Source organism: Schistocerca piceifrons, chromosome 2, assembly GCF_021461385.2.
Source record: "Schistocerca piceifrons isolate TAMUIC-IGC-003096 chromosome 2, iqSchPice1.1, whole genome shotgun sequence".
Taxonomy (NCBI): domain Eukaryota; kingdom Metazoa; phylum Arthropoda; class Insecta; order Orthoptera; family Acrididae; genus Schistocerca; species Schistocerca piceifrons.
Window position 1 is genome coordinate 45,888,981 of NC_060139.1, and position 72,089 is coordinate 45,961,069.

The 72,089-nt window shown below is 41.2% G+C and overlaps 1 pseudogene; it reads left to right on the forward strand.

The window, feature by feature from the left end:
• Positions 1 to 29,628: 29,628 nt before the first annotated feature.
• LOC124778177 lies at positions 29,629 to 29,684 on the forward strand (annotated as a pseudogene).
• The last annotated feature ends 42,405 nt before the right edge of the window (positions 29,685 to 72,089 follow it).

The following is a 72,089-nucleotide window of genomic DNA, read 5'->3' on the forward strand; positions in this document are numbered from 1 at the left end:
TATTAGATTAGGAAATGAGACGCATCAAGTAGTAAATGAGCATTGCTATTTTGGGAGCAAAGTAACTGTTAATGGTCGAAGTAGAGAGGATACAAAATGTAGACTGGCAATGGCAAGGAAAGCGTTTCTGAAGAAGAGAAATTTGTTAACATCGAGTTTAGATTTAAGTGCCAGGAAGTCGTTTCTGAAAGTATTTGTATGGAGTGTGGCCATGTTTGGACAAGAACAGAATAGAAGCTTTAGAAATGTAGTGCTACAGAAGAATGCTGAAGTTTAGATGGTACATCACATAACTAATGAGGAGATATTGAATAGAATTAGGGAGAAGAGAAATTTGTGGCACACCTTGACTAGAAGAAGGGATCGGTTGGTAGGAGATGTTCTGAGGCATCAAGGAATCACCAATTTAGTACTGGAGGGCAGCGTTGAGGGTAAAAATCGTAGAGGGCGACCAAGAGATGAATACACTAAGCAGATTCAGAAGGATGTAGGTTGCAGTAGGTACTGGGAGATGAAGAAGCTTGCACAGCATAGAGTAGTATGGAGAGCTGCATCAAACCAGTCTCTGGACTGAAGACCACAACAACAACAACAACATGGAAATAGGTGGAGAATGTGAAAAAATTTTCTGTTCTTAACATTACAAACCCACAGCACTGAGATCGTGAGTGAGGCTCATTTATGCTCTTTTCTTCTGTAAGATACAACGTAATGCGTATGTTGTATAACACTACCAAGTACACGGAGTAAAAGATCACAACAATATTTCTACTCACCACTACTAATCTCCCAATGCTTTCTAAGTCCAAGGCGGAGTCAAAGAGAAAAAAATACAGTCAACATGAACACAAAGATCAAACATTAATTCAAGATTTCAAGTTTCATGAAACTTATGTGGAGAGGCCGCAGATTAGAAGCTTTAAGCTTTAATTACGGAATGAGCGCCTCTTTCCACCGTTACACACACCGAGTGACATTTCAAATGTGTGGGTTATCTGTCCGGATATCAAGGAGTCGGTGTAACCGAGCGATCTCTCCGGAAGGCAGTCATGCTTACTCAAGCCACCGACAAAACTTTACCAAGTTCTTTGAATAACGGTATGGCAGGCTACCTGCACTTCAGATAGACTTCTTAGTTGAACTATAAATATCATGTGGCCCTCTGAGGCACACCCAATGTGCAAATTTCGGTTACGAACTATTAACAAAATAAGCCGCGAGGAGTGGAAGTGCAGGTTTCGCAGCTACTATCTACCTACAGTAACTCTCAAACAAGATTTCGTTGATAGTGCTTATGGCTGAGCTGAAAAGGATGTCAAACAAATCGGCCTAAGTACAAGTGCGTCTTCAATTTAGGGACTTTTGTGGCATGCATTCGACTAATCGTCCAAAACAACAAAATTTCTTAAACATTTTTCGCCTGGACGTCACAGAAAAGCATGTATGGCAATTCCAAATGAGTGCTTTTCTTAGGAATCAGGAATTGAAAGAAACTTCATAAAACCTTAAACCTACAAACATTTCAGAGCACTGAGAGGACGTTTATCATTGACTGACATTTAGTAAGGTTTAAATGCTCGGAGGAGTAGAAAAATGCCTTTAGCTTACACACTGAAGAGCCAAAAAAACTGGTACATCTGCATAATATCGTGTAGGGACCCCGCGAGCACCTAGAGGTACTGCAACACCACATGGTGTGGACTCGACTAATGTCTGAAGGATTGCTGGAGGCAACTGTATTGTCTATTTCGAGCACAAAACAAATATGTCACCACTGCAGTAACCTAACTGAATAGTTCACCGGAAGAACGTTGTAACTAACGAAAATCACATTTTAGAGGAGAAGAAAAGAAAACAGTTGTATGCTTACCTACTTGTGCTGTTTTGATTCAGGCAGTGTGTACGACCTCGAACGTCATTCAGCACCCATTTTCAAAAGTTATTACAAACTTATGTTATCGTTGAAATATTGGTCTATTTTAATTTTTCTGGCGAACAACACTGTAAACGATGTACTGCTGAAACACAGCGGTTTTTCTGGGTTGTTTATTGCAGCAATAGTTAATTTTGAGAAAATATGAGAGAAAACGATGTTCATTACAACATAAATCTGCACGAGCAGGGAGGGCATAAACACTGAGCAATATATTTTCAGTGCTTAATCAACGGGTTATGTGAGGCAGATATGCTAATTCATGGTTCACTTGGTAGCTGGTGATAAAAAATTTGTTTTTAAACTGCGATATACTGATACATGTGAAATAATGATTTCTTCTTGGAAAATTAGTTTGGAATTCGTTTTCCATGCAAGATAGGAAAAACGAGTATTAACTTACAAAAAAACATAGCTCGTAGCGATTCTTTAAGGAAGCTCAAATTTCCGTTTTTCTAATTTCAAGGTAACTCTCTACTGAAATAACAAGAATTTGCGCAGTTCACCCAGGTAGGAGGTACTTCATCTACTGAATTAATACGAAATACAAGTCATGAGCCTTTCCGACCTCATAAGTACAAGCAGCTACTAAGAGCAATTGTCAGAAGGCAAATCGCTAAGATGCGAGTGGAAAGTAACACATCGTGATTCTATCTCATCGGCAGTGCTGCCAAGCCACCTCCATTTCCTGGTGGTAGATTTCTGAACTGAGACTCATGTGTGGTACACATTTGGATACATTTTATCTGTTAAATCTGCAGAATATTTGTGTTAAGCCACAGCAGGATAACCAACGTGCAGAATTTTCAAGGATTTCAATACCTACAAGGGAACCTCCCCATCGCACCCCCCTCAGATTTAGTTATAAGTTGGCACAGTGGATAGGCCTTGAAAAACTGAACACAGATCAATTGAGAAAACAGGAAGAAGTTGTGTAGAACTGTGAGAAAATAAGCAAAATATACAAACTGAGTAGTTCAAGGGAAGATAGGCAACATTAAGGAGGATGAGAACGCCGGAGCGCCGTGGTCTCGTAGTAACGTGAGCAGCTGCGGAACGAAAGGTCCTTGGTTCAAATCTTCCATCGAGTGATTATCACATCCACAAGAAAACCTAAATCGGGCAAGGTAGAAGAATCTTTTTACCCAATCGCCAAGTGTACAAGTTAGGTGGGTCGACAACATATTCCTGTCATGTGACGCACATGCCGTCACCAGTGACGTATAGAATATATCAGATGTGTTTTCCTGTGGAGGAATCGGTTGGCCTATGACCTTGCGATCAAATGTTTTCTGTTCCCATTGGAGAGTCACGTCCTTTCGTCTACTAATCGCACGGTTTTGCGATGCGGTCGCAAAACACAGACACTAAACTTATTACAGTGAACAGAGATGTCAATGAACGAATGGACAGATAATAACTATGCAAAAATAAAGAAAGTAAAATTTTCCGTCGCGGGGAGACTTGAATCTAGGACCTCTCGTTCTGCAGCTGCTAACGCTACCACAAGACCACAGCGCCCCGAAGCTGGCATTGTCCATTATGTTGCTTATGTCGCCCATGGACTACTCAGTTTGTATATTTTGCTTATTTTTTCACAGTTCCACACAACTTCTTCCTGTTTTCTCTATTGATCTGTGTTCAGTTTATCAAGGCCTATCCACTGTGCCAACTTATAACTAAATCTGAGGGGGGTGCGATGGGGAGGTTCCCTTGTTAGAAGATAGCGTCTCGCAAGAAAACTGGGTCTCAGTGCAAAAAAAGATTTCATTTTCGAATTCAACAGTTACATTATTTGTAAGATAAATAATTTTGCTGGCCATTTTTACCAAGTGAACTGCTATGACGTGAAATACCGAATAAACTTCTGTACATCTTTTTTTTTTTCTTTTGAGTGCTACAGTCAGTGTCCTTTGTTCAACGTAATTATTCTATCCTACAATGATATGTTAATAAGGCATCAATCATTATCTCAGGAAATTTTTACATTTTCAATTTTATATAGAGTAAATTAAGTCTACCACGAGAGCGGCTAGAATACTAATCTCGTTCACATAAGCTGTAGGAATATGTTGCTGAATAAAAACGTAACGAAATAAATGAATTCGTAGCCTCAAGAAAGGACACATAAAAATGTAACACGACAGCAATAAAGCAAATTTTTATTGTGATGTGTAATTAAAACTTGTACTGATGCAGAAGAGAATGCTCTCATAGGAAATATCGACGGTGATATTACAAGCTAAAATTTAATTTTAGTTCTCCGATACCATTACTTATTTGGTATATTGACTTCTCCCATATTTCTCAGTGTTAATTGTTACTATCTTTTTCTTTTTTTTATGCCTGCAGAGAACAAATAAAAAACAAGTTTAATGAAAATGTAAGTTCTGCAGTTTTTGTTTCTCCATAGATCTTCAAATTTTTCGTGAAATATAACAGAGGTTTTGCAAGAACAGCTGTCTCAGTATGCAGGACACATAGCGAAATTGAAAATCTGTTTTTGGGGAGACTGACTAGGTACTGCGCTATTCGTTTGTGAGTTCTCCGAGGCTGGACGGCGATGGGGTGGGGGGGTGGGGGGGGGGGGGAAGGGGAGGGAGGGCGGCAGTAAGAGGAGATGAGTGGTGCGGACCGTCTCGTGATGTAGCACTTGTTTTCAAAGGATTAACTCCGAATGAAACTCATCTAGCAACGCGAAATGAAATGTGGAATTCCAGTCTACACTGCGGAACACCATAGAGATCTGAACCTAAAGGGACTCTCTCACCGCAGTGCTCTGAATCAGAGAATGTTAGATACATAGCGGGAGAATCACCGCTGGTGACAACACGACAATTTTCGGACCAGCTGTAAAAGTGAAGGAAACGTTATTTTGCGTTATCACATTTTACTGGAAGATTTTAAATGTGTATTTTCAAACCGACTGTTGGTTATTTAAATTTTCCATGAATGCTTTGAATGATTCCTTTATCAAAATGATGTGAAACTAGTCGTTTTCTGTATGTCTATACACGATTACCATTAACATTAATGAAAGTACTGTTTTTCAATTCTACTAATGTATTTTGACTTTTTTGTGTAGGGTACTAGTTTCTAAATAAAAATTCGTTGGGCATCAGGACACGTCGAGAAAAAATAAATAAATTTACGTTAGATTTCGAACTTGCTTCTCTGTATGTCAAACATTCTATGTTATTAAGCAAATGACCAAACTTTTTGTTGATTCATACCGAACTCATTTGTGAGCCGCTTAATAAGCGCTTTCACTTTTTTATATAATTTTGTACGTATGATCGTCATCATGCTATTAAAATTTTTATGGATAATTTATGAGGAATTTCATATAAGGTGAAAATACAGTTAAAATGCTGAATATGATATCTAATCTTATTATCATGTTGTAAAGGATGTGAGGCGTGGCGCCTTATATCGCTCTTTTGTGGAGCCTGTGTATCGGGAGATTGACTCATGGGTACACAGTGACAGATGGTCTGAAGCGGGTTCAGCCGAGTACGTAGTTCTAATTTTCATCTACTAGAGGACAGTAGCGCACAGAGTCCTTCAAGAAACAGGTCAAGGGAATGTCTTTTTTTTTTTAAAAAAAAGCTTCTTGTTCAGTTCTTGAGGGCGTTTCCATTTATTTATGCTTGTACACTTTTGTATATGCTTTTAGTAGTGTGAATGATGCGTGAATGTGGTACAAAGTAAATCCGTAGATCAGTGTTGTACTTATGAACGTTGTACGAGAGGGAATTTTGTATCACAATATGTTAAGTAAGTTTATGGTAAAAGGGAAGCTAATTCGAGTACAAATGAAAATATTTCATAATGTAAAGTACACACAAATTATCAGAATGTTAAACATTTATTTCGGGAAAAAGTACAGTTCGAGAGTGGGTTGTTTGTTGATTAGCTAGTCATGAAAATCGCGAAATAATGTTCCTATATTGACCTTAAGGAAAACTTGGGGAGCCCTGCCTTTCAATGTACTATGAGCTCCGAAGGAAGTTATAATTTGCCGGTTTTAGTTGTGCTACATACTTGAAAATTGTTTTCAAGTGAAGGCATATTTATTCCGGTGTGATTTTAGAAAGTACAGGTTTCTTAAGTAATTTTGTGTTTGAGAAAAGACAGTAATTCCACGTGGCATATTGAGCAGATCGGTGACTAGAACTTGAGTGCATTAGACACCGGTAAACTTAATAGTATGGCGAGCATTTTCATTTAAAAACAATCCGTGCTTAGTAGCTGTTCAGATTTCGGGAAATACCTTACCATAAACTTGTTAACGTGGATGAAAGGGTTTGTGCGTGACTGTGTTAAGATTAGTAAGGGCGTGGCTGTGAACGTGTGAATTATCAAAGTTCAGAATAAACCGAAGCTTTGCCAGTATTTCCACCTCTCATTCAAAATGAAGACTTTTTCTAATGGCTCTGAGCACTATTGGACTTAACAGCTATGGTCATCAGTCCCCTACAACTTAGAACTATTTAAACCTAACTAACCTAAGGACATCACACAACATCCAGTCATCACGAGGCAAAGAAAATCCCTGACCCCGCCGGGAATCGAACTCGCGAACCCCGGCGCGGGAAGCGAGAACGCTACCGCACGACCACGAGCTGCGGACGAAGACTTTTTCCCGATTCTTGGAATAGTTACGTTGTATGTAGCCTTGTGCGAGTTGCAGTACGGTAGGTTTCTGTTCGGCTTTCCTACAGGCTTTCTGCTGCAACGACTTCGCGGGTAGTTGCAGGTAAAGGAGGAAAGGAACTGCACCGCCGCACATGGTGCATCTGTGCGGGGAAAACAGTGAAAGACCGTATAAGAACGATAATGAAAAATTTTGTAAATCGGTACTCGCGGAATTTGGAACGGAACCCGTTTCTTTACACTACTGGCCATTAAAATTGCACCCCCACCACGAAAATGACATGCTACTTAATCGACAGGAAGAAGATAGGTAATATGCAAATGATTAGCTTTTCAGAGCATTCACAGAAGGTTGGCGCCAGTGGCGAGATCTACAACGTGCTGACATAAGGAAAAAAATGGTTCAAATGGCTCTGAGCACTATGGGACTTAATTTCTGAGGTCATCAGTCCCCTAGAACTTAGAACTACTTAAACCTAATTAACCTAAGGACACCACACACATCTATGCCCGAGGCAGGATTCGAACCTGCGACGTGGCGGTCGCGCGGTTCCAGACCGAAGCGCATAGAACCGCTCGGTCACACCGGAGGGCGTATGAAGAAAGTTTCCAACCGATTTCTCATACACAAACTGTGGTGTCACCGCCAGACACCACACTTGCTAGGTGGTAGCCTTTAAATTGGCAGCGGTCCGTAAGTATACGTCGGATCAGCTTGTCGCCACTATCAGTGATTGCAGACAGAGCGCCGCCACACGGCAGGTCTAGAGACACTTCCTAGCGCTCGCCCCAGTTGTACAGCCGACTGTGCTAGCGATGGTTCACTGACAAATTACGCTCTCATTTGCCGAGACGATAGTTAGCTTAGCATTCAGCTACGTCATTTGCTACGACCTAGCAAGGCGCCATTATCAGTTGCTATTGATCTTGTTAATCATGTACCGTCAGACCGACGTTCACCATTAATGGATTAAAGTTAAGTATTCCACCAGCTTCGTTCGTTTTTTCTAAAGTCTTGTCCTGTTCCAGACCTCACGCCAGCCTGCGTGAGCTAAAACGCGTGCCTTTCGGCTTCCTCTTGTAACCTGGTGTAGGCTCTCCTGCCAACCCACAACACAAACAACAGTTGACCGGCGTTGCCTGGTGAAACGTTGTTGTGATGCCTCTTGTAAGGAGGAGAAATGCGTACCATCACGTTTCCGACTTTGATAAAGGTCGGATTGTAGCCTATCGCGATTACGGTTTATCGTATCGCGACATTGCTGCTCGTGTTGGTCGAGATCCAATGACTGTCAGCAGAATATGAAATCGGTGGGTTCAGGAGGGTAATACGGAACGCCGTGCTGGATCCCAACGGCTTCGTATCACTAGCAGTCGAGATGATAGGCATCTTATCCGCATGGCTGTAACGGATCGTGCAGCCACGTCTCGATTCCTGAGTCAACAGATGGGAACGTTTGCAAGACAACAACCTTCTGCACGAAAAGTTCGGCGACGTTTGCAGAAGCATGGACTATCAGCTGGGAGACCATGGCTGCGGTTACCCTTGACACTGCTTCACAGACAGGAACACTTGCAATGGTGTACTCAACGACGAACCGGGGTGCACGAATGGCAAAACGTCATTTTTTCGGATGAATCCAGGTCCTGTTTACAGCATCATGATGGTCGCATTCGTGTTTGGCGACATCGCGGTGAACGCACGTTGGAAGCGTGTATTCGTTATCGCCATACTGGCGTATCACCCGGCGTGATGGTATAGGGTACCATTGGTTACACGTCTCGGTCACCTCTTGTTCGCATTGACGGCACTTTGAACAGTGGAAGTTACATTTCAGATGTGTTACGACCCGTGGCTCTACCTTTCATTCGATCCCTGCGAAACCCTACATTTCAGAAAGATAAGGCACGATCGCATGTTGCAGGTCCTGTACAGGCCTTTCTGGGTACAGAGAATGTTTGACTGCTGTCCTGGCCAGCACATTCTCCAGATCTCTCACCAATTGAAAACGTCTGGTCTATGGTGGCCGAGCAACTGGCTCGTCACAATACGCCAGTCACTGCTCTTGAACTGTGGTATCGTGCTGAAGCTGCATGGGCATCTGTACCATCCAAGCTCTGTTTGACTCAATGCCCAGGCGTATCAAGGCCGTTTTTACGGCCAGAGGTGGTTGTTCTGGGTACTGATTTCTCAGGATCTATGCACTGAAATTGCGTGAAAATGTAATCACATGACAGTTCTAGTATAATATATTTGTCCAATGAATACCGGTTTATCATCTACATTTCTTCTTGGTGTAGCAATTTTAATGGTCAGTTGTGTATTATAGACTCTGCCGCCGCGACACACAGCAGCGAATTTGTGTCCACGATCACAGCGTACCAGTGAGTCAGCTGCTGCTTATGGTGTTACAAATGCACATGGAAGACTAAATTTGAAACTATTGTTCTGCTGCTGTTCGAATGAGATGTGCCAGTGGATAAATTACGGTTTCTTCTTCTTTATATTAACACAGCTACGATAATCTAACATCGAAATTTCGAGTATTTCACTTGTGAGATACGATTTCGAATACCCTTGCCTTCAGGCAATCTCGGTCCAATACTTCGTGGGAGAGCAGGCAGATTAGTCTGTTTAACAGTATCAAGCAACAACAGACAAAAAACCTTGCTGGAAAGGTGCGAAGGAACAGTGACTTGTAGTCGGGTTCTTTTCGTTATTTATGAACCAAACATCACGGGAACATCACTAAAACAGTGAAGAGGCTAGCTGATATGTATTACATGCAAAGTCATGAAGGTAAAATACATATCAGGACGTAGAACGTACCACTGGCCACGTTTATAGATTAGTTTCTGTGTTAATGAGCGTAATTTTGAGTTTCTTCTCTTCCGAATCCTCAGATGAGTTGACTACTGTATGATACCGAATAATTATTTAAGGGGAGCTAGAACGGATTTTTTTTCACGTTTTCGGATTCTTATCCCCATTATAAAATTTGCAGCAAACTCACATGGGAAGTATTTTATTTTACTTTTTTAAATATAATCTACACTGGTTGAAAATGTTAAAATTTTTACTTGCATTACTTCAAGATCCAATAAAATCAGTAATATTTTATACATAAGGCTGTGGATTGCTCTGTTATAAAGGTTAAATTATGTGTTTTTATTCGTAGCACAGTCAAAAATAGTATCGTATCGTTTCGTAGCATATAAACTCGTTGTATGTCGAACGTCTAACGTTTTTCCGAGGAAAAGTGACAGATACAATGGTTGATGAACTACAGCAGTATTATGGGATGCCCATTAGAAATAATACTGAGGATGTGTTGAAAATGAAGCAGGCAGTACACCACCTTTGCCCTCCTTGGCCAGATACATGGTGCAATTACCGCAATGCCTAGTACTAAAACACTTCACACAGCCATAAGCGTTCCATTCCACCAGCAGTCATTGACATCGTGAAACCTATTTACGAAGACCTGGCAAATCCTGAATTACTGAACAAGTGTCAGCATGGTCAGACTCAAAATCCCAATGAGTCGTTCAATAATCTTATATGGAGTCGCTTAGCAAAAAATGTTTTTGTTGGAATGAAGACACTAAAGTGGGGGGTCAGTGATGCTGTTATTGCTTTTGATGATGGCAACATTGGTAGGGTGAAAGTGCTACAGCATATAGGAAATAATCCAGAAGCAAACTGCATCACAGAACTTGAACGGATGGACAAGGTTCGCATTGATGGAGTAGAGTATGCAGCACAGTTGGCCACTAAGGAGTCCAGAAAGAAGAAAAGAAGGAAAAACTTGGAAAAAGATAAAGAGGATGATATACAGTATGGTGCAGGGTGCTTCTGAGTGACTAAAAATAAAAAAAATTACGCATATATGAAGTGAGTGTGTTTTGAAACTTCAGAAGCCGATCCTGAAAACTTACATTTTCTGTTGCATTTTCCCCTAAATCTCAGAAACCACTTCGAGTAGAGTACTCAAATTTTCAGGGAGTAATAGCATACATATCCTGAGTCTACTGAACTAACAGAAGAACATAATGTTAGGAGAACGTACAAAAAATACACAAAATTGTAACAGTGTAATAAAAAAATTGTATTTACCAAAGCAGTTGCTGAAATGCAATTATTGTAGTTCAGTAGTCGCAGAACATGCTGTTTAACGTCCTGTAAAAGTTTCATGTCAATGACTACAGTGGTTCCTGAAATACAGGGATGCCAAGTAACTATATTTAACACTGTCGGGACATGGCGTTCCAACTCACCTTGACTATCTTTCTTCTCATTTCCATCCTGACCAACATACTACTGCTTCCTCGTGGTACCAGTAAATTCTATTTGTATGTGGTACAATACAGCCACGCAGACACGATCGATTTCGAGGAACAATATGCTTGATATGTTACTGTTGACATGTGGGGTAAGGTTGATTTACAGTAACGTTTTATGGTACTGAAATAACGTTTGACTGCAAACTATTATAATAAGTGTACCTCGATATTTCACATGTCGTATGAAGCATGAGCGGAAACCATTATCACCAGATATTCTGTCCCGGAGCTGAAATTATATAACACCAGCGTTAAAAGCCCCCTTCCATTCCAGAAAACTTAAAAAAATGAGGAATTCCTGATGAAATCTAACTGAATGCCTCAAACGTGTGTAGCCTGAAAGGCGACGTGCAAAGTGTCAGGGGATAACGTTGCATAAAAAAACGCACTCACTCGCACCTCCGCCCTGAGGGCCTGTATAAGGACAGCACTACAAGCTTTTCGTTACACAGCTGTCCCTAGAACAGCTAAGAATTGGCTACAGCGTTGCAAACGTTCGGCAACCCACTGATGGTGCATTTACTTCCGTATGTGGCCCTGACTGTTCCGTTAAATTGACTTGACATTCCAATTCCGCTTCGATGTCTTATGCTACTTAATTCTTATGTAACATACGTCAATGAAACAGAAACTTTAATTGATGACTCCAGGAATGGTTAACTTCCCATTAGTCAAATGTTTAAATGGGCGTGAATTTCTAAGGGACCAAAGTGCTGAGGTCGTCGATCTCTAGTCTTACACACTACTTAAACTAACTTATGCTAAGAACAACACACACACACACACACACACACACACACACACACACACACGCACATGCCCGAGGGAGGACTCGAACCTCCTGCGAGAGGGGCCACGCAGTCCGTGACATGCCGCCCTAGACCGCTCGGCAACTCCGTTAGGATTATTGCTGCATTACGAGGCTCAACGACCAACATTGCTATGAGAGACACATCTTCCCATCAGCGTCTCGTTAGTTCATTAGCTCCATGTACACAGAGGCAGATACAGACTCAGATAACAATTTGGTAATGATGAAGCGTAGGCTGAAGTTTAAGAGACTAGCTCAAATGGTTCAAATGACTCTAAGCACTATGGGACTTAACATCTGAGGGCATCAGTCCCCTAGACTTAGAACTACTTAAACCTAACTAACCTAAGGACATTACACACATCCATGCCCGAGGCAGGATTCGAACCTGCGACCGTAGCAGCAGCGTGTTTCCGGACTGAAGCGCACAGAACCGCTCGGCCACCGCGGCCGGCAAGAGACTAGTCTAGAAGAATTAATGTGCAGAGAAGTGAATACGGAAGTACTAAGGAATGAAGAGATCCGCTTGAAATCCTCTGAGGCTACAGATAATGCTACAATTAATAGCTCAGTAGGGTTCTCAGTTTATAAAATAAATAAAATAAAATAAATAAAATAAAATATTAATTATTTTATCTGTATGATTGTCTCTCCTATGAGTCGTCAGGTTTTAATTATTCGGTATCAGACGCTTGACAATGGCTTTTTCGTAAAGGCAATGTTACTCGTAGTTGACCGTGAAATAAAACTGAAATAATCGGACTTCGTAATTAAATCGTTTCCAAAGACTGCTGCGGTAGGTGCGGACTCATAATCTAAATCTCAATATTACAATAATTTGCCAGCCATGCCAAAACGTCGTACAGAGGTGATTGTCTACTAAACAAAAAATTACACATTTAGTTAAATCAGATATATTCAATGAATAAGCCTACAGTTCATAATCCTACTTACTTTTATAAATATAAATTCTTTACAGTATCGAGTGCCTAGTATGGTTGCAACTCGCAGTAATTTTTTTTATAACATGAAATATGGCGGTGTGCCAGACAATAAACTAAAATACGTGCTTCTAGCACCACTTCAACCAGAGCTCTCTCTTCTTAATCAAACATACGAGTAACGTAATTGTGCTTTTGTTTTATCAGCGACACAGCGCTGCAGTTGTGTGCCATAGGCTTTATTTATTTGTCACTGATTATTTATTTAATTAATATCTCGCGTTTCCGAGGAAACTCACGCTCGGCATGCAAATGTGCCTTTATATTGCCCCCTTAATTGCGAGGCGAAAGGACACACCTGCAGGCGAGCAATTCACCTAAACGCACAAGAAAATCTAAGTTATCTACAACTATTTACATGACCTACATTATGCACATTATACACACTATATACAAACTTTGAATGACGCGGGTGCGCCGTAAAAGTTCTTATGTTGGCAGATAGAGTGCGCGCATGCGCAGAAGCGTCTGTGTGACTGCCGTTATGTCGTACAGTTAGATCACGCGGCACAGTACTGCAGTTCATACTGTTCGTGTGCGCGCATTTCTCAGTCGTTGCGCAAAGAAAATATTCAACCAAGATTACATATGAAGACTACATTCTATGACAGGTAACTTAGTTTTAAATTTACAATATTCGTTATAACATAATACAACTTAGATTGTTGAATGTTTTTAATTACATAGTATTGTTTTGAAATACTTCAAAGAAAAATGTCCGTATTTTTCAGGTGCGTTGACCTATACACATCGTGTCGTTATTACAGTTCATATTCATCTGCTGCACAATAATTTTTTTTTTTTCAGGTTAGTATCGTCGTGGTAAAGTTTTTTGATCACAGTAACATCGTTGTATAACAACGTGATTAATACATAAGCGTGTCCATTTCCCATTTCCATTATAGTCGTTGTGATGCGGTTCGTTGTAAGTAAAAGCATTGCTTATTACAGATCAGACGTGACCCGTCGAGTAATTGGTCCACGTGCAGTTCGTTTTTTACATTCCGTGGAAGCTTGGTTGCAGAACCTCGGACGGCACATAGCTGGCGTTGATCCTTGGACAGTCCAGGTAAGAGTGTCCGTCACATTTCGAGAACATTTCATTCCCTGAAGTTCCAACCAAAATTCTTCCACCCGTCGTGTTGTTTTCTGGTCAGGCACTTTGTGTCCATTTAATCCAGTTAACATCTTGAAGTTAGGTACTGTAGTAATGTCACTAGACGATGCACGAATTATGGACTTCACATTTTCAGTTTTTTGCTGAATATAGCTCACCTAAATGTTCGTAGTTATTAATCGAGGAAATCGTTCATCGCGTTTACATAGGTACGATGCATAATGAATGGCATTAACCGTTTCCTTCACATAGGTTTCTGCGTAGTTGCAGAGTTAGTAATGTTCGTTAATGTCCGTGAACAGAGGTTCACTATGCAATGTCTTTTTGGCACTCGTTTTGTTCAAATTTTTACATGATACATCAGTTAAAAAAAATAAGTAATTATACATACACACGTCACATATTTTCTTAGTATAAACATAATACAGTTGCACATAAACATGTTTACATCATCTTTACATCGCTATAGGTTATTACATTGTGTCACATTTGATTACATGAATTGCAGATATTTACATCCTCTTTAGCGGTTTTGCTGGGATATTATCGATGTTTTTTGTGATGTCATCTGAAATTAAGATAGGTTAGACACAACATTCATTACATCAGTAGGCAAGACCAGGCGTTTTCACTACTCAATAAATATTCAAAATAGTAAGAGAGAGAAAATGTTCGATTCCTCGCGTTTTGTGCGTGTGTGTAGAGTGTCTGTGTGGCCTTGACTACTGATAGATGCTTTTCGTGTTGAGAGATGTGCGTCTAATCTATTTCTCAAAGTAAAAGATCGCTTCACAGATGACGTCTGTCAGTTCGTCAGGTGTCATACCAAGTCAGTGGTACCTACAATAACAAATGTTCCGTGAAAAATTAATATATCATTCACTGCTACGTAATCATAAATTTTACTTTAATATTCAGTCTTCTCGGTGGAACCGCGGCGTTGAAAGAAAAGTTCTTCTGTCTTCAACTGCGACTCTGGAACGCTGAAATGAAAATTTCTATACTACTTATTATCTGTGTTGTAGCAACAGAGTTTTTCGAGTTGCTTAGCAATATTTTGATGGGTATGACTTTGACATTATTCAGCATGAAATGCTCTAAGATCTCGGTGTGCGTATAGCCCAATAATTTTGTTAGTTCTACGATGTTGTAACAGATACGCACCAGGGTGCGGTATGTTAACAATTATATAAGGTCCTTCATATAGCAGACGCCACTTAGCGTTGCGTCGTTTGAGTGCAACAGATTTATGATGAGTACGAAGTAGTACAAGCATTCCTACCTCGAATTTTTGTTTTCTTTTTATTATGTTTCTGTGATGTTTGTTTCGTATCTGTGCGTGATGTGTCAGCGTAGTCAATACTTCTTTTATTTTCTATTCAGGTGTGATTTCCTTGTCTGACAACTTAGGTAATGGTTCTATCCACTGATCGTTCTGTTTGCAATTGAACATGATCTCGTTAGGTGTGTAATTTGTATCGTAAATATTTAAGTTATTGTGTACGTCTTCGAAAAGACTTAGGTAGGACACCCAATTAGTATGTTTTGATGAAATATAGGTCCTCATGAAACGGTTTAATTCTCGGAAAAGTCTCTCGGTCGCGTTACATTGTGGACTAAACCTCGAAATAAATATACTTTTAATGTTATTGTCCTTCAAGAAATTTCTCCATTTGTACCCAGAATAGTATGCTGCATTATCTGATAGAATTGCTTTAGGTTTTCCCACGTGCGTCAGGTAATCACTTGAGAATCTTCGTATTATAGCACTTGCAGTGGCGGATTTTAAAGCATAAAGTTTAACATGTTTAGAAAATATATCGTAAAAAGCTAAGATATATTTGACGCCTCCAGAGCTTGCTGGATGCGGTCCACTGATGTCAGTACACAGAATTTCCAGGGGTTTACTAGGTAAAATAGAATGTAAATCTGTTTTTGTGGATAAATTCTGAGGTTTTGATTTTTGACATATGACACATGTTTTCAGTTCCCTGTAAATTTTTCTTCTCATATTGCTAAAATAACAGTATGTACTGAGCATCGCTAAACACTTTTTTGTCCCGTAATGACCCCAAACTAAGTGTGTGTGCCAAATTAAATTACGTTCAGACTCTTTGGGAATGCATACACACCAGTTAGCAGCATTTGGATGTCGGCGGTAAAATAGCACATCATTGTGTAACTTGTAATACTTAGTCAAAGGATGATTGTGTTTTTCTACCAGTAATGTTATTATTTTATACCAGTGAGGATCAGATTTTTGTAATTCAGCCATGTTTCTGCACATATCAATATAATATTGGTGATACTGCTTGTCTTGCATTAAGAGAATCCTGTAGTCATTTATATTTTCTAAGTCACTGTTGGTATCATTCATACCTTGTGGAAGTCTAGACAAAGTGTCTGCAATGGTGTTGTCCTTACCTCTTATGTACTTAATTTCAAAAGAGTAGTTCTGAAGTGTAACTGCCCATCGTGATAGTCTAGGATGTACAAGTTTACAAGTTAACAAAAATGTCAGGGCCTGGTGATCGGTGTAAATTACTGTATGTTTTCCAAATAAATAATAATTGAATTTCTTGAATGCCCATACTATGGAAAGTGTTTCTAACTCAGTAGTGGAGTATGTACGCTCACATTCAGTTAGAGTGCGACTCGCAAACCCAATAATTCTTATCTGTTCCTCCTCTTTATTCTTTACAACTTGAAATAAGCAACAGCCCAAGCCAGTACGTGAAGCGTCACAAGTCATACAAAAATCTAAATTGAAATCTGGATGGCTCAATATGTTAGCATTCACTAAAGCATGTTTAATTGTATTAAAGTCATTCTGGCACTGTTCCGACCAGATCCAAACTTGATTCTTTCTGAGTAGATTTAGCAGATGTTTGCTGTTCAAAAGTGGTTGTGGCAAAAAACGTCTGAAAAATGAACATAGCCCAAGGAATGATTTTAACTGCTTTTTAGTTCGAGGGCTAGGAAAGTTTCTGATAGCATCTAATTTACTGGGATCCGGACGTATGTCCTGTGAATTAATGATATGTCCTAAATACTTTATCTCACTGCAACCAAACTTTGATTTTCTAAGATTGGCTGTGACTCCAGCTTGTGCAAATTTTTCTAAAATTCCTCGAAGTGTGTCAACGTGTTCATTCCAGGATTGTGTAGCTATCAGTATATCATCTACATAGTGTGTGACTGTCTCAACTAAATCGTCGCCAAGCACGGTATCCAGGGCTGTAATGAATACCGCAGAGCTGACATTCAGTCCGAAGGGTAGAACACAAAACTGATAGGTTCGCCCCCCGAACATAAATGCAGTATATTTCCGAGAATCAGGAGTGATACCCACCTGCCAAAACGAATTAGCGAGATCTATTGTGGAAAAATATTTTGCATCTAGAAATTTCTGTAATTGCTCTTCTAAATTTTCAGGTTTTGTGTGAACCGGTAAAATTATTTCATTAATAGCTCGTGCGTCTAACACTAACCTAATGCTTCCATTTGATTTTTTGACAACAAGTAGAGGACTACAGTAAGGTGAGGTGGATGGTTCAATGACCTTCCAGTCTAACATTTGTTTTAATTCTTGCCACACAGCAGGTCGTTGAGATAACGGTACGTTATATGTCTTATGGTAGAAGATCTTGTGAGGCTTAACTTCAATCTTGTACACATACGTGTTGATAACACCTAATCGTTTGGTAAAAACTTGTAAATATTTGCATAACACTTCCTGTAGTTTTATACGTTCATGTACACTGAGAGCTGTAGCTTCACTTATCTTATGATCAAGCAATGTTTTCAAGTCCATTAGCTCTGCGTCAGATGAGTGTGTTTGCATGTCTTGAATGTCTTTGTCAAGTACTAACTGAACCTTGTACCCTGTACAGTGTTTGTCATGCTTTAGAGTTCTCCTGTCCAAATCAATAATAATTACCCTGCTTTTATCATTTAAAATACATTTACCTTTGGAGAAGTCTATAATGCAGTCCTTCTCGCTCATAATATCTATTCCTAATATGCAATTTGTCACAAGGTTTTGTACAACCAGGAATGGCCATTGTACGGTTCCATTACCTATTTTAACGTTTACAAAAAACTTGCTTCGTAACCCTACATGACTTATTACCTAGTGCAGTAGTTATTTTACAGTTTTGGGCAGGAAACTCAGGCACAGGTTCCAATTCACACATCTTTTTATAAAAATTAAAAGATAAAACGCTCACAGCTGCACCTGTATCTAGGAAAATAGTAGTTGGAATCCCACCTACTACACCAGTAGTGGATGCTAAAACAATTTCATTTGTGTTTAAACGACATTGTGTACTGTCTTGTAAAAGTTCATCTGATATATTGTTATTGTGGTTGTATCTTATAAATAAAACAGGTAGTTTTTGTTTAGAATTACTCGGCATATCATTATTCTGTTGTTCAAGTGTGGTGTCAAATAACTGATTAACATTGAAGCCGCCCCCCAAGGATTCTTCAGCCACGACCTGGGGCAAAGTAGTGACTGTTTCTAGTTTGTTGGATTAGCATTTGTACTAGGTACTGACACAGATTGAGGTTGTGCATCAGGTGTCATTTCTATTATATTCACATTCGGATATTGCCTATTATGATCTCCAAACTTTTGCGGTTGTTGTTGCTGTTGCGCATTATAACTTACCTGTCGGTCGTAAGGTATGCTCCAATTTTGACCTGGTGGCTGCTGTGGTAAAGCAGAGTTTGAATGAAAGTACTGATCGTTACGAGTCCAACCTTGATGCTGTCTTGGCTCGTAGTTATTATTATTTCTATTTCTGTTTGTGTTTTTGTTATTACCTTTGTATCCGTTGTTACCGTTGTAGTTATTACCGCGGTGCCTTTTGTATGGATTGCCGCATGAAATGTTATTACTGTTGTAACTATTGTTTGTATTGGAATACGCGTGTTGATTTTGACTTCCGTACTGAGACGGCATGTGAGTTTGCTGTTTTTGTTGTACCGCGTATCCAACTGTGGGCGCGCCAGAATTGTGTTGGCAAGCCTGCATGTTTTGCATACCACTAGTGTAAACATTGTGGCTGCTGTTTTGCCGCGCGAAGCGCTGATCTTCAAGTAACATGTCAACCGAATCTAAAGCTGTTAAAAAATAATCTGAATCGTCATCCGGGATATGTAGGAGTTTTTCTTTAATGTTGAAAGGCAATTTGGCCTTCAACGCACGGAGTATATCTCGCGTTGCGACTGGTTCGTCTAAAAAGTGTCCCATGTTCAAGTATTTTTCAAAATATCTGCGTAAGTTACCATTTTTACTGTTAAAAGCTTCAGGTTCTAAAATTTGTCTTCTGAGTCGCTCCTGAACGGATTGCGACCAGAATTTGTTCAGAAAAGCACGCTCAAACTCACTGTACGTGGTACATACGTCAGCTTGACTGTATGCCCAGACAGCTGCATCGCCTTGGATGTAACCGACAATATATGAAATCTTTTTCCGGTCACTCCAAGTGCGTGGAAATGCGTTACTAAAAGATTTGAGAAAAATCACCGGATGAATGGTTCGTTTTTCTGGGATAAAAATCTGAAATTGCCTGTGTTTCATTAAGCTTTCGTCTTCCTTTGCATTATGATATGGATTTGTCCCACTGTAATTACTGCTATGTCCAGCTGGCGAGTAATTACGATAATGTTGCTGTGGTTTACCATGATAATAGCTTGTGTTTGTGTTTGCACATCGTGGTATGTGTTGTAGTCGTGGTGTGTTTTGTTCTTGTGTGTTTGTCGTGTGCGGTATGTGTGTGTCATACTCGAATGTATATTGGTTCCTGAACTGTGCATTTTGACTGATATTTTCGATACATTCAGACTGTGGTCGATCGGTGAATTGTCCCATGGGTGCAGTGACGGATTGTACTGCGTCACTGATCAGCTGTTTGTTATTAGTAATGTATTGCGCTACGGAGTCGTGCACCATTGTTGGTAAATTTTCACGTAAGCATCTATCAAAATGTTTGTCTTTGTTGACTACCCAATCATGAAATTCTTTATTAATATTTTGAAAATGAGCTGTGGCATCAGATTGTAAGATGTCAGTCAGGTGTTGTTCAACATTGTCAAATTTATTCTGTACGTCAGTAATTCGTTTTTCAAGGTTGTCATGTACTGAAGGATATGTTTGAATTTGTTCAGTAAGAACTTCACACGTGACATTAAGGTTTTTTACTTGTGTCTGTAAAAGTGCTACGTCAGTTGTAGTCTTTTCTTGTCTCGTATTAAGCTGGGAAAATTTAGCACTGAGTTCAGTCATCTGTTTGGTCAGTGTGGCGTCTATAAGTTCCACACGCTTACATAAAGTGTCATTACCTGTCTTGAGTGCTATGAGATCAGATTTGATTCCGTCATTTTGTGTCTTTAACTGTTCATTTTGCGTCTGTAAGGTTGCCATATTTTCTGCGTTTTGTTTCATTAGCATTTGTAACATGTCGGCAATGTTTACCGTTTGCAAGGTCTCTGCCCCCGCCGCGTCATTAGACGTGACGTCATGCATTAACATGGGCTCTGTTTGAGACTTTGAAATTTTTGTGGTGGAAGGCCTATTGTCAAAATTTTCGTCAACACTTGCGTCAATGTTTGATGAATCGTCACTACCGGTTGCTGTCGTAAAGTCATTTTCTAACATTTGTCTCTCGTCCGAGTCGGATTGCGTCTGAATAGTACGTCTTTGCTGTTCCATTTTTGCGTATTGTTTTCTAGTTATTACCATGCCACACGTGATATATGTTTCAAGAAAATATTTGACACTGATTTTAAAATAAAATGCAGTTGAGCATGAATCGGTCGTAGCAACAATGGCTGTCTGTTAATTTAAAAATATAAACTGAATTTGAGATTATTGGTAATGGCTGCTGGCCATGTTACATGATATCGTACAGAAGTCGGCCATATTGTACACTCGTGTATTGGTATTGTTGCATACGTTATTGTTTAAGGAAAAATACTGAGAATGGAATTTATCACTGAAACTGTTATGCGGAAAAGAAACACTACAGAATTTTACTGAAAAGCTAATACACTGAATTATACGTCTGGTCAAGCCTGCTAATGCAAAGATGCTGCGTCTTACCTTATTTTGCTGGAAGCTTCTTTGCGTCTTCCCGCAAAATTTTATAATTGGCAAATATCTTCTGATTTTTGTTATTTCTCATATAGTCAAGTCCAGGTCCAGAAAGTTGATTTTTCACATGAAACAAAGAGAACAATGTAACAAATGACAAAATAACAAGTCCGACACGCAGTCGCCAATATAAAATTAATAAAATAAAATAAATAAAATAAAATATTAATTATTTTATCTGTATGATTGTCTCTCCTATGAGTCGTCAGGTTTTAATTATTCGGTATCAGACGCTTGACAATGGCTTTTTCGTAAAGGCAATGTTACTCGTAGTTGACCGTGAAATAAAACTGAAATAATCGGACTTCGTAATTAAATCGTTTCCAAAGACTGCTGCGGTAGGTGCGGACTCATAATCTAAATCTCAATATTACAATAATTTGCCAGCCATGCCAAAACGTCGTACAGAGGTGATTGTCTACTAAAAAAAAAAATTACACAGTTAGTTAAATCAGATATATTCAATGAATAAGCCTACAGTTCATAATCCTACTTACTTTTATAAATATAAATTCTGTACAGTATCGAGTGCCTAGTATGGTTGCAACTCGCAGTAATTTTTTTTATAACATGAAATATGGCGGTGTGCCAGACAATAAACTGAAATACGTGCTTCTCGCACCACTTCAACCAGAGCTCTCTCTTCTTAATCAAACATACGAGTAACGTAATTGTGCTTTTGTTTTATTAGCGACACAGCGCTGCAGTTGTGTGCCATAGGCTTTATTTATTTGTCACTGATTATTTATTTAATTAATATCTCGCGTTTCCGAGGAAACTCACGCTCGGCATGCAAATGTGCCTTTATAAGTTCAAGAGCAATGGACATCTCTTGAAAGGGCAATCACAGAAGCTGGAGAAGAAAACGTAGGTACAAGGAAGGTAAGAGAGAAGAAACCATGGTTAATATAAGAGATACTTCATTTGATCGGCGAAAGAAGGAAGCGCAAAAATGTTCAGGGAAATTCAAGAATACATAAATATAAGTCACTTACAAATGAAACATATAAGAATGGCTGGGTAGATAAGGCGAAACTGGTACAAAGTATGAAGAAATCTAAAACAAATGATTGTCGGAAGGACTGTCTCAGGATATAGAAAACATAAAACAATCATCGGTGAAATTAAAAGCAAAGTAGCTTTAGGAGTGGAAAGGGAATGCCACTGTTAAATGCAGAGAAGAGAGCGGATTTAATGGAAACAGCACATTGAGGAACTCTATCAGGGTGAGGCTTATCTAAAAACGTAATAGAAGAAGAAACATGAGACGATACGGATGAGATAAGGGATCCAGAATTAGAACCAGTATATAGATGAGCTTTGGTAGACTTAATATCAAATAAGGCAGGAGGGACACACAATATTCCATTGGAATTCCTAAAATCATTGTAGCAATGGCAACAAAACGATTATTCACGTTGGTATGCAGAATGTATGAGACTGGCTATGTATCACTAGGCTTTCGGGTAAACATCACCCGCCCAATTCCCAAGATTCCAAGAGCTAATTGTCGCACACTTAGCTCAGCAGCTCATGGATCCAAGTTTCTGATAACAGTACTATTCTGAAGAATGGAAATTAGACTGAGAATCTATTAGATGTTTGGCTTTAGGAAAGGTAAATGTTCCAGACAATTCTGACGTTGCGGTTGATAATGGAAGCGAGACTGAAGAAAAATCAAAACACGTTCATAGGGCTTGTCGATCTGAAATAAGCATTCGACTATGTAAAATGGTGCAGGATGTTCGAAATCCTGAGAAAAATAGGGAAAAGCTGTAGGGCAAGACAAGTATACAGCATGTAGAAGAAGCAAGACGGAAGAAGAAGAGTTGAAGACTAAGATCGAAGTGCACGGAGTAAAAAGGGTCTAAGACGGGGTTGTTAACTTTCACCCCTACTGTTGAACCTGTACGTCGAAGAAGCAATGATGGAAACGAAAGAAAAATTCAAGAGCGGGATTAAAAATCTAGGTGAAAGGATTTAAATGATACGTTTCGATCATGCCATTGCTATCCTAAGTGAAAGTGAAGAGTAACAGGATCTGATAAACGGAATGAACGGTCTTGTGATTACAGAATGTGAATGAGACTAAATCGGAGACAGATGAAAGTAATGAGAAATATCACAAATGAGAAATTCAGCATCCTGGCCAAGAGAAGTCTACTAGTATGAAACATAAGTCTTAATTTGAGCAAGAAATTTCTGAAAATGTGCGTTTGTAACACACCATTTTATGGCAGTGAGACCTTGACTGTGCAAAAACGGGAACAGAAGAGAATAGAAACATCTGAGATGTAGTGCTATAGAAGAATGATGATAAGTAGGTGAACTGTTTAGGTAAGGAATGAGGTGGCTTTCAGCAGAATCGGCGAGGAAAGGAATATATGAAAAACACTAACAAGACGAAGAGACAAGATGAGAGGAAATGTGTTAAGTCACGAGAGATTAACGTCCATGGTACTAGAGGGAGCCGTAGAGGGTAAAAATTGTAGAGAAAGGCAGAGACTGGGAAACATCTAGCAAATAATTGGAGACGTAGGCTGCAAGTGCTACTCTGAGATGAAAAGATCGGCACACGACAGCAATTTGTGGCGAGCCGCATCAAACAAGTCAGAAGACTGATGACTCAAAAAAAGTCTTGCGATGAAAGAGCAATGCGAGTTATCAGTTCTAATCACGGTGCAGACTGTTGCGTTCTAGGTTGTTATTTTCCGTTTTATTTAGTAGATCTGCACATTGCTACAAAAACGTCTTTAATAAAATCTGAATGTAACCTTTACACGTTAAGCCTTCTCACAAGCTAGACTCAGTAAGCTGCGCTAATTGTTGGTTGGCGTATAGCTGTATGTGTGGGTGGGTGTGGGTGGTGTGGGCGGAGCGGGGGGGGGGGGGGGGGGTGAGCGAAGACTCAACTCGACTGTCAACGAAACGAAACGAATTTGAGTTTTGATCGTCACATAGCACATAGGACTCATAAGTCAGGAGATTAGTTATGAAGTGAATGTTGTTGCTCCATACTACATCGTTGTAATAGCAATCAGGCACGCCTTAGACACCGCAGTTAGCAACTTCCTTCCACCCTCGGCAGCTTCAAAAATGGACATACCATAAATATCAGTTTCGATCAACGTAATGTTCTCCATGAACCCATTCATAGACCTCAAAATGTGCAGTGTGCCTGCGCTGCTATAGAGCATGCACGGTAAGGTTTTCGCACAGTTTATCGCACACATTTACCGTAAGAAATCAAAAAATGGAAGTAGAACACATTACACCACAGTTAGTCATTGGGCCTTGACAAAAACATACGAATTCCTTACGAAAAAATAGCATGTTGAATCGCTTCTAAAAGGGAAAGAAACGCGATATGAGGCATTAATAATAATATTGAACAAGGTAGTGAGGTATTCTCATAGAATCACAAACTATAAAATTACTTCTTAGCCATCCTTATGTGTATATTAGTGAATAAAATACTCATCATAATTGAAAGAGAGCGTCTATTTTCCCTGCTGTTGATCGTGAAATGCAAATCGAACACATTTTTTTGTGGAGTGTCACTCAACAACAGTAAAGCATTTTATACTTTCACGAAAAGTTGCATTCGGAAATCACACCATTTATCGCTTGACCATGGGCGTGGACGCAGCATAACGCCTCGAACAGAAGACACCTTCCTCCAGGAATTGCCGGAGCCTACAGTGTTGCCAGTTTGTGCTCATATCCGAAACTTAGAGTATTAACTTGTACCAGCGTGGCCACGTTGCATGTCCATGTCGTGATCAGCGTGGACTTAGACTCCTGAAGCGACCGGCCGCTGGTCAGCTGTTATGTCACAGAGTGTACATTAAACTTCTGCATAGATCAGCTTTAGTTAAAAACAGAAGGGCGGTAGCTAATTGGGCACATTTGTATAGGTTTTAGCAATTTTCAGATTGTTGCTTGTACGAGATACTCGGAATCACGTTACGACATTCAGATAAAATTGTGGAACAGGTATGTATCCAGCATCAGTTCACTAGTCAAACTGTTCAATAGTTAAATTTTCTGAAACATTACGTTTGCTTTAAAAAGAGTGCAACCACAAAGCCCAATTTCTAACCTGATTCCTTGTGCGATATGGAAGCAGTAGAGCTACACATTTTCGACCAGCTGGAGTTCGTCCATTTTTTGGCAAGAGGATGGCCCATTGTAAATAAATGTGGCACATAATGTATTGCCGTAAACAGTGTCAGGCAATAGTGGCCGGTGATATTGTTTTTTGCTGAAACTGCTAGTAACGTAGTAGAATTCTTTCAGTTGTAGGACATATTCTCGACGAAAATCAAGCCTCTCAGTTACAAATGAATTGCAACAGTTGACCACGCCTTTTGTTTCTGCGTTACTGCCTTTCCGTATCGACACATGCATCATCATCATCTTGGACAGTTTCCAGCCACTGGCTGGGTCTGTCGGGAACACAAGCCTCTCCATCGTGTTCTGTCTTTCCACCATTCCCCCTCTTCCACCTTCGTCCAGTTCTCTCCTCTTCTCATCACACATTCCTTTACTCCCTTCACCCATCTATCTCTTGGTCTTCCTCTGGGCCTCTTCCCCTCCAGTTGCAGATCAAACATCCTCTTTGGAATTCTTCCCTCATCCATTCTCTTCATGTGTCCATACCACTGCAGTCTTGATTTTTCTATCCTGTCCTGTACTGGTTCCTCCTTTAGTCTTTCCCTCACATACAAATTTCGCAATCTGTCTCGTCTTGTTACACCCAACCTGCTCCTCTGGAACTTCATTTCACTAGCCTGTATTCTACTTTTGTCGCTTTTGTGCATTACCCATGTCTCACTTCCGTATGCCAATATGGGGACAAAGTAGGTTCGGTATATAATTCCCTTGGATTTCTGTGGCACCTCCTTGCTCCAAATAAGCCCCCTAATGCATTTGTAGAACTGCCCTGCTTTTCTGCACCTTTCATTTATTTCCATTGCGTTTCCCCCCTTACTTTCAATCACGCTTCCCAGGTACTTGAAGTTCTCTACCACTTGTAGTTTTTCCCCTCCACAAGTTATATCCACATTTGGCCTATTCTCCTTCCTTGTTGTGACGATTATTTCACTTTTCTTTGCAGAGAAATGCGTTCCATATTGTGCTGCCGTTGCCTCCCATGCATCTAACTGCTCTTGCACCTCCTTCACGCAATTTCCCCATAACATCAGGTCATCGGCAAAGAGCACTGCTTTCATTTTATGATCTCCAATTGCATCTGATACTTGCTGTAGGATTTCATCCATAACAATAATAAACAATAAAGGCGACACATGCACACATCAGCAAAAGTTTTGCATCACCTCTTTATATGGAAATTCACGACACGACACAGAAAACAGAAACTGACTCTCAAGCATACGCTCATATTTTGCGGTATGTTCAGATCACGAAATAAATAAAAACAAAACATTTATGCAACGCCAAAATTGTCTGTTTTTCATATTATTTTGAGAAATGTGTCAGTCAGTGGTGGAAAGTCCCCCTGCTCGGATGCAGGCTTCAGGCCGTCGTTGCATACCATGATATCCTCAAGCCAGCCGGAGGTCCGACGGAAGGAGACTGGAGCGGGAATGACCGATGGTGGATCGTTCGGTCGGCCATCTCATCGGGCGGCGTGTATTTGGTCTTTTGGCCATTTCTGGGCCTCGTCAGTTGGTTATCTTGCCGGACGTGGGTCGGTTCCATCCTTGTGCAGAGATGTCGGTTGCCCAACGGACAAGTGTTCCCTCTGCGTGGTTGGGTCAGAGCCAGTGTGCCCGGGTCGCCGTGTCTCCGAGTTTCGAACGGACATCGAGTTGGGATGGAGCTGCAGTGAGCTCCGGACAGCCAAAACTCGCCCGATCGTTGCCGACACTCATAACTTGAGTGGGGACGACCTTGGTTGGTCATTCAGTTGGTCGTCTCATCGAACGACGTGTATTTTGTCGCCGACCGCTTATGGAAACACTCTGTGCTTGTGTGTGTGTGTGTGTGTGTGTGTGTGTGTGTAATCGCGCCGAATATGAGATCGTTGTTGTCCAAAACCAGCTCATTCCAGTCTTTTCCACATATGTTAGGCTGGGACAGACAGGTCACTCCATTCTGCTGATGCTAGTACAATGAATGAACGTGTTCACGTGAACAGTACGATGTGTGTGAGGGCTGCCATCCATCAAGATGAAATTTCACGAAAAATATTGGCAATACTTTTAGTTGCATACTCTTGTCCCTCTATTTCAGACTAGCAAGAATGCCCTCAACTACCACGAGATGTGGACGATGTCCCCATGTAATGTCACCCCAAAATATTACTCCAATACCACATTGTTGCACATGTTGACTACGATATCAGGGTCCAAATCGATCAGAGTTTCTCCTGAAAACTACACCCGATGCCAATTTTAGGGCATCAATTCTTCATTACTTGTTGGACGTCTTTAACGGAGTTCATGGCGCTGCGGTGTACGATGTGGTACTCGCCATGGTGGACGGGAAGGGAGATTCGCAATGCAACCGTCTCCTAACAGTTTCATGGATACGCGGGGTCGTGCAGCCTCATGTAACGCCGAAATCAGTTATGAAGCATTCAGTTCATCGTTCCTTAGACTCAAATGTTGCACATACTGATCGTGCTATGAACGTGCCGTAAGTGAAGGACTATGAGGTATAAAAATACCTGTCGACTGTAAACGATCACATGTGTGCACCTCATCACTTTCACTGGGGTGTACACATCAGGCATCTTTCCTGGTTCATAAGCCTTCTGCTCTTCACGTGACATTAAGGGCCGAATCTTTGATCGCTAATGCCCTTCGTGACATGATGTTCATTCCACTGTTCCACACACGTCCTTACGGGCGCCTAGCTTTCAATTGTACTGCTGCGATCCATCTGAGTGTTCTCAAGCGATTGTATGTACACTGAGGTGACAAAGTCATGGGATAAGGATATAGCATACAGAAGGTATGAAAGGCCAAAACACTGCCGGAGCTGGTATTTGAACTCAGGTGTTTCATGTGAAAAGCTTTGCGACGTAATTACGGCCGCACGGCGGGAATTCAGAGACTGTGAACGTGGGATGGTAATTGGGGCTATATGCATGGGACATTCCATTTCGGAAACTGCTAGCGAATTCAGTATTCCAAGGTCCACAGTGTCAAGAGTATGCCGAGAATACCATACTTCGGGCAGTACCTCTCACCACAGACAATGCAGTACGTTCATGTAGAGCTGTTGGTGCTGACAGAGATGCAACACTCCGTGAAATAGCTGCAGAAATCAATGTGGGACGTACGGCGAAGGTATCAGTTAGGGCAGTGCGGCGAAATTTTGTGTTAATGGGCTGTGGCAGCAGACTCCCAACGCGAGTGCCTTTGCATCGCCTGCAGAGTCTCCGCTGGGCTCGTGACCATATCAGCCGGACCCTAGACGACTGGAAAACCACAGTTTGCTCAGGTGAGTCCCGGCTAGTAAGAAATGATACTAGGCTTCGAGTGTGGCGCGGACCGCATGAAGCCAAGGACTCAGACTGTCAACAAGGCACTGTCTAAGCTGGTGGTGCCTCCATGATGGTGTGGGCTTTCTTTACGCGGAATGGAGTCTAGATATATTCGGCTACTTGGAGACCATTTACAGCCATTAACGAACTTTCACGTTCCAAAACAACGATGAAATTTTTATAGATGACAACGCGTGGTGTCAGTGGGGGCAAGCGACATTGCTTTACCAGGGATACCCCTCTCGGCAACCATGTGATACAACTCACACCTGGCTCCAAGATACACCTTTTATACTAAGATGATGTCTGTTCTTTCGGACATGTCCGAAAGAACAGATACCATTGGTGAGCATGGAGCTCGTTAGAATGAAATTACATTGAAATGAACACCCTTAGCTGCTTACAGGCATTGACATACCTCAACGAGGACAGATGAAAATGGGTGCCCCGACCGGGACTCGAACCCAGGATCTCCTGCTTACATGGCTCTGAGCACTATGGGACTTAACATCTGTGGTCATCAGTCCCCTAGAACTTAGAACTACTTAAACCTAACTAACCTAATGACATCACACACATCCATGCCCGAGGCAGGATTCGAACCTGCGACCGTAGTAACCTCCTGCTTACATGGCAGACGCTCTATCCATCTAAGCTAAGGAGGACACAGAGGATAGCGCCACTGCAGGGATTTATCTGTGGCACGCCTCCCGCGAAACCCACATTCTCAACGTATTGTCCCGCATTACATTCGTAGTGCCCCCGCCAATTATACTCATTACTCGCGGCGTGTTGCCGATTCCCGTAAGAGTTCAGGCACTGTTCGTGCATTCGCACAGAAGAAGAAGATGGTCAAGTGGCCGGTGAGCCTCATATATATATATATATATATATATATATATATATATATATATATATTATATATATATACGGGAATCGGCACGCGCCGCGAGTAATGAGTCTAATGGGCGGGGGCACTACGAATGTAGTGCGGGGCAATACGTTGAGAATGTGGGTTTAGCGGGGAGCGTGCCGGAGATGAAGCCCTGCAGTCGCGCTATCCTCTGTGTCCTCGGTGGCTCAGATGGATCGTACTCGCTTCGGCGGTACATATACTAAAATTGGAACGATACAGAGAAGATTAGCAACCGCCGGCACGGTAGCTCAGCGTGTTCGGTCAGAGGGTTTAACTGCCCTCTGTAATAAAAAACTGAGTTAATCCTTTAAAAATGAACTTAAACGGATGTCTTACGACGTCCGCCCCCAGCAGATGCAACGCACAAAAGCGAACAAGATGAGAAGCCGGCACGGTAGCTCAGCGTGTTCGGTCAGAGGTTTTAGCTACCCTCTGTAATAAAAAAAAAAACTGAGTAAACAGATCAACGAACAACCTGAACGAGTGTCATCGGATGTCCGTCACCAACAAATTCAACGAACAATATAGAACAAAATGAGATTGGAAAAAAAAAGATGGATAGAGCGTCTGCCATGTAAGCAGGAGATCCCGGGTTCGAGTCCCGGTCGGGGCACACATTTTCATCTGTCCCCGTTGACGTATGTCAACGCCTGTAAGCAGCTAAGGGTCTTCATTTCATTGTGATTTCATACACCTTTTAGTTTCTAGGTTCATTTCGAAATTCACTGCGAGTTTCTGTCTTCATTTAGGTTCGAGCTGTAGTCTTGCGAAACGCGATCGAGGTTTTGAAACGCACTGTACTTCTGCTTGCGACTACAGCAGAGGCGCGTGCACGCGACTACACCTAAGTTTGGCCGAGAGGAAGAGGTTCAATGGGAGCGCTACGCCGTAGGCTGCGTTGTCAGTGCGTCGCGGCAGAGGCAGCTTTGCAGATGCGGGACACTGCTGGCGCAGAGTCCGCCGTCTGCATCCATTACGACTGCCAGGCGCTCCAAATTAGCTTAGGGCGCCAGTCGGCCACCGTAAACAGAGTTACAAGCGGCAACCCGGGCTGCGAGTGGAGCTGTCCGCGCCGGCGGCTCAGCGAGGCGACAGCCACGCCGGGGTGAACACCGAATACTCACAGCCGGGACGGTGGCCTGTCCGCCGTCAGCGCCACTTACGCATGGTTCCGTGCTTTCCTGCAGCTCGCTACTAAGTGTCTTAACAGCACGAGAAAGTCCGTTTTCAATTTTTTGTTCCGCCTACAGCCATATTACACCTTATCTTCTGCTAATCTCATCGTCACTTAACAATTACTGCACTAAACATGTCCCATTTCACCTGCCCCATAATTTATTTCAGTTTACTGCACTTCCCCGCTCCAAATTAACCATTAATGGATGCTGCCTTGCATCTCTCTCTATCACCACGGTTTTGTCTACTGAGGTGACAAAAGTAAAGAAATGGAGATATGCACATATACAGGCTGCGGCGGCGCGGTTCCTTCCGTCCGTTTCTACATCTACATCTACATGTATACTCCGCAAACCACCCAAGGGTGTGTGGCGGAGGGCACTTTACGTGCCACTGTCATTCCCTCCCTTTCCTGTTCCACTCGCTTATGGTTCGCGGGAAGAACGACTGCCGCAAAGTCTCCGTGCGCGCTCGAATCTCTCTAATTTTACATTCGTGATCATCTCCTCGGGAGGTATAAGTAGGGAGAAGCAATATATTCGATACCTCATCCAGAAACGCACCCTCTCGAAACCTGGACAGCAAGCTACACCGCGATGCAGAGCGCCTCTCTTGCAGAGTCTGCCACTTGAGTTTGCTTAACGTCTCCGTAACGCTATCACTGTTACCAAACAACCCCGCGACGAAACGCACCGCTCTTTTTTCCATCTTCTCTATATCCTCTGACAAGCCGACCTGGTACGGATCCCACACTGATCAGCAACACTCAAGTATAGGCCTAACGAGTGTCTTGTAAGCCACCTCCTTTGTTGATGGACTACATTTTCTAAGGACTCTCCCAATGAATTAATTTTATATGATCATTCAAATCGTTCAGTGCGCATACTCCCAGATATTCTCCAGAAGTAACTGCTACCAGTGTTTGTTCCGCTATCATATAATCATACAATCAAGAATCATTCTTTCTATGTATTCGCAATACATTACATTTGTCTGTGTTAAGGGTCAGTTGCCACTCCCTGCTTCGAGTGTCTATCCGCTGCAGATCTTCCTGTATTTCGCTGCAATTTTCTAATGCTGAAACTTCTCTGTATACTACAGCACCATCCGCGAAAAGCCGCATGGAACTTCCGACACTATCTACTAGGTCATTTATATATATTGTGAAAAGCAATGATCCCATAACACTTCCCTGTGGTACGCCAGAGGTTACTTTAACGTCTGTAGACGTCTCTCCACTGAGAACAACATGCTATGTTCTGTTTGCTAAGAACTCTTCAATCCAGCCACACAGCTGGTCTGATATTCCGTAGACGCTTGCTTTGTTTATCGGGCGACAGTGCGGAACTGTATCGAACGCCTTCCGGAAGTCAAGGAAAATGGCATCTACCTGGGAGCCTGTATCGAATATTTTCTGGGTCTCATGAACAAATAAAGCGAATTGGGTCTCACACGATCGCTGTTTCCGGAATCCATGTTGATTCCTACAGAGTACATTCTGGGTTTCCAGAAATGACATGATATGCGAGCAAAACACATGCTCTAAAATTCTACAACAGATCGATGTCAGAGATATGGGCCTATAGTTTTGGACATCTGCTCGACGACCCTTCTTGAAAACTGGGACTACCTGTGCTCTTTTCCAATCATTTGGAACCTTCCGATCCTCTAGAGACTTGTTGTACACGGATGTTAGAAGGGGGGCAAGTTCTTTCGCGTACTCTGTGTAGAATCGAATTGGTATCCCGTCAGGTCCAGTGGACTTTCCTCTGTTGAGTGATTTCAGTTACTTTTCTATTCCTTGGACACTTATTTCGATGTCAACCACTTTTTAGTTCGTGCGAGGATTTAGAGAAGGAACTGCAGTGTGGTCTTTCTCTGTGAAACAGCTTTGGAAAAAGGTGTTCAGTATTTCAGCTTTACGCGTGTCATCCTCTGTTTCAATGCTATCATCATCCCAGAGTGTCTGGATATGCTGTTTCGATCCACTTACTGATTTAACGGAAGACTAGAACTTCCCAGGATTTTCTGTCAAGTCGGTACATAGAATTTTACTTTCGAATTCACTGAACGCTTCACGCATAGCCCTCCTTACACTGACTTTGACATCGTTTAGCTTCTGTTTGTCTGAGAGGTTTTGGCTGCGTTTAAACTGGAAGTGAAGCTCTCTTTGCATTCGCAGTAGTTTCCTAACTTTGTTGTTGATCCACGGTGGGTTTTTCCCGTCCCTCACAGTTTTACTCGGCACGTACCTGTCTAAAACGCATTTTACGATTGCCTTGAACTTTTTCCATAGACACTCAACATTGTCAGTGTCGGAACAGAAATTTTCGTTTTGATCTGTTAGGTAGTCTGAAATCTGCCTTCTATTACTCTTGCTAAACAGATAAACCTTCCTCCCTTTTTTTATATTCCTATTTATTTCCATATTCAGGGATACTGCAACGGCCTTATGATCACTGATTCCCTGTTCTGTACATACAGAGTGGAAAAGTTCGGGTCTTTTTTTTATCATTTGGGCCAAGATGTTATCTCCACGAGTCGGTTCTCTGTTTAATTGTTCGAGGTAGTGCACTCAGTATAATATCACTCGATACTCTGTCCCTACCATCCATCCTAAACATCTGAGTGTCCCAGTCTATATCTGGTAAATTGAAAATCTCCACCTAAGACTATAACATGCTGAGGAAATTTATGTGAAATGTATTCCAGATTTATAAAAACCGTCTGTGCCTTTGTAAAAATTTCGGCAGAATTTATCTCTGGCTTCAGCCAGCTTTCTGTACCTACAACGATTTCAGCTTAGGTGCTTTCTATCAGCGCTTGAAGTTCCGGTACTCTACGAACGCAGCTTCGACAGTTTAAAATTACAATACCGATTGCTGCTTGGTCCCCAAATGTCCTGACTTTGCCCCACACCCATTGAGGCTGTTGCCCTTTCTGTACTTGCCCGAGGCCACCTAACCTAAAAAACCGCCCAGTCCACGCCGCACAACCCCTGCTACCCGTGTAGCCGCTTGCTGCGTTTAGTGGACTCCTGACCTGTCCTGCGGAACCCGAAACCCCACCACCCTATGGCGCAAGTCGAGGAATCTGCAGCCCACAAGGTCGGAGAACCGTCTCAGTCTCTGATTCAGACCCTCCACTCGGCTCTGTACCAAAGGTCCGCAGTCAGTCCTGTCGACGATGCTGCAGATGGTGAGCTCTGCTTTCATCCCGCTAGCGAGACTGGCAGTCTTCACCAAATCAGATAGCGGCCTGAAGCCAGAGAGGATTTCCTCCGATCCATAGCGACACACATCATTGGTGCCGACATGAGCGACCACCTGCAGATGGGTGCACCCTGTACCCTTCATGGCATCCGGAAGGACCCTTTCCACATCTGGAATGACTCCCCCCGGTATGCACACGGAGTGTACATTGCTTTTCTTTCCCTGCCTTGGAGCCATATCCCTAAGGGGCCCCATTACGCGCCTGACGTTGGAGCTCCCAACTACCAGTAAGCCCACCCTCTGCGACTGCCCAGATCTTGCAGCTTGAGGGGCAACCTCTGGAACAGGACAAGCAAACATATCCGGCCGAGATCAGTATCAGCCTGAGACAGAGCCTGAAACCGGTTCGTCAGACAAACAGGAGAGGCCTTCCGTTCAGCTCTCTGGAATGTCTTTCGCCCCCTGCCACTCCTCGAGACGACCTCCCACTCTACCACGGGTGAGGGGTCATCCTCAATGTGGGCAGTATCCCGGGCATCCACAGCCGTAGCCCGATCGGGGGATACATGGGACAAGCAGGCCGTCCCCGACAAACCCCAGTCGGGAACCCCACAGTCATGCCCATTGGCAACAGCCTCAAAGCTGTGTGACCGAAGCCAACACTGCCTGAAGCTGGGAGTGAAGGGACGCCAACACAGCCTGCATCCGAACACAGCAGTCGCAGTCCCTATCCATGCTAAATACTGTTGTGCAAAGAACGTCTGAACTAATCTACAGAGAGCACAAACAATTCGACACAAAATTTAAACGGTTATTAAAACACAAGACTGCCTAGTAAATGCAGTAATGCTGCTACTTGCGCACTGCTGACACACTCCTCGCCGGCAGAAGGAGACTACGCGATTTTACAATATTCAGGTACTAAAACACGTTGCTACAGCTCTCAAATACTATAATACGCCCGAAACTTATTAATTAAACAATGCAAGTAGCCAAAAACACGCAAAGGAATTAAGAATTAAACTAAGTAACAAATAAGTGAGCTAAGAGTATACGATTTTACGACGGACCTGCACCTACCTGTGAACATTGTCTCAGCGTATCATCAGTAGGGAAGCCAAGCGAAACCTACTTTACTTCGATGTGAACCAGGCTGCATTTAAAGTCACTAATCTACTTTCCGGCAGAAAGCTTTCACACGAAATGAAAAGCTGGAAATTTTGTCCTTGATTAATATATTCTGAAACTAAGGTGAACATGTACCACTGCCAAGCCCGTGCTAGTCTTAACACAGTCACTATCCCTTTCACTCACGTTAGCAAGTTTATGGTGTTGCATTTCCCGAAAACGTAATAGCTACAATAATACGCATTGTTTCTGACTGAGAATGCTCGCCAAATATTACGTCAGCAGTATGTAATGCAGTCACAGATTTTTAGCCACCGACCTGGTCAGTACGCCACGCGGGATTTATGTCTTTTCTCGTCACTAAATTCACTTAAAAATTCCGAAATTTCTGCACACCCATCGGAATAGTTATGCCGTCACATTACTACACTTTTGATGTATGAAACACTGCTGGATCTGACAACTTATCATTTGCATCGGAACTACTGCTGCACACGTCCGAACTGTTTCATGGCTAGGCTCCGACTTCTCTCTAGAATACTCTAAATCTTCTCTACCAGCAGAGAAAGGCGCGCGAAGAATATTGCTTTACCACTGGTCAGTTTACCCATCAGTCAATAGCAAAACAACATTCTCCCGCGTCAGTCCGCGCTTTTCATCAATAACCAATCGCAAAATAGTAAACCTATCGACTGCAAATTTTACCGACGTAATTATCTAATGTGAAGAAGTTTTGTTTATGCATAAAGTTATTTACTATTGTTATTTATACCTCAATTAACTTTCCCTTTACCATAAACTTACTTTACAAATCTATTCTACAAAAATCCCCTTTGTCCACATCCATACGTCTTCGAAATGTTACCACACTAAATCCCACAACATAACTCGTTAAACAACTATCTTCATATTAACCTTAAACCACACTCACGCATCATTCATACTGCTAAAACACATTTATAACATTTTTCATACACAAAAGACATAATAACACTTTTTGAAAATGCTAAAACAGTTTATGAAAAACATTCTATTACTTTGGCGCACTCTAGTGGGCACAATCGAAACCAAACCACAGTCCCCTATCCAATACTGTCCTCTATCGGCTGATACATAAGCTACGTGCGCGTCCAGTCTCGCCCACCTGTCACTATCCAGCTCTGAGACACATCTCCCACTTGACCGCCTCCAAGGCAGGAACGATATACGTCGCTACGCCTCAAGGTGGCGGTAGTACGACGTACACAAGGTACAAAAGGGCAATGCATTGACGGAGCTGTCATTTGTACCGAAGTGATTTATGTGGAAAGGTTTCCCACGTGCTTTCGACTGCACTACGAGAATTATTAACAGACTTTGAAATCGGAATGGTAGTTGGAGCTAGACTCATGGGACATTCTATTTCGGAATGTACTGGAAAGAAGATCTTCTCTCCAGTACTACTCTGTGTACACTCATTATTAATATGTTTGCTTCTAAAAGTCCTCTGTCGTGTACTGATATTCAAGACATTATTAAAGTAATGACCAATCTAACGTGGTGGCTTAAACCATTTTAACTCTTATCCATGAAGGTGGTCCATGTCTGAAACCGGTCGATATTTTGGTTTAAAATAGAAACAGCTGATGGTCAAACAAGCGTTTTATACATTACTTGACGACTGTTGGTAGTCATCTTCCAAAAATGTTTAAAAACTTTCCTACTTTAAGTTATTTAGTAAGTTTGTACTCCTATAACCTGTTAACAACAATGATACCTTTAGTATGTTGTATGAAATATTTGTCATCTATATATCTTGTAAGTGGTATGCGCTGCCTGCGATATAGAATCGCTGACCAGAGAGCAGTGTTGACTGCAGTACGAACTGTGTATCTGTAGCAGTTAGTTGTTGCTACTCGCGTGTCTGAGGTTGTCTGCGCTTGTCTGCAGTCTGCTCTGGTCGGGAATCTGGAGATGGAGTATTATTGTATAAGGTAAAGAAGCAGCGTCGCGCATATCTAGTAATGTATCTGAACTGTCATCCAAATGTTTTAAAAATGTCCTTATAATAATTTTGGTAATATAAAGTAATTTTTTTAAAAAAAAGCATTCATTTAAAAAAAAATCAGTTGCTTCCTTTCACTAATCACAAATATATAAGCCAGCATTGCACGGAGCTGTGCCAAAAATTTTTTAGGTAAGAGCAGATATATTCGCCGTTTTATTATTGAGGTAAGAATTTTTGCTTTTTTATTCAGAATGATCTTGCAGGGCCACGACGCAGCACTGCTGTCGTCCAAATTTTACCAGGTTACTGAATTAATTTTTTTATTATGAGGTTTAGGAAGTTTACTGTTTCGAGCTTACATTAAATGAGAAAAGAATTTTGTGGGTACATTAAATGTGAATGCGTTTGTGCACGGAGATTATAAATGGGAACCAATTTTGTTCTGATGTCACACAAAAATTAGAATCGCTATCCATAGTAATTATTTTAATTTCAATTTAATAATTTTGTGGGGAGGTTACACTTGGCGACATCCGGCCAGGATCGTATTTCTTTGTGAATTTCTGAGAAGTAGTCATATGTCTGCTCTTATTTACTTAAATTTAGTTTGCATCTGGCGCAACGCATTTACTAATTTGTTACTCTTGCTTTCACAGATCATCGGCAATTTATTGCTCTTTGTTGTAATTGTGTTTGTTCCATTTTTGCTTTGTCTTTGTTTCATTTTGTGCTTAATTTTGATTTGTGTAAAAATGCCACGAAAAACTGTTAACAGTACATCGCGATGTACAATGAGTGAAATAGTCGACTCGAATAATTTGACCGATAATACTTGCGACATTCAGTGTAATAATGATGATCCCCTAATTACAGATAATCAGTGCGTACCGACCACTAATAATGATTTTGATCCTAATGATGAACAAATAAATGCAATTATGTCCAGAGTAAATTTAACAATTGGTGACGCGGCCCGTTCCGATACAATGAACGCTACCCAGTTTGACACACCCGATTTGTAAAATTTACGTAACGAACAGATAAATTTTTCTAACGAAAATGAACAGTGTAATCAGAATACGTCAGATTTATTTGATTCCGGTGTAGTGACCAACAGTGCACATCCGATTAGCGAACATTTTCAAGAATCACAGAATAACCAAATGGTTACACAAAGCGTGACACATGCAGATACACCATCACACAGCACAGAGAATAGAGTCACTAATTTTGGCTTGGATCAAGTTATGGCATTATTACTACAAATCAATGAAAATTTCGATAATCATTGCAAACAACTTAATGAAAGTTTCAAACAACTGAGTGAAAAACTTGACAACAATTCCCAACAGCTTAGTGAACAGATTACAGCCGTTTCTGTGCAACGTTATGACATTTAAGAACAATTATTTGAGGAAAGTAAGGCTTATGATAGGAACAATAATGAACAAATTAGATTAGTTGTACAAGAATTAAGTAGTACACATGCAGTCACAACAGAATCACTTAGAGATGAAATTAATGCAGTCACTGAACAATGTTCAGAAAACGCAACACAGATACGCGGACGAGTTTAATTTAAAATCACCAGAACTTTCACACACTCTGGATACGGAAGTCAATAAGAAATGTGAACAACAGAACAGCAAAATTGACGAACGTTTTAAAATTACAGAAATGAAAAGTGTTTCGGTCACTGACACGTCACAGCATGCTCCACGTTCCGAACATTTGTCACACTCACACAGCCGGTGTGGCTTGGGTGACTTAGAGAGAGTACATGCCTTGGAATCCGAAGAGACACAGATAAATGGATTCTCATGCAATCCAGAACCTGTTCATGCATTCAGAGCCGGTAGCGTTGATTATAAGCAGTATTTATCCGTGAAGGAATCTAAGGTATTTAATAATGACAGAACACAGAGTCACGCTTTGGACTGGATACGACAATTTGCCTTTCTATTTTTATCTAGCATTGCCTGTAATGCAAAAAATAGAATTGGACTGGATACAACAATTTGCTTTTGAATTTTCACCGGCATTGCCTGTAACGCAGAAACTAATATTTATTTGCAGCGTGTAATTGACCTCAGGGGATTCATTACACTTCGCTGAATATGTGCCGTAGTGTGCACAGGGCCCCGAGCCGTAGTAGTGCTATTTCTTCTTTACTTTTCTGCACTGCTGCCTTCTCTTCTACTGTCCTTTATATCCATCAAAACAACTCTTCAACTATCGATCTATCTATAATTAAGAAACGTGTAAAGAAAACCCGATATGACAAGTTTTACTGAAAGTGACAATTTTCATTAGACACTCCCGAAATGAAAAGAAATACCAGCATAACTTTAATAACAGACAAAATTTTAATTATCAGTATCGTCAAAATTATCAGCAACAGGAACCACATTTTGGCAACAATAGAGGTTTTTCCCAGCAACAGCATCAAAGCCAGCCGGTTAACATACCTAACCAACAATGTAATGTACAAGGTCAACCAAGCTTTAATGTTTCGCCGCCTACACGTATAGCGTCAGCCCCAACAAATAGTAACGCACAGCAACAAGGAAATCAGTACGTACACAAAACACACCATTTCAATTCCTATTGCAATGCACTGTATAGAAATGACTATCATGACAGACGTAAAAGTAATGAGCACAATTTTCAGCGTACATTTAATAACAGTCGGTCTTACCAGCAGCAGAATCATCCGCAACAACAAATTATCATGAATGAACCAGACAGTAGATATCATCCCAAACGTAATACATCAGGAAGAAATAGCAGAAAAGATAGAATTTGACTAGATACAGTACATGTTGCATCTTACAGTAACGCAAGCAATGCTTTTGACACGCAGAATCTTGTTCACGAAAATGTTATTACTTTTGACGACATCCGAGATACCCTTTTGCAGGAAAGACCGGTTATTCAAAAAACCATTTCACACCCTGTCATAGAAGTAAAGATTGGATCATCCAAATTTCCAGCAGTAATCGATTCTGGATCACCTATGTCAGTTATAAATGAGGAAACTTTCAACGAATGTAATTATTGACTTTCAAAACTCCTATTTAATGTTAAAGGATGCAAATGTTCAACTGGCATTAGAATTTCAGCACTCTTTATCTGCAGAAGAACAAACAATTAGCCGGCCGGAGTGGCCGAGCGGTTCTAGGCGCTACAGTCTGGAACCGCGTGACCGCGACGGTCGCAAGTTCGAATCCTGCCTCGGGCATGGATGTTTGTGATGTCCTTAGGTTAGTTAGGTTTAAGTAGTTCTAAGTTCTAGGGGACTGATGACCTCAGCAGTTAAGTCCCATAGTGCTCAGAGCCATTTGAACCAACAAACAATTAATCGTACAGAGGTCATTTCCGCATCACGTAACATAGACTGTCATTCCACATCGTTCACTGATACGTACGTACACAACTATAATACTCCAGACGAAGCTGAATATGACGTTATGCAAATGATTTCTGATAAAGTTAAACAGAGCAGTGCAAATACAGACGATGACCGCACGCAACTACGCAAAATTCTTTTACAGCAAACTCCAGTTTTTGACAACGTTAAGGTACTATGTCCGGTTTTATGTATGAATTTCAAGTTAAACAGGACGACACATTTAAAGCCAAACATTATCCCATTACACTGGACTCGCATTCGGGAGGACGACGGATCAATCCCGCGTCCGCCCATCCTGATTTAGGTTTTCCGTGATTTCCCTAAATCGCTCCAGGCAAATGCCGGGATGGTTCCTCTTAAAGGTCACGGCCGACTTCCTTACCCGTCCTTCCCTAATCTGATGAGACTGATGACCTCGCTGTTTGGTCTCTTCCCCCAAACCAACCAACCATTATCGCATTCCGTATATTCACAGAGAACAAGTTAAGAAAGAATTGCAAGCTATGCTTGACCAAGGAATTATTGAACCGGCAGTTAGTCCGTACATAAACCCACTCCATATTGTTAAGAAAAAGGATGGTTCACTTCGCCTCGTACTTGATTCGCGTCACATCAACGACATTATTATTAATGAAACAGATCGCCCACAGACACTAGAAGACCTTCTACAGAAATGTCATGTTACTGCTATTTATTCCACATTAGATTTGAAATCGGGATTTTGGCAAATTCAGCTCCATCCGAACTGCAGAAAGTACACGGCTTTTCTCTGTTTTCATGACTGTTATCAATTTTGTAAATTACCGTTCGGTTTAACTATTTCTTCAGCAGCATTTATTCGCGGTTTGATTACTATACTTCCGACAGAACTTAAAGACAGTATCACAACGTACGTAGACTGGTCTGAACATAATCTGATTCTTGAACAACTGTTGCAAACTTTTCGTGCACAAGGACTCACAGTTAATCTCAGTAAATCGCACTTTGGTAAAACTTCTATTAAATTTCTTGGACATGTAATTTCAGCAGAAGGCATTGCGGCTGACCCGGAAAAACTTCAAGCTTTACGTGACATTACTGTTCCTACGACGAAGAAACAACTACGCAGCTTTTTGGGTTTAATTAACTTTTTTCGTAAATTTATTCAGTACTTAGATACCCCTAGATTATGTCAATTGACGGGTAAAAACACTATTTGGTCCTGGGATAGGCAAGCACATTCTGAATTTTTGAACCTGAAAGAAGCTTTGTTGAATGTACCACTTTTATCACATCCAGATCTTACTAGAAATTTTTCATTGCCACCGACAGTTCTAACACTGCTTTAGGCGTACACATTTTTCAGGAAATTGAAGAAGATGGCACTACAGTAATTAAAACATTGCCTTTGCAAGTCGCATTCTGTCACCTGCTGAACCCAATTATTCTGTTACAGAACTTGATACATTATGTGTTGTTTGGGCATTTACGAGATTTCGGCATTTTCTTTATGGAAGACACAATACCGTTTACACAGATCATAGAGCTATACAGTTTTTACTTTCCGCTAAATTTACACACGACAGATTAAGCACATGGAAACTTTATTTACAGGAATTTAATTTTACAATTGTTCACATTCCCGGCACACAAAATATTGTAGCAGACGCACTATCACGTTCTCTCAGCAACAATCAGCAAGACATCGCAACCAACTTCTGCAAAGCAAATTTCAGCGTCATGTACATTCAACAAGTTGCATTTGAAAATTTCATTTCGTCGTCATTACAAGAAATAGCACAAGATCAGAGTAAAGACAACGTATGGAAAGAAATTAAACACCTTTTGCAAGATAGGAATAATGTTACCATTAGAAACCATTACATTGTACGGAATAATATTCTGTTTCGCCGCTCTCACCCTGACAGCAATAATTGGTTATTATGTATTCCTGATGAGCTTGTTAACAAATTAATTTGGTATACTCATTTAAGTTACACACATTACGGAGCCAGAAAATGTTTTCTTATACTGAGACAGAACTGTTATTTTACCAACATGGAGAAACGTATTCGACGAGTTTTAGCGTCATGTAAAATCTGCCAGAAAGCTAAGTCAGATACGACTTCACATATTCCTCCGTTACATCCCATTGTACCTGTTAAACTGAGACACATGGCTGCTGTAGACATTTTTGGTCCGATTCCCAGAACTAATAGAGGTTTTTGCTACATCTTTGTCGCTGTTGAACTCACTTCAAAATTTGTTACCTTCACTCCGTTACGCAAAGCTACTGCTAAGACTGTTTCGAAAGCATTTGTAAAACATTTTCTATTCCATGTAGGGCATGTATTGAAAGTAATTTCCGACAATGGATCACAGTTTCCATCTGCTATACGGACACGTATGTTACGAGCTAGAAACATTTCTCAGATCTATATATCCAGGTACCATGCTTCTTCGAACCCTTGTGAACGACTAATGAAAGAAATTGGTAAACTGTATAGAATATACTGCCATAAAAAACATATTGATTGGGACACACACATACTTTCATTCCAGGATGTAATTAATTCCATACCAAATGAATCTACTATCCTATCTCCGACTGTTATACTGAAAAATGTTGAACCACCTATCAAAATTAAAGAATTAGTAACCTTTCCTACATCTCGTCGACTACGACACCATGAAATAACTGACATTGCGCTGAACAACATCAAACGTGCCGCAGAGCGCCGGAGAAGACAGCAAAAACAGGTTTGTACACGCCGTGACTTTCACATTGGACAGAAGATATTAGTACGCACACATTATTTATCCAACAGAGGAAAGAATAGCTGTAGTAAATTTGAACTTCTATACGCAGGTCCATATCGAATTCGCAGCATTCCTCACCCCAATGTAGTACACGTCGAAACTTTGAGAACCAGAAAAAGTAAAGGCAATCACCATGTCTCCAATATTAAACCCTTTATTAAATGAATATACTTTATGATTTATCACACTGTAATGCCATTTCCTGATTTTTATATGACCAATGATCCAATTATTTATTTGAACACTTACTGATGATTATTATATTTTTCTTGGCAAGTGCCCGACAAGGTAAGGTTAGCAGGTCGCTTTTCTTGTCGTTAGACATCAGACCGTGCACATTTTCCATTCTTCATGTATGTATGATTGTTTTCCTATTTTGTTTGTATGCACTATGAAATGTTTAAGATGTAACAAACACCAGTTGACTTTTGACATTTTGCCTTATGATATCTCAACATCGTGACTATTTCACTTTTTTTTTTTTTTTTATTTTTATTTTTTTTTTTTTTTTTTTTGCTGCTAAATTGTGATACTCTGTGTACATTTTTTTCCACCTGAACACTATGTTTTTGACATATTACGTTTTCTGTCATGCTATGCTGTATACTCAATTACATCACTCGAAACCAGTTTTTATTTAATGGGTATATGATTTAAATGCAAGACATTAATTATTGTTCATCATTTTCAGAAAGCAATAACGTGTAAAAGAAATAAATTAAACAAACCACAGTGGATTACCATGAAATGGGAATTTCACCTTCGGAATGAACGAAAGAAGATGCAATACCTCATCACGAAGAGTAAATGGATCAGAATTAACAAGCATTAACAAGAACATACTATACACATCGTATGATAGCGGTCTTAACTAATTTTTTCTTTCAGAATACGAGGCGATTGATGCAGGCTGTCAAACAGAACTACACATCTTAGTTTTAGTGATGAAAAATGCTAGAAATATGAAACTCTATACTATGAATAGTTGTATGAAGTAAATGGTAATATGAATAATGAATAATGAAGTGTCTTTTTGCAGATGATAATGAATGGTGATGAATAGTGATGAAGAATATGGTAATATGAATAATGAAGTTTTTTCTTTACATGTGATGATAATAATGAAGTTATGGTGATATGAATAATGAAGTTTTTGTTTACAGGTGTTGATAGTGATAAACTTGATATGGCCACTAAACGCACCACTTTTGTTTTTCTTTGCAGATGAGGATAATGATGAAGTTTATATATTTACTGTTAGTTAAGAAATGCTATGTAGTTATTTAAGTATTTGTTGCAGTTCGTTTTGACAGTATGTCTTATGTCGGTCGCATGGTATGATGACTGAAGGTTTTGGAAAGGACAGCTAGAGAACATATATATTAATACACATTTCATTACCTGTTAATTCGAAGTTCACTACTTTTCAGCATAATATGCGTTTCTTCTTTCAGCTTAATAGTCCATTTTGTATTTTTTTCCAGGAGAAGCTATTCATGAAATTAATGTGCTATAAGCAGTTGGTCATTAAACCTGTTCTAGTACTTGCATTTTTTTACCCATTTGTGTGTGTTATTCATGAATGTGATCACATATACTCTATTTGTTTCATAACCTTGCTACAGCTGACCCATGACAAATGATGTTACTTATCCTCATTTGCAGCAATAAGTCAAGAGTAAATATTGTTATACCCCAACAATTAATTATCGATCCCAACGCAATGCATTAACAGTCCCAAATAATGCTACCAGTTTAAGAGAGTTCTGAGTAATACTGAATGATGTTTTTCTAATCACAGACCTTGAGTAATAGTTACAGTGTGTTACATTTTAAATATGTCATATGTCACTTAAATGATGAGTTCTGTGTAATGGTGAATGATATTTTGTAATAATGCATACATGCTCTACACTCATTAGCTCCCGTTTGAATGATGACTTCTGATGATTTGTAACTGGCCAATGAGTGCCAATAATTATTTTAAATATGTCGTATGTCACTTGAATGATGAAAAATGTTTTGTAATATTCAATACTTGCTATATGTTTAGTAACTGGCCAATGAATGCCACTGTTTCTTATATTTGTATTATGTCACTTACATGCTATGTATATGAATAGTAGTAGCTTGATGCTACACTCTTTAACTCCTGTTTTGAAGGATGACTTCTGATGTTTTGTAACTGGCCAATGAGTGCCAATAATTATTATAACTAGCTGAATTATGTCAATAGTATGCCATTAATTAACTCTTGTTGAATGATCAGTTTTGAATAATGCATAAAAATGGTTTGTAACTGGGCAATGAATGCCAATGTTCACTATAATCAGATGACTTATGAACATTATTCTGTAATACTTCATAAATAGTACAGAAATGTTCAGTAACTAGGCTATGAGTGCCACCAATTACTCAAATCAGTTGATAGACTAGTGTAATTCTCAATGATGACTAGCATAACACTTTACCAGGAATTACTGAAATATCCGTTTGTCCTGTCTATCCTCATGATCATGGAGCACTATATTTGGTTTTTGCACTAATTCTACGTTGGTGTACCTTACAAGAACGTGGAATTTTTTTTAAAAAAAAAGCATTCATTTAAAAAAAAAATCTGTTTCTTTTTTTCACAAATCACAAATGTATAAGCCAGAATTGCACGGAGCTGTGCCAAAAATTTTTTAGGTAAGAGCAGATATATTCGCCGTTTTTTTTATTGAGGTAAGAATTTCTGCTTTTTTATTCAGAATGATCTTTCAGGGCCACGACGCAGCACTGTTGTCGTCCAAATTTTACCAGGTTGCTGAATTTATTTTTTTATTATGAGGTTTAGGAATTTTTCTGTTTCGAGCTTACATTAAATGAGAAAAGAATTTTGTGGGTACATTAAATGTGAATGCATTTGTGCACGGAGATTATAAATGGGAACCAATTTTGTCTTGAGGTCACACAAAAATTAGAATCGCTATCCATAATAATTATTTTAATTTCAATTTAATAATTTTGTGGGGAGGTTACAATCTCATTTAAACAATATTTCTCAATAACGCCATTGACTAGGAGAAGCATCTTCCATTAGTAACTAAAAAGTCCTCGATCTATGGTTTCCCCTCTTCCCTCCCGCTTAAATATTGAATAAAACTCAACATTAATGGTGGCCGAAGACTTTAGGCGTACTAAGTCACTCTCGCTCTGCCAACGCCCTTGTCAAAAAGGGTGGAGTGGATGAAGATTCAGGGGACTCTCTAACTCTCGGGGTGGGAAACTGCGCCACAAGGTGGAAGAATTAGGAATGATCAACGGCATAAAGATACAGAAGACAATGGAAACCACTGCATTAAAGCCACAAAATTTGTAATCACAGGACCAGTGGCCTCTAGTTGAAAAAGTGTCATGATCATCTCTCCATTGGCAAAAGATTCCAGTCTATTCCTCCATTCGGATCTCCGGGAAAGGACTGCCACGAAGGAAGGTGACGATGAGAAAATGAATAACCAACGAAAGGATAGTGCAATGTCAGAAGCTTGTACGTGGTAGGGAAGCTAGAAAATCTGAAAAGGAAAATGCTCAGGTGATATCTAGATACAGTGGCTGTCAATGAAGTCAAGCCGCGTGGGATTAGCCAAGCGGTCCAAGGCGCTGCAGTCGTGGACTGTGCGTCTAGTCCCAGCGGAGGTTCGAGTCCTCCCTCGGGCATGGGTGTGTGTGTTTGTCCTTAGGATAATTTAGATGAAGTAGTGTGTAAGCTTAGGGACTGATGACCTTACCAGTTAAGTCCCATAAGTTTTCACACACATTTGAACATTTTTTTGAATTAAGTGAAATGGAAAAAGAACAAGAATTAATGGTCAGTGCAATATCAACAGCAGCAGAAAATGGTATAACGAGCTTCATTGTTTGATTCCATGATGTTTCTTGTTGTAAATTTTCTATATATTTTATCGATTTTTCTTTGTAGTCGTTTTCCACGTGGTTATTATTGATTTTCTGAGACTCCTATGGTTTGGAAGAATTTTTCACAGCTCGTAGTTCCTATTCATTGTTCTTAACCACTGTCTCGTGTAATATTTTTATAAATTTGGAAATAATTATTGTTAATATATTCTACTGTTGGGACTAGTCTCTCTGTAATCTTAGATCTTGTATCCCTTATTAAATTATTGAACGTCTTCTTTCTCTGTGATGAATGATGAGTCTAAATGTGTGCGTGAGCAATCCATCTTCACCACGTCACCCCTCCATTTTAAGTGATCGTGTTATTTATGTGTGCATTTCGGACCGTTTTACTAACAATATTCAGTCTCAGCACTCCATGGTAGGATAAGGCATTTCTGTTAAATATGCTTCCGTTCAAGTGCTTCCTTTTTAAATATTTAATCATGAAATAAACGTTTAGTAAATGGCATTCCTGGTGTTGAATAACTCAACCGCTTTTTATACAATTTCTTATCGACACTACTCCGGGCCAGGTTAGCCCACACGTGTATATTTAAGAGAATTTCTCAAGCTGATTCTCCAACAGAATTAATCTAGAGTAATCAATGCAATCTTAAAGTTCATTAATTATTTCTGACTTGAGGCCTATCCACAATCTCCTTTTTCTTTCCAACCAAATGCTCAGTGTAATTAAGAGGTAGGTCAATTGAGGTGGCGACCCGAGATATCTTCTGTAATAAAACACCGATTTAAATTCACGTAATATTACATCAGGCTCCGTAACAGAATAATTTGCCATCAGCCAACTTAACTGCATAATTAAACAGGTACGTTACGAAGTGGAAACAAGACGACTGTTCCTATGGGTGCGTAGAATGTGTGAGACTGACGATAAACCATGCGAATTTCGAAAAAAACATCATCCACACGGTTGCTAAGATTGCAAGATCCGGGGGAGAATTATCGCACAACCAACTAACAGGTGATGCATCCAAGTTGCTGACAAGAATAATAAACAGGAGAACGGAAAAGAAAACTGAGGATTTGTTATATGACGGTCAGTTTGGCTTTAAGAAAGGAAATGGCATCAGAGAGGCAGTTCTGACGTTGAGGTTGATAAATGTAAACAGGAATGAAGAAAAACCAAGATAAGTTCATAAGATATGTCGATCTCGGAAAAGAGTGCAGCATTGTAACACTGTGCGAGAGGTTCAAAATTCTGAGCAAAATAGAGCTAAGCTATAGAGAAAGATGCGTAATATGACATACGTACAAGGACCAAGAGGGAGCAATAAGAGTGGAAGAACAAGAGCGAACTGCTCGGATAAAAAAGGATGAATGGCGGGGCTGTAAACTTTCGCCCCTAGTGTTCAATCAATACATCGATGAGGTAATGACGGATATAAAAGAAAATTTCAAAAGTGGAATTAAAATTCAAGGTGAAAGGATTTAAATGATATGATTTCCTTTTGACATTCGTATCCGCAGTGAAAATAAAGAAGAATTACAGGATGTGTTGAATGGTGTTGAATGGAATGAACAGTTTACTGAGTATAGAATATTGACTGAGAGTAAATCTAAGAGAAATGAACGAAATGAGAACAGCGAGAAACGTAACACTACGTAGACAATACAATAATGCATGATGGACGGGGCAGGAACAATACAGAAATCAAACTAGCACATTCGTAAGTGTAGTCCTGGCCAAGAGAAGTCTACTAGTATGAAATACTGACATTAATTTGAGGAAGAAACTTCTTAGACTGTACGTTTGGACTACAGTATTGTGCAGTAGTGAAACATGGACTGTGAGAAAACTAGAAATGAGGAGAATCGATGCGTTTGTGATGTGGTGCTGCAGAAGCGTGATGAAACTGAGGTGGACTGATAAGGTAAGGGATAATGAGGTTCTCTCCAGTATCCGCGAGGAAAGAATGGGAAGGATGGTAGGACACCTGTACGACTTCAGGGGAAAGCTTGCATGGTATTAGAGGGAGCTGCAGAGGGTAAACAGTGTAGAGGAAAATGGAACACATGCAGCAAGTAATTGAGGCCGTAGGTTGCTTCTCTGAGATGAAGAGGGTGGCACTGGACAGGAATTCGTGGCGGGCAGTATCAAACCAGTCAGAAGACTGCTGACTCAAGAAAAAAGCTTAATTTTTACAAAACTTACCTTACAAATTACAATATTTCCTAAATCTGTGGAGAAAAATTGCAGAAAGTTAGTTTTTATAGGAGAAGGTGATAGGAGGGAGCGGTGATTTGGCAGTTCTTCCAGAGTCACAAATTCACCTTTGTACGGCTCTGTCTGTGAAACAATTAATGTGAACTATACATAGCTTTTTTTTGTTTCGATCTCTGATGCGCTTTTCGTGTAATCGTGCAAGTAATTACACTTTCCGATGCGATTTAACCACATTCATCGCTTCGTAATCTGCCAGCTAGCAATAAGTATCAAACCAACTTACAAACTCCGTAGATATTGACGAAAGTGATTCAATTTGCTGCATATGCTTAATTTTAGTTAATGATTTATAGGATATTTTAGAAAGGAGTCTTCCGTTGAATATTGCTAGAATATGCAGGTCAGCATTGTTACAATGACAAAGTCTCGCAGGGGAGGTTGAGAAGAAGTAGATAGAACTTGATAAACATACAGCAAGCTGAACTCCGGTTTCAGTCCAAGCTATCTGGTTTACAGCAGCACAAATCCTAGAAGTGAAAGTGCGTAATTGTAAGTGAGGAAAACGAACGAAGAGCATCTTCGCCCAAGATGGGCTTCGGGCATAGCCGCTGTTGTGTCTAGACAAGACAGCCTAGACACAATGAGAGGAAGCCGAAAGGCACGCGTTACGCTCACGCAGATGGGCGTGAGGTCTGAAACAGGATACGTAATGAATGCTATAAAGAAAAGTACGTAGCTGCTGGAATACTTAACTTTAATCCATCCTTGTGGTACATCTGGAGATTGTGGCGATACAAGTGAGACTCCATAGATACATGCAATGTTACTAATGGCGCCTTGCTAGGTCGTAGCCATTGACTCAGCTGAAGGCTGTTCTAACTATCTGCTCTGCAAATGAGCGAGGCTTCGACAGTGTGCTTCGCTAGCTACGTCGTCCGTACAACTGGGCGAGTGCTAGTCCGTATCTCGAGACCTGCCTTGTGGTGGCGCTCGGTCTGCGATCACACAGTGGCGACACGCGGGTCCGACATGTACTAATGGACCGCGGCCGATTTAAAACTACCACCTAGCAAGTGTGGTGTCTGGCGGTGACACCACAGCCGCAATCGACACTTTGTTATTAATGTGAAACAGAATCAGTTAGATAGGGTACTATTATGATTTATCATATGATACTGTGTATAGACTGAGACGTCGAGTCGTGCGATAGCGATATGAATATACACAGGTGGCGGTAGTATCGTGTACACAAGGTATAAAAGGTCAGTGCATTGCCACTGCTGTCCTCTGTTCTCTGGTGATCCATGTGGAAAGATTTTAAACTCGGTTGTGTCCCTACTACAGGAATTAACGGACTTTGAACACGGAATGGTAGTTGGACCTAGACGCACGGAACATTCAGTTTCGGAAATTGTTAGGCAGTTCAGTATTTCGAGATCCACAAAGTCAAGAGTGTGCCGAGTGTGCGTCCACTAACGTGTAAGCAGTGCAAACAGTGTGACAGCTAGTGGTAGATTAAACTCTAAAGAGTAATGACTGTTGTCGCCTCAGTGACCATATAACAACGTGTTGGACTTCGGTACTTACGCCACGCAAGCAAATACAAAGAGGGTGCCGTTATGTCTAAATACAACGTAAACCATAAAATTAAGTTGTTTCTTTTATGTCTAGATTTTTAAATCCTAAACATCTCCAAAAAGCTATCTGTTACTTGTACAGGATAAGCTTTCCTTTTGTACTCCACATATGTTAACCTGTAGACTTAGAGAAAGCTTTTGACAATGTTAACTGGAATACTCTCTTTCAAATTCTGAAAGTGGCAGGTATAAAATACAGGGAGCGAAAGGCTATTTACAATTTGTACAGAAATCAGATGGCAGTTATAAGAGTCGAGGGGCATGAAAGGGAAGCAGTGGTTGGGAAAGGAGTGAGACAGGGTTGTAGCCTCTCCCCGATGTTATTCAGTCTGTATATTGAGCAAGCAGTGAAGGAAACAAAAGAAAAATTCGGAGTAGGTATTAAAATCCATGGAGAAGAAATAAAAACTTTGAGGTTCGCCGATGACATTGTAATTCTGTCAGAGACAGCAAAGGACTTGGAAGAGCAGTTGAACGGAATGGACAGTGTCTTGAAAGGAGGATATAAGATGAACATCAACAAAAGCACAACGAGGATAATGGAATGTAGTCAAATTAACTCGGGTGATGCTGAGGGGATTAGATTAGGAAATGAGACACTTAAAGTAGTAAAGGAGTTTTGCTATTTAGGGAGTAAAATAACTGATGATGGTCGAAGTAGAGGGGATATAAAATGTAGACTGACAATGCCAAGGAAAGCGTTTCTGAAGAAGAGAAATTTCTTAACATCGAGTATAGATTTAAGTGTCAGGAAGTCGTTTCTGAAAGTATTTGTATGGAGTGTAGCCATGTATGGAAGTGAAACATGGACGATAACCATTTTGGACAAGAAGAGAATAGAAGCTTTCGAAATGTGGTGCTACAGAAGAATGCTGAAGATAAGGTGGGTAGATCACGTAACTAATGAGGAGGTATTGAATAGGATTGGGGAGAAGAGAAGTTTGTGGCACAACTTGACTAGAAGAAGGGATCGGTTGGTAGGACATGTTTTGAGGCATCAAGGGATCACAAATTTAGCATTGGAGGGCAGCGTGGAGGGTAAAAATCGTAGAGGGAGACCAAGAGATCAATACACTAAGCAGATTCAGAAGGATGTAGGTTGGAGTAGGTACTGGGAGATGAAGAAGCTTACACAGGATAGAGTAGCATGGAGAGCTGCATCAAACCAGTCTCAGGACTGAAGGCCACAACAACATATGTTAGCCAGGGAGGCTCTAAACCAGGACCGGCCAGAAATTCTGCACGCGTGCGGTGCTCCTGCACATGTGCAACTTCCGGGTCACAGCGTGCACGCCACAGCCGTCAGTGTTCATGTAGTGCATGTTTCTACCCACAGATGTCGCTTTATCCACTTGCTGAGATACTCTGTACCGGCGCATTCTAGTGCTCTTTCCGCAGCTTGCAAGCCAACCATGGGAAGGTATTTCGCGTATTAAACATTTAAAATACTGTCACAGTCTACTCACTGAGACGTCTACGTTTATGTTAACAGTTTAACCCAGTAAGACAAGTATTACAGTTAACAACCGTGGGTTTTATTAAGGCAGCTTGACTGACGGCACGTAAATACACGTAATGTTTTTGATCTAGTATTTAAGAAAGAGAGCACTTAGCGACTTCCAACCAACCTTAGTCATGATTTCAAATAACATTAAACCAATGCAAGGTTTCCTATAACTAATTTTCGGTGCCCTCAGTTACACCCACATAATTTCTGTCTCGCTGACCTCTGAACAGAATGACAACCGCAGACCTCTCGATGATCACCTGTACCCTAACTGATATATCATTCATCAGTTCCGTCTGAAATCTGCTTAATAACCGACAATTAGATGAATGTTACGTTTTATCGACTTCAACTGAGCGTAGCCCTTCACACATTTAAAAAAAAAACCTAAATGTAAGTATACAACAATCGGTTTAATGACCAATTTTCCTGATAATAATGTAACATGGAGCAGAACGAGGCAATAATGCACAGTTAGTAAACACTAATTTTTAATTATGAATGGAATAAATCCAAACACGTTTAACATTGGTCATGCGAAATGATGTAGTTAATATCGGGCGCAAAAGCACGGCTCATTGACAAACGCAAGCAATTGCGGGAGATTTTCATCACTGATGCTAGATCTAAACGACCGAGAACATAGATCTGCCGTCCTTTGCTTTTTCACAGTACCTGGCATTTCTCAGTTCTTCTCTGTTAAGGTTACGGTCGCCAGGGGTAAACTAGACTGGGTAGGTTGCGCTCTTGCTTGTACCACATAAACAGGGAAGAGGAGCCGCCGCCGATCATTTAGGTCACATGTCTAATACAGATGTCGCTGTCGCTCGCTGTCGCACACGTGCGCACATGTGCAGCACTTCTGCACGTCTGCACACTGTGCAGCGTTTGGCCGGCCCTGCTCTAAACCGTTATAAATCTCAGTTTTGTTGCTCGCCAATCTCAAGATGTTTAACTTTACACATTTGGCTGAACGCTGTTGTAAGATACTACCTCATCGATGGTGTCATTTCATCACGTACTATCTAAAGTTTATCTATTTATTTTCGGTCTTCCGTGTTTTGTAATTTCATACATAATTTTATGATGTATTATTCTTCCACCGTGCGGGGCAGCCGCGTGGTCTTCGGCTACTTGTCACGATTCCCGCGGCTCCCCACGTCGGAGGTTCGAGTCCTGCCTCGAGCATGGGTGTGTGCGTTGTCGCCGGCCTTTGTGGCCGAGCGGTTCTAGGCGTTTCAGTCCGGAACCGCGCTGTTGCTACGTGATATCCTTAGGTAAGTTAGGTTTAAGTAGTTCTAAGTCTAGGGGATTGATGACCTCAGATGTTATGTCCCATAGTGCTCAGAGCCCGTTGAACCATATTTTGAAAGCAGGTGTTGACGGGTGTGAAAATTACCAAACAACCAGTTTAATAAGTCTTGGCTGCAAAATACTATCACGAATTGTTTACACACGAATGAAACAACTGGTAGAAGCCGACCTCGGGGAAGACCAGTTTGGATTCCGTGGAAATGTTGGACCACGGTGAGGCAATACTGACCTTACGACCTATCTTAGAAGATAGGTTAAGTGAAGGGAAACCTACGTCTCTAACATTTATCGACTTAGAGAAAGCAATTGACAATGTTGACTGGAATACTCTTTTTCAAATTGTGAAGGTGGCAGGTGTAAAGCACAGGGAGCGAAAGGATATTTACAATTTGTACACAAATCAGATGGCAGATAGAAGAGTCGAAGGACATGAAAGGGAAATGGTTGAGAAGGGAGTGAGACAGGGCTGTAGCCTATCCCTGATGTTTTTTGTCTGTATACTGAGCAAGCAGTAAAGGAAACAAAAGAAAAATTTGGAGTAGGAATTAAAATCCAGGGAGAAGAAATAAAAACTTTAAGGTTTGAAGAAGACACTGTCGTTCTCTCGCATACATAAAGGACGTATAAGAACATCTGAACGGAATGGACAGTGTCTTGAAAGGAGGATATAAGATGAACATCAACAAAAGCAAAACGAGGATAATCGAATCAAGCCAAATTAAATCAGGCGAATCTAAAGGAATTAGATTAGGAAATGGGGCACATAAAGTAGCAGATTACTTTTGCTGTTTGGGCAGCAAAATAACTGATGACGGCCGAAATAGAGAGGTTATAAAATGTAGATTGGCAATGTAAGAAAAGCATTTATTAAGAAGAGAAATCTTTTGACATTTATTATAGATTTAAGTTCCAGAAAGCCTTTTCGGAAAATTTTTGTATTGAATGTAGCCATTTATCGAAGTGAAACATGGAGGATAAATAGTGTAGACAAGAAGAGAATCGAATCTTTTCAAATGTGGTGCTACAGAAGAATGCTGAAGTTTAGACGAGTAGATCGCGTAACTAAAGAGGAAGTACTGAATAGAACTGGGGAGAAGAGTAATTTGTGGCACAACTTCATTACAAGGTGGGATCGGTTGGTAAGACACATTCTAAAGCGTCAAGGGTTCACCAGTTTGTGGAGGGAAACGTGCGGGGAAAAATCGTAGAGGGTGACCAAGAGACGGATACACAAAGCTGATTCAGAAGGATGTAGGCTGCAGCCTTACTGCAATGGGGAAAAATCGTAGAGGGTGACCATGAGACGAATACACAAAGCAGATTCATGAGGATGTAGGTTACAGGCGTCATACGGAGAAGAAGAGGCTTGCACAGGATAGAGTAGCCTGGAGAGCTGCGTTAAACCAGTCTCTGAACTGAGACAACAACAACCCAGATACCTCTCTTTGTGTAATAGAAACCAATGTTTATTAAGCTATCATTATTTTCTGAAAGACTAGAAATACTAGTAATGTAGAATTAAATCACACGTAATGTGACTGCATTAACCAGATATTGTGGAGGTGCTTTGTGTAAAAAAAAAAAAAAAAAAAAAAAAAAAAAAAAAAAAAACTTGGTCGCCAAATGCGCGAAATGTTTCAGTAGTGAAACAAGTATGGAAACACAGAACTTAATCACTGTCGATCGGTTAACCATGTGACGTTGTAAGTATTTAGGCAAGCTAATCGGCCGCCCGGTATTGGTACACGGTAAGACGAAACTGTTTATGGTAGAAAGCTAGCACATCCATATCTCAAGGTGCGCCGCGACAGTTCCGGATTCCGGCTAGGTGACCGGTACGAGCGGGTCCAGGCACAAAGACAAGCAGCATCGCCAGAAATAGGGAAAATTCCAGTACGGAGAATTCTGACGGCTGTCGCTTGCATGGCCTTAGTGCAGGAGACAATGCTGCAAGACATGGCTGTCAGACAAGCTGAACGGTAAGTTCTTATACCTCTTTCACATCAAGTACTAAAGCATATCTGAATACATCGGAGATTTCAGATAAATGAGCCTCATCCGATGACACAATAATATTTCAATATATTTAAAACTACAGACGTTAATATTTCACAGGGAATAAACATTTCCCCACTGTACCTTTGAATTGACATCCCTTAAACGCTAAATACGATTCCAACATACGCTATCTCAGATGACAACATTGCGCTACAGCTATCATTCCTGAAAGCTACGTATCTGTATCTAATTTATTCACTGGTTTCCGACGTCTTTTATACCTTTTCCCATATGCAAGTGTTTGCCAACCCATCGTATGCTCCACTTTTAACACGGAAAATGAACACAGCATCAGTAAATCACATTTAGTGATACACGGGTATTTATTTAATGTACAGTCTACTGCATTTGCCAATAACTTTATTCAAAAGCCTATCGCAAGTGCTATTAAAAAGCTGTGTTAATTCACAAACGGTCTACCACCTCCTCCTTCTGTGTTCCGTTTTGTGCTGGATCAATCAGTGGTTGAGAAATTGAAGTCAGTGCCAAATTGTTAGCAACTGCTGACTGTAGCATTTGACCTATTTACTGACCAATTTCCTATTTTAATATGTCCTACACCTTAGTCAGTGGTTCGATCTAGTCTCCTTATCATTCTATTCTCATTGTAGTAGATTTCATGTCTACAGATCTGAGCTCTTAAGTTATGTTCTCTTTCGTTCAAAATTTAACATTCTTTCTAATTTTCTGATTTTTATGCAATTCTATTTAACTCATCTAAGCTCCTTTACTTTCAATATAGTTATCTATATAAATTAAATTTAAATTCAAACAATTGGAGCTTATCTTTAAATTTGTATCATTACTTAAAACTTTAACTTTGAGATTGATCTGTTTTATTTTATTACCTAATTTGTTTTTAAATGATGATGGATATGTATTGAAGTTGACGAAACCGTCATTTAGCATTACCCTCCCTTTTTTCAATATCTCCATCTTTCATATCAATCATAATCTAAGGAAGTTTCATTTCTTATAATAAAGTTTTATGATTTATTTTAAGTTCAGCCAAATAATCCCCATGACTTTACAGGCATATTCCTATTCATGAACATGTTTATGTTCAACAAAATCTTAAATCTATGCATTATAACTTTACAAAAATTTTCAAATTTGACTTTTACCAACATATTAAATTTCTAATCCTATTACTTACTTTACAAAACTTAAACAAACACCATGGAATTCCTAAACCTATTTATATTTATCTATCCTCTCTTTTTGAAAAAACTTGCACACACTAGAATCTTAACTTCTCTACAAATGTTAACTTTAGGTTTTCTAAATTAAAACAAGTTGACAAATATGAAATATTCGTAATTATTATTCTTGTGTCAAGATAAAAATTATTAAATGCATTGCCAATAAGGATCTGTTGCTAACACAGAAACGTGTACAAATTCTAATATTTTTAAACGCAATCACAAACATTTTCCTTATTTCCGTTTGTTCGGATACTAGTCTGTCACAGATAGTTCTTTCTCCTACATGTTTAACATGGTTAATTGAAATCGTCACTTTGTTTTTCGTGTGTTTCGATTTGCCTCCGTCGAAATCGGGATGGTGATCGGCCGTGGGCCTCACCGCGTCTCTGCTGAGCATGGGATGACGGTCGGCATGCGCATCGCCGCTTGTCCGCTGAGCATGGGATGACGGTCGGCATGCGCATCGCCGCTTGTCCGCTGAGCATGGGATGACGGTCGGCATGCGCATCGCCGCTTGTCCGCTGAGCATGGTATGACGGTCGGCATGCGCATCGCCGCTTGTCCGCTGAGCATGGGATGACGGTCGGCATGCGCATCGCCGCTTGTCCGCTGAGCATGGGATGACGGTCGGCATGCGCATCGCCGCTTGTCCACTGAGCATGGGATGACGGTCGGCATGCGCATCGCCGCTTGTCCGCTGAGCATGGGATGACGGTCGGCATGCGCATCGCCGCTTGTCCGCTGAGCATGGGATGACGGTCGGCATGCGCATCGCCGCTTGTCCGCTGAGCATGGGATGACGGTCGGCATGCGCATCGCCGCTTGTCCGCTGAGCATGGGATGACGGTCGGCATGCGCATCGCCGCTTGTCCACTGAGCATGGGATGACGGTCGGCATGCGCATCGCCGCTTGTCCGCTGAGCATGGGATGACGGTCGGCATGCGCATCGCCGCTTGTCCGCTGAGCATGGTATGACGGTCGGCATGCGCATCGCCGCTTGTCCGCTGAGCATGGGATGACGGTCGGCATGCGCATCGCCGCTTGTCCGCTGAGCATGGGACGACGGTCGGCATGCGCATCGCCGCTTGTCCGCTGAGCATGGGATGACGGTCGGCATGCGCATCGCCACTTGTCTGCTGAGCATGGGATGACGGTCGACATGCGCATCGCCGCTTGTCCGCTGAGCATGGGATGACGGTCGGCATGCGCATCGCCGCTTGTCCGCTGAGCATGGGATGACGGTCGGCATGCGCATCGCCGCTTGTCCGCTGAGCATGGGATGACGGTCGGCATGCGCATCGCCGCTTGTCCGCTGAGCATGGGATGACGGTCGGCATGCGCATCGCCGCTTGTCCGCTGAGCATGGGATGACGGTCGGCATGCGCATCGCCGCTTGTCCACTGAGCATGGTATGACGGTCGGCATGCGCATCGCCGCTTTTCCGCTGAGCATGGGATGACGGTCGGCATGCGCATCGCCGCTTGTCCGCTGAGCATGGGATGACGGTCGGCATGCACATCGCCGCTTGTCCGCTGAGCATGGGATGACGGTCGGCATGCACATCGCCGCTTGTCCGCTGAGCATGGGATGATGGTCGGCATGCGCATCGCCGCTTGTCCGCTGAGCATGGGATGACGGTCGGCATGCGCATCGCCGCTTGTCCGCTGAGCATGGGATGACGGTCGGCATGCGCATCGCCGCTTGTCCGCTGAGCATGGGATGACGGTCGGCATGCACATCGCCGCTTGTCCGCTGAGCATGGGATGACGGTCGGCATGCGCATCGCCGCTTGTCCGCTGAGCATGGTATGACGGTCGGCATGCGCATCGCCGCTTGTCCGCTGAGCATGGTATGACGGTCGGCATGCGCATCGCCGCTTGTCCGCTGAGCATGGGATGATGGTCGGCATGCGCATCGCCGCTTGTCCGCTGAGCATGGGATGACGGTCGGCATGCGCATCGCCGCTTGTCCCTGAGCATGGGATGACGGTCGGCATGCGCATCGCCGCTTGTCCGCTGAGCATGGGATGACGGTCGGCATGCGCATCGCCGCTTGTCCGCTGAGCATGGTATGACGGTCGGCATGCGCATCGCCGCTTGTCCGCTGAGCATGGTATGACGGTCGGCATGCGCATCGCCGCTTGTCCGCTGAGCATGGGATGACGGTCGGCATGTGCATCGCCGCTTGTCCGCTGAGCATGGGATGACGGTCGGCATGCGCATCGCCGCTTGTCCGCTGAGCATGGGATGACGGTCGGCATGCGCATCGCCGCTTGTCCGCTGAGCATGGGATGACGGTCGGCATGCGCATCGCCGCTTGTCCGCTGAGCATGGGATGACGGTCGGCATGCGCATCGCCGCTTGTCCGCTGAGCATGGTATGACGGTCGGCATGCGCATCGCCGCTTGTCCGCTGAGCATGGGATGACGGTCGGCATGCGCATCGCCACTTGTCCGCTGAGCATGGGATGACGGTCGGCATGCGCATCGCCGCTTGTCCGCTGAGCATGGGATGACGGTCGGTGGAGAGGAAGGTTACTGGAGGTCTGAGCGTGTGATAAATGCGTGGTTGCCTTTGTTTCATTTCACATGTGTCTGCGGCGACGTTGTATTGGAGATCTATGCTTGGCAGCATAAACTTTTCTTCTTCATTTGATGAATATTTATGTCGGTTCATCAATAATCTATTTGTCTCCAGGTTTTCATATGAGTAGTCATCTCCCATCTCTCGACATGATATCTGAACGTGTTGCAACTTACCATAAGGAATAGCGGATATTTGTACTGCTAGAACAGTTAAATGCAATAATGGATTTTTATGGGAACGGATTTGAAAAGTTTACTTGATCTCTTCTGGTCCAGACTATTCTTTCTTCCATATCTTCTGCATTGCATCTTCTGTTCTTGGCGCATCTTGCTGTCTTCTCAGTTGTGTCTTCATTCTTTTCTAGACTGGGAATTGGGATTGAAAACCTGCTGAACGTCGTAGTCGTTTAATCCGTTCTTATGGCGTCTTCTTTGAAATTGTTGTGTATTTTTTTATCGTATTTGGTTGTTCATCTAGATAGATTGGACAGCCTTCCATCGTTTTCTTGCTTCGTCCTATGAGTATTCAGGGGTTGTTTCGGAGTTGTTGCATCCTGTATGGTCAGATAACCGTTTCAGCGATTCTGCACTCTGCGTTACAGAAACGCGTCTCTTCTTCTTCGTGTGGTGAATTTAAACACCCGCCCTTCCTCGCTGTACTATGTCCGCCTCCGTTCCGGTTCGGTGGACATCCCACATCTCTCCATCTGCTGCTTTGAAAAGTTTGTGATAGAAGTCTCAAGTGTCTAACACTTTCGGCAAACCATTGTTATTACGCTTATATGTGGCTTTCGTATGAATAAAGCTCACATCAGGGTTCATTATATCCAGGATGCGTTGTAGCTCTCCAAACCTTTCCCCCGGGGGTGTTATCCTCTTCGGCCGTTGCTTCCAGCAAGGCTTCTTCTTTCATCATGTTGAAAGGTGACGTACCAGGCACTCACGCTCAGTGGCCCTTCCTCTCACGCCTGAGCGCTCTCCTCAGTCCTGCAGTCCATATGGCCGCAATGAAGGTGAACCTTGTCTGCCGACTTCATATCTAATACAATGTTTGTCCCTGCTCTACGTATCTTACTCCTCTTACCTCCTCACCTGTTCTCTATTTTGCAGGACATCATTATCTATTTTATTGTAACCCTTACTCCCTTAAATTACGTTACAACTTTACAAACATTACAATTTTCTTACAAAACTTTACCCAAGTTGCTATTTTCTCTAAAAAAATTTCATATCAGTGGCTTCATTTATTCATCTTTCCTCCCCATTGTATTTGCTTTTCTTAATCTACAGGTCATGGTTTCCTCATCAAAATAAAATGTTCAAATGTGTGTGAAATCTTATGGGACTTAACTGCTAAGGTCATCAGTCCCTAAGCTTACACACTACTTAACCTAAATTATCCTAAGGACAAACACACACACCCATGCCCGAGGCAGCACTCGAACCTCCGCCAGTCCATGACAGCAGCGCCCCAGACCGCTCGGCTAATTCCGCGCGGCCAAGTTTCCTCATCTTCATCACGATGGATAGTAAGAGTGAAACTGACGGAGATGACAGTTAGTAAGTTAGTGAATTCGTGCCACCATTACATTATTCTAACTACAAGTATTTCATATGATTTTTGAAAATTTCACATCTTGACTCCGACTCCCGCGTCTTTTCCACTGCAATCTCTTCTTTTTTGGTATTAGCTCTAACAGAACTTTAAAATACAATTTATCTCATTTCTTTTCTCTATTCCTTCCCTTTTCCAAAATTTGCTCTAGTGTTCTGTTGCATTGTTTTAAAGCTTAATTTTTTTTCTCTGTTGTACTCATCCCTTTCTCCTTTTTTTCTCGATAGTAAACTTTTATGTTCCTTCCTTTCCCCAACATACTCTTCCTTTTTTAAATCTTTTCTGGGTCAATCTTACTTCCTGCTGTTTACCTCTTTCCACGAAATAACATGTTTCTTGCTTACCTTAATAATTCAATTCTCTTTGCTAATTACTACCTCATAACTCCTTCTTATATTTATATCCCTCATTCCTTTATTTCAACATCAGTTTGTGGTACCACCCATAAATCATCTATGCTTCACATATTCCCCCAAAATATCTCTTCAATTATTTGTTCATCGTCCTCGACAGAACAAATTAGAAATGATTGTCTTCTTCTTACCTAATCCTTTATTTCCTTCGTACTTCTTTACCCCCTTTCCATCACAAAAATCATCTTCCTTCTCTTTTACACTACTTCATTAAGAGAGAATCTAATACTATTTCGTCAAACCGATCCACATGCTGATCTATACCTTCCTCCCTGATTTCTACTCTTTCCTCAAAGCACATTTCGTTTGCAGAAGAGTTACGTTAGTTGTTACTTTCCTGTCTTTTCTTCATAACATCCTCATACCTTCATACGCAATTTGTTTTATTTATCTGAGATAAGTACAAGTTAAAAGTTTTAACTGGGTGCACTTTGTTATCTTTCTTTACTTTCTGGACATTTAATACAACTAAATTCTCGTGTGAAGCTACTCTTTTTTCCTTCTTTTCTTTACTCTTTATACAATTTCAATTGCCTCAGATGGTGCAAAGCCAATGATCTTCCTGTTTTTGCATTAATCAGTTCGACTGCATTGTCACAGACTGCTTTACTCACTCCCATGGAACATTTGTATACAGAAAAGAACTTGTGGCTATGGCGTCTCTTCCTGCTAGAGAGATGGTCAGTTTTTACTAGTACCTTTCGTCCTACTAAAAATACTCGTGAGTTTGCGGTTTTTGTCCACTCGGTTCTCTTTTTTTACCGCTTAATTCTTCCAATTGCTTGGTGCTGATTTTATCATACCCTATGCTGATGTTGTACTCTGGGTACTGGTGGGAATTAATTATTTCTCAGATTTTATCTGGTGCTGGTTTATTTTTCAGAACGGTAAGGGGCATTTCGTTTATAACATCTTAGAAATCAGACAATGGTCTGTCACACGTATTATGCTGCTTGCTATAATACAAACGACCGAGTGCTCTCAAATCTTTCATCGTTAGTCCAGCTGGGTTGGTGCTTGGCTTGTACCTGGAAATATAAATAGGCTTAAGTTTATGTCGCCGCAGCGTGTTTTGCCATTGTGTTGAAATATATTGTGATCCATTGTCCGATAGTATTTTATCGACCCGACCAACTTGTGGAAGGAAATCTCATGTCGGCGCTTTGCTTATGCTCCTCCCTCTTGCTTTCTTCAAAGGTGTAAACGTCACGTATTTTGACGTTAATTCTAGAACTACGAAAATGAATGCATGACCTCTTTGTATACGGGGTAGTGGACTCATGAGATCTGTTGCTGCTATGTGTCTTAGTTTCTCAGGAATGATAGGGAACATAGTTGGTCTTGTTTGAAAGTTTAAGTGCTTAGCTCTCTGGCACCTTTTACATGTAGCTAGAATCTCTCTGATTCTTCGCTCCATATTTGCGAAGTGACAAGACATTTTAATTTTAAAAACATTTCTTCGGACCAAAATGGCTGTTACTCAAATGATTGTACCAAATGCACTTATTTATCAGTTCCTGTGGTATGCGTGCGATCTGTAGACTTGTATTTGTATTACTTCTGTAGAATAAGACATTGTCTCTTATAAGATAGCATTGTCTAACGTCTGTTGATTCCCGGTTTTTCCACGTAATTTTAATCTTTCCTAGGTCTGGATGTTTGTCTTGTTCTCTGCCTAAGTGTTTTGAGGTATTGGTGACGTAATTTTCTAATGGCACGTTTTTCTGGCAATACGTGACTACTTGGTTTTCTTCTGTATTGTTCACTCTGCTTTCGTTAACACCTTCCGGCAATCGGGAGAGGATATCAGCTATGACATTTGATGGTCCAGGTACGCAAGTGATTCGAAAATCATATTCTTGCAGCATTAACATCCACCGACCTAACCTTCCTGGCAATAGTTTTGCACTTAACATAAATTCTAGTGCCTTATGATCCCTAAACACATTGGTTTTTCGACCAAACAAAAAGTATCTGAATCTAGGAAACCCCCATACTACTGACAAGGCTTCTAACTCCGTGACTGAATAATTTTTTTCACATCTAGTGAGAACTCGACTAGCTAAAGCTATTGTCTTTCTTATCCGTTGTCCGTCGTTCTCATATTGTTGAAAGAGTACCACACCCAAGCGTGTTTTCGCACTGTCGGTTGTCATGCTGAATTCCTTCGTTAAATCGGGATGCGCTAAAAGTGGTGCCCTTAACAGTGACCTTTTTAGTTGTTGTAACTCCTGTTCTGCTTGGGCATCCCACACCCAGGGCCTCTTTTTGCTAGTTAACGCACATAAACGTGGGGTAGCAAGGTATTCTATCCAAATGAATCGCCAGCCGCGGTGGTCTAGCGGTTCTAGACGCTCAGTCCGGAACCGCGTGACTGCTACGGTCGCAGGTTCGAATCCTGCCTTGGGCATGGATGGGTGTGATGTCCTTAGGTTAGGTAGGTTTAAGTAGTTCTAAGTTCTAGGGGACTGATGACCACAGATGATAAGTCCCATAGTGCTAAGAGCCATTTGAACCATTTGAACCAAATGAATCTTTAGTCGAAGTTAATGAGTCCCAAGAACCCAAGCAACGCCTTTCTATTATATGGAGTGGCTATGTTATGTATGGCTCGCAGTTTGTTAGGATTGGGTTCAATTCCCTATTCAGTGATTACATGGCCTAAAAATTCGACCTTTTTATTACCAAAACTGGATTTAATTGTGTTTACTGTTACTCCATATTCTTTTATGTCCTTAGCAATTTGTCAAGCACCTCATTCTGGAGCTGCCATGATGGCTCTACTACTAAGGTGTTATCAACATAACAGGTGAGACGCTACTGGAGCTCTTTGTCCACAACAGTCCCTAAACCTCTTATAAAAGCTGCAGAGGGAACCTTTTGAATTGATAACTCCGTCCAAATGCAATAAAAGCCGTAAACTTTCTACATTCAGGTGTTAGTTCTATTTGCCAAATACTATCTCTCAAGTCAAGAGAAGAGAAAATCCTAACTCCAAAGAACTTTGTAACAACTCTTCCAACTTTTCTGGACGATCGTTCTCAGGAATGATAATGGAATTTATCTGTCTTGCATCATTGACCAACCTAATATTGCCATCCCTCTTATCTACAATTTGCAAGGTATTGTTGTATGTTGAGGTTGAAGTTTCGATAATGTCATCTTCTAAAATCTTATGTAATTCTAAAAATACTTGTCTCCGGTAACACAGTGGAATAGTGTAAGGCCGTACTCTAAATGGCTTGGGTTCTGTAACCTGGAATTCGTATTGAAATTCTTAATAGCACGGTTTTGGTAGAAACAGCTCAGCATATTGTCGTAATACTCTTTCTAATTCGGTTTGTCTGTATCTGAAATATCCCTAACTTATAGCAACTTATTATCGACTTCTTGATAAATTTCTACCATTACCTCATCTACAGGTATTGTTTCTTTCGCCCTCCTAAGTCGTGGATGTCCCTCGTCCGATTGATACAGATCCAGTTGCGTAGTCAATTGTTTGTAAGCCCCTGGCGCCTCTTCGTGTCTGAGATTCTCTTCAAAATTAAGACGCACCTTCCCGAGCATCATATGTCCTTCGTCCGCATTGAGTGTAACTCGATTTTGACCCATGAAATCGGCTCCAATGATTATGGGTACAGAAAGTTTTGGCACAATTACCATGTTCGGTTCTATTTCATGCCCCTGACATGAAACAATAACACGCGTTTGTCTACTAATTACCGCTGACCCACCCATGATGGGTCCTTTGACTTTAACACGTTTTGTCCGTAACACTGAAAGTGCCTGTTCAGCGTTACATTTCTCAAAAAATTCTTCCGAAATCGCCGTCATTTCGCTTCCAGTATCAAGAATGGCGTCTACAAGCATGTCACGTACCTCGATCCGAACGATCGGTTGCACCTCTTGAGGAGCTTTAGTTTCATTTTCATGTGTTAATGCCTCCTCGATCGAGTCATAGGTTAACCTGTCAGTATGTCTAGCCTGGTTATCCCATTGGTTTGTTATCGTTACTTTATTCTCCTCATTACTTTTAACACCTGTCTTCTGAATGCTTTGGGATGAAGTTATTTGCCCATAATCTTTATTAAACGCCTCTATTACTTCTTCATATATTCCTGTCCGATATATATCATCTGCCTTAGGTATCACCATTGGTGTTATCAATGGTGCTTTATCCTCTTGGCATACTCTTTCTCTTTCGTTTCATATAAATGAGCTACATCTTTTAGAATTGGGTTATCATTAGTTTTTGTGCTACTGTCTATATACACCTGTTCCTCATCATCGGTCGAGTCCTAGTCAACTGAGTCCCAGCATGCTGGTGTTTGTATCCGATTACTCGCTAAACCTACTTCAGAATCTTGTTGATCAAACCTAAGTCTGTTTAAATGTTTAATTATATAATTAACTTCATTTTGCGATAGAATCGCTTGTGACTGCTCTTCGTACCGTTCATCTCGTCAGTTCTGTCTTTTACCTGGGTTTGGTGGTCTCAACTCGATTTCCTGTAACGGTTCATTTCGCGTATTATGTCCGGCTAAAGCTTGATTTTCCCAACCTTTCTGCATTCTGGCCATTCCATTTCCACCTGAATAATCTGTATTTTACTACTCAAAACCTCTAAACCTTCCGTCTTCCTTTTTAATGGTGACTATATCTCGGATCATAGTTACTACCGTAGTTTGTAGGACCAAATCCACTATTGTAGTTCCGCGGCCCACCAAATCCATAATTATTATTAGACCTCTGTGAGTTTCCAAAACTATAGTTATTATTGCTATCCCATGGGCGATTACCATTCTTTCCAAAACGATTACCTCTTCTTACATTTATTATTGCGATTGTAACTATTATTAAAGTCTATTCGGTTACTATTTTTCCCTCTACCATTATTGTCTCTCACTTTACGTTGTTTCTTCAAGTGCTCCTAACATCCCCTTAATGCTTGTAAATTATCTATTGCTCTACCAACCAACGTAACGGTAACTTAATTGTGCACATACGTATCAGTTCCCCATCACTGTATGGATATCTAAACACTGATTCTTTTCTGTCATTTCTTCGAGAAATCCAACTGGTTTCTTTTCACCTGAGTTTTCGAATAACTCTTTCTGTAACAATTCATACTTTATTCTGTTTTGGGCTTCCGTGGACCAATATTGCTCCAAGAATGCGGATTAAATTGCTCATATGATTGACAGTTTGCAGCTACTCTTTGCATGATTTCCGTCCATATGCCCACAAATGTCTAAGTGGCCAATGCTCTGGTAAACCGATCTGGGATTGATTTATAAACGTGCGTGGGTGTAAGCCGTTCCCGCATTGTTTATAATGCTGGAATTTTCTGACTGTCAAAAGGTGATCATTGTCAAATTTTTCTCTTCCACTATATGGTGTTTGTGTTTTCACAACATTACTCATTCTCTTCAACTGTGTCATGTTTCCTCTTGTTCGTTGTACCATATTTGTGTCCTGAGGAAACAGATTTACGTCCCATTTTGCATCGTGTATACGCAGTGGTGTGCGGTTACCTAAACCGTACCGTTCCTCGTGTATCGTACTGAAAGATTCGGTTAAATTTCTCGTTACTGGATTAGTGTTTTGTCTTCCTATTTGATTCATATTGACTTGCGGTCTATAACCTGTTGTACTATCACCTGGAACCTGAGAAATTGGTACATGTGTCGTCGCAACTTGCTCTGTTCTCGCGTCACTCGCGTTCCTTCGGAGGGTCGGCTGCCGCTCTGTTAGAATGCGCACGTTTACCGTTTCTCGCTGAATTATCTGTTGTGACAGCACATTACCTGGTTCGCTCACCTGTGTTAACTGTTCTCTTCCCATTTGCTTCTGTTTCGTTTCGGTAATCATTTAAGCAACGTCTTCCGGATATACTACTCGAATTTCATGCCTTTTTTGTTTTTCCGCTATTGCTACGGAAGAATGCACAACTAACTTGTTTACTTCTGGATTTCTGTCCATCACTATGTCGGATGATAATATTGCGTCATTACTACTTTCTGTAGGGCTCTCTGTACAGTGTTTCGCCGGCCGGTGTGGCCGTGCGGTTAAAGGCGCTTCAGTCTGGAACCGCGTGACCGCTACGGTCGCAGGTTCGAATCCTGCCTCGGGCATGGATGTGTGTGATGTCCTTATGGTGGTTAGGTTTAATTAGTTTAAAGTTCTAGGCGATTTATGACCTCAGAAGTTAAGTCGCATAGTGCTCGGAGCCATTTGCACCACAGTGTTTCAGTTCTATACGAAGCTGTTCATACTGTTTCTTATTTTTCGAGACTATGTTTTCAATCCCTGTATCGAATCTTTCTAATGCGGCTCACGTGACACGTTATCTGACATTGAGCTCTTCCACGATTTGTTGCGCCTTACCAGACGTCTTACGTGCTAAGTTGTTAACTCTTTGGTTAGCATTAGACACTGCATCCTGCACCTGGTCAACGTCAGAACGCATCTTTCTCTGGTCAGCCATTAACAATTGTATAAGCTCGTGCGAGTCTCTCGCCTTTCTCTGGATTTTAGTAAACTGTTGATCAACTTCAGTTCGTAGTTTTTGTTGATCTTCGCAGACGTTTTCGAATCCTGCATACGTTTCACATTGGAGACCATTTAAGGCAGCATTGGTTGCCGATAACCCTGCATCTGTTTTTAAATTCGCTGTTTCTGTTTTCAAGTCTGGTAACCCTGCATTTGCCTGCTTTACGACCTTAGTGAGTTGCTTCAACATTGCAAACACACTATCTGACTCTTCGCCATCGTCACCTGTCACTATTTGACGTAAATTTTGCCGTTCCCGTCTTTCACATGGCGTCTCACCGACTTCCGTACATAGTGCGGACGCACTTACACACTTAGAATCACAATATTTGGTTCAACGTACTGCAGTTTCTCAACCTCTGATGCTACTTCTGACCTACTAGATCCATCATTTGTTTGTTTCTGTGTATTCTCAGACTGTGACACCAATCGCGAAACTACTACCATTCCCTCTGGACTATCAGTACGTTCCGTTCCGTGACTCGCACTCGATACTTTCTGATGTACCTCATTCTCTATCCTGTCAAGATCTTCAGTTTGCCCTGTCTGCTATAATCTCCTTTCTTCCGCCATCTCCGACTGTATAACTAACTTCCGTCTATCTCGAACTGAGCGAGCCTGAGCTCTCGTCAACATCACGTTATATGATCTTACACGTTTCCAAAATATCATAGATAGTTTCTTAGACTATGTACACATCATCAGCAACGCCGTTCACTGGCTGTAGAATTTCAAATCAACTCAACAACGCCGTGAATAACTTCGCGCGCGCCACCAGGGTCATGCACAAGCTACTTTTACACCAAAATAAACCTTATCTCATTTATTAATGCAACTTGTATACACTTTTGGAGCGCACATTTACTGTATTCTGACCACTATACTACACATGCATTGGTTAACCTCATCACAAAAACAACAAAACAAAAAGGAAAAATTTTTTTTTCAATTCAAAAATTTTGATTTCCCTTTCTAACTTCACTAATTGCCATCCAGGCAGACCAGTTGCCATCCTGGCGGGGTCGCCATTCTGTAACGTTCGTGTCTGATCAACAAAAACTGTGTAAACTGTAAATAACTTTTATACACTTTTGGAGCGCACATTTACTGTATTCTGACCACTATACTACACATACATTGGTTAACCTCATCATAAAAACAACAAAACAAAAAGGAAAAATTTTTTTTTCAATTCAAGAATTTTGATTTCCCTTTCTGACTTGACTGATTGCCATCCAGGAAGACCAGTACCCATCCTGGCAGGGTTGCCATTCTGTAACGTTCGTGTCTAATCAACAAAAACTATGTAAACTGTAAATAAGTTTGGCTTAATGTTGCAAACTTATCACAGAAATACATGAATTTACACAGTTTAAAATGTGACAATGTTACGACAGTTGCCAAACTAACGCATCTCGTCCTCAGAAAGTGAAATAATCCTAAACACAACAATGGTAAATTTTAACTAGAAGTTTCTTTACAAAATTATTCGTATGATTACGTCATGATGTTGGCCAGTACTACGATAAATCATCCGATTTCAGTTCAAAGTTCAGTACTATTTAGGATGACAATGAAGGAGAATTAATTTACTAGAAATGGACTATTGGAAATAGAACTTGAAAAAGTAGTTTTTTCAGCAATTTATACGTACATTCTTCAGGCTATGTTTCTATTTAAACGGAAAAATGATCGTATAAAAGTTAAAAAAATTATTATCAATGCAAAGGTTCAATTGACACCACAGTGGTCTACTAAATGGTTCAAATGGCTCTGAGCACTATGGGACTTAACGTCTGAGGTCATCAATCCCCTAGAACTTGGAACTACTTAAACCTAATTAACCTAGATTCGAACCTGCGACCGTAGCGGTCACGCGTTCCAGACTGTAGCGCCTAGAACTGCTCGGCCACAGTGGTCTACTATTAAGGTCCTGTTGGTCGTGTATTCGGTAGTCATCCTCTACCCTTTAAGCTGAATTTGTCCTTGCAGAGGTCTAACTAATCAGAGGCTACTTACCAATAATTTTTTAATGAAATTCAATTTCGAATAAGCTCTTGTGGCGGTCTGCGCTTTACATTTCACAGAATTTCATGGATCTGAATTGGTGAGCTCTAGATTAGTCGCGACTAAAACTCAGGAGCGTTAATAAATGTCAGTGTGAAAGAATTTCTCTGATAAGATTTACTGACAACGTTACTATCCTCAGTGACTGGGTTGACGAATTACAGGAAGTGTTGCATGTATGGAACGTGGTAATGACGGCAGAGTGTGCAAAAGCCAAAGTAATGAGGAGTAGTAATGAGATTAGCAATAAACTTGACATCAAAATGTGAAGCTGCGAAGTAAGCGATATCAAGGAATTTCGCTGCCTTGGACGCAATGTAACGCATGACGGACGAAGAAAGAAGGATATAAGAACCAATCTAACACAGGAAAAGAAACGTTCTTCACAATAAACTAATAATAAAAATATACATCTTAATCTGCACACGTACATCAGGAGCGCAGCACTGAATGGAAGTCAGTCATGAACTGAAAAAGAATCGGAATAAAAGAGAGTTATAGGGTCCGAGAAGCAATGTTATATTACGTTACTCAAAATAAACTGCATGGTTAATTTAGCAAAGAAGGTCTTCTTTCGAGAAAATCGATATGTGAAATACACTAACTACAAAGAGGAACAGGATAACAGGATGTGTACTGATATATCACGGAGCTAAAATATAGTGGCTGCCCAAAAATGTGGCGTAGAAGCCGTTGGTGCTTATGGAGTACAGGACCACAGCCGTAGCACAGTCCCAAGAACAAAGAATCTGATCAGATTGCGGCAGACAGCTACCGTGTCAGTAAGAGTAGGAGAACGGACTGCTGCGTGTAAAAGTGGCAGTCGCTGCCAGGAGGAATGACAGCTCAGTGCGACAGTTACCGCCACCTGTCGAGAGCCACAACCACGCCGCAACGCCGTACCACTGGCTGAATTATTTATACCGTGTGCGCTGGTAAATAATGCATGGCCTCCAACACGGGGAATGCCGTGTTTCTTTCCCCGCCTGTGTTATTTACAGGCCAGTCAGTCTCTGCGGTCACGTCTTTATCCGTGGTGTCGAGGAACGGATTCAACGAGTCTTGTGGAGGAGTCGACGGTAAGCTCTGCGACTTTTTTGTAAGTGGCGTCAGATAGGAGATACAGCACTGCAGACTGGTCTGTTGTTTGGCAGCCCAGCCGACTGAGCATAACCTTCCAAGAACGCTTCGAAAAACTATGGCAGCCTTAGTAATAGACGATTACATTCGCAGACTTTTATGTCACACTGAGATCGATACTTCTACACGTTTAGCTACACATGTAGCGCTTCTTCCATTTAAATGATATCTGGATACAGACTGACGACAGATAAAAACAGAGCGTGCATTCTAAAAGACGTCACGTGAGTATTCCCAGGTCGATTTTGCACTCACAGTATTTCGTTTTCCTTATTAACGTTCGCAGTATCACTATGAGCTTCTGCTGATAAATTAAAATTTTACGTTTTGCTTACTTATCGGCGTTATTGATGATTAATCAGACCATCAGTCACCGGTTCACCTTTATTGGATGAATTAGGATTTTTTCCTGTCTCATTCAAATATAGAAGATTCAGTCATGGTTGCTACTCGAAATGACACTTGCATAGCTAATCACTAAAGCTATAAGAGAACGAATGAAATTCGAATTGAACATGAAAAAATTGAATTATCGTATTGAGTACAGTAGATTTCGCGACACTTTACTGTTTAGTACTTTATTTCACACTGATTTTCACTTAGCTGCAGCTTACCATGTCATTTCTCTTTCTCCCCTGTCCGATCATTGGTCAGTTTTATGTATATATACCAATGGGTGGGAAGGACTTAGACACGTCAGAACTT